Here is a 64,647-nt window from a genome sequence, read left to right as displayed (position 1 = left end):
AGACTATCGTGAAGAGCGGCTCGGAATTTCCTAACGAGCTTCGAACCGCTCACCTCCTACTTTCTGTGCTGGCCTCGGCAGCTCGAGCACTTGGGGGGAGGTACGTTCGCAAGAAGAAAAAAACAAATACTTAAGATGGAGCCTTATGTCATAAGAAAGTAGGATCTCTGGGTTTAACTGTCTACTGGATACTGCTTACCATAATTACAAATGACAAGAATCATATAATGGGGGTTACGAATACTAATTTATTCAAAATATAACATAATAAAAAAATACAACCCTATACAATGAATTCTCCGCATACGGGAAGAAAAGAAGACAATTAACACTTTAAATTTGACTCGCCTGAGTGCGTCGTCTGCACAAAGATATAATTGAGGTTTTGCGACCACTATCGTCTATCTTTCCCTCATTAGTTCACACCGTTGTCATTACATCTTAATAGTCTGTCGATCACACCGTTTTAATATGAGCTGATGTCCGCCTACTTGATACATACTGTTCTTAGCACATAATTAACCGGTTCCTGCACTACATGTTTGCCATATTATCAGAGTTATTTACATAATACATAGACAAAAACACACATACCATTTAGCTAAACCCCGGACTTCCCTTATCTGCCACCAAGACAAAACAACGTTGAACATCGGTTCTGTTTGAACTCAAAATAATGCACACTAAATACTAAACACACTCATATGTACACATCATGCATAAATGGGGCCACTACTGTAAGAAAAACATGGTTATCAGTATCTTCTGCCCCAGCGCGAGCTTAATGGGAGCTCGCACAAGGTAGCCCAATCTGACCTGGGCTCGAACTGGATGACTTCCGACTGAGAGGTACATTCCTGAAATCCCTAAACTAGCTACGGTCTCATATTACCGGATATTGGGGGAGATCTGTAATCATTTATTAATTACCTTCTAAATCACCATGATATTATCATTGACAGAAGTGTTCTTAGCCAAACCATTTAAAACAAACCAGCAAGCACGGTGTGGAGGCCCAGAACCCGAGTCTTATTACAATAGCCCGGCAGGGCCGCTTTGTCGCGAAGGGAGAGAAGCAACACACACAAAAAAGAAGGGAAGGTCACTCGCTTAGTACTGCCATCACTCATTCATTGGCCACACCGGATTCTTCTCTCAATTACAACGACCAGCCCTCCTTTCTCGGGGACACATATCTATGGCCCACTTCATTTGTTTATTCATCTTACCGCAGAATTCCCAAGAAATACTCATTTATTCTCTACCTTCTCATTCTTATCGTAGAGCGCCGACTGTGGGCACCATCATTTCCTCATCAACTCATCATAAAACTATCTGGGCATTCGGCCCTTTCATTACGTCTCATATCGCGTATCTTCTTTCCGTGAGCATAGGACTCTCATGATTCCTCAGTTCCACGCTTCTCATCCCCTTCGCTCATCGCCCAAAAATTATGTATATATTTATATTTTTATCATACATAAGACTCTGGATTGCCTGGGTCGCTTCGCGATTGCAGACAAAAAACTCCATACAATTCTGGTTAAGTATTCAAGAATCACGGGAAACTCGCAAACCGTCCCTCACAAGTATACCTAAATAACACATTTATGTACCTCTGTCGGTCAGGGTCTCTTCTCTCTTGCTGCACATGCAATGATTACATGTATAAGTTACGCACGCATCGTCTGACTGACCCATGAGTTTCCCCAGTATATACGATAGCCATATTGGACAGTAACTAACAGCCTTTGGACATGGTTTTCCCTGCTCATCAACACTATTGTTCCAACTACGCCTAGGGGAACTCAAATACTCTCCTATCCTTGTTTCCCATACTTGCTAGGATATTCTACATATTATTAAGAATAACCCCTCACGATAAACTAATCGCTAAGTAAAAATGGGTCGTCCGGGGAGTTAGCTCCCTTGAATTTACGTTAACATGGTAAAGAACAATAACATTTCCAAATTAAGACATTCATTATTTTACAACATTTTGGTATTACAAAGGAAAGCTCATCCTACGACCGGTTCTACATTAACGTGCTAAGAAAATTATATTTGACATCAACTCATCTGTTTGGTGGCCGTGGTTTTTCCTTCCACGGGAGACCCATGGCGGAGCTTACTGCTGCATGGCCTCAGCGCTGGAAATGAGCGTGTTGTCCTTCACCGCTGGTCCATACAAGTCCGTCATCCTGGCTGGCTCATTCAATGCTGCAATCTTTAAGTAATCCAAAAGGGGTAACACTACACAACTCGTCACACGGTCCTCTGTTTACCGCGACACACTCACAGACTTTACACCGTAAACAAGCAGGTCATTCTAATCACAGGCGGGTGCCTTCACTGCATGAGTCAGGTGGCTCACGGTACTTGAGAACCCTGGCTTAGAGTAGCGATTTGGATGATACCAATTTATTGATACCCCGTGCTCATTTCGGCCGGCATTGTCCATAGCCGGCTCCCGCTACCAATTTATAAATTATGATCGCAGCTCAATCAATTGACATGCGGCACAGAGACATTCGCCTAGACTCGCTTGGCTTCCCGTCTACACTTCACAAACGCTTTCCTAATTCACGGCCGCGACGGGCACAATAACACTGTCTCAGTATGCGGTCAGTAGGTTTCGGACTGTAAAACTGGAACACAATGTAACACACTCTCCTCTCTCAGCGACCAGCTACGAACTGTCTCCAGCCAGGGGCAGTCCGGCCTTTATTATCTTTTCACCGGAAGACTATGGGCGTAAACATTTCACGGTTCATTAAGGACAACAGCTCCTTTCATCCCAGGAATTCAAAACATTGAAATGGTGCGTATTGTAACCCTCTCTTTCCTCGCACAGTGACCCAGGTGCGCCCGACCAGCGATCGGCAGTTATCCCGTAATTTCATTCCCGCCTTTTAATTAATCCATTAGCGTCTTCTGGTGGGTGGAGTCATCTTTGAGTGCGATTCTTAGCTTGGGGGACGCTTTACATCCACACGTGTTTGCAATCTGTTACTGCTGGACATCTGATGACCTCCTTTCGTCCCTTGAATAAAACATTCCATATTTTAGTCTGGGATACGCAGAAAATTCAGCTCGATTCATTGGTGTGTTTCCCATAATTTCCCCATGTCTGGATCAAAATGTCCTATAATTTTTACGCGCCAAAAGTCGACGTTGGCACCCGTTAAACGTGCATAAAAAACCGCAAGTTCCTTCTGTTAGTTTGGAACCCTGGGAAACTAGGCCACACCTCAGGGCGTGTTTGACTACCGTAGCGTCGCGTCATATCTCCAACTCTTTCTGCGAGTTGAGAGGGCTTTTTCACGGGGGCTTGGCTCTTGTCCAACCTTCCCTTTGTTTTCCAGGCGATCTCTCGCGGGTTCCGTTCTGGCCAGACGCTGCTCGAGTCCCTTCGCCCATCATCCTACAAATAACGCGATCCTTAGAAATGATTGTAATAGGGTAGAAAGGCACCTATGATTTCAATGAGCTGTACAGGACACTGTACTGTTTCAGTATGTATGTATTATGTTTTATTTAATCCGTTTACCTTCCAAGGTTGGTTTTCCCATGGACTCAGAGGGTGAGATATTTGGTTGGGGGTAAAACTGGGAAGGAGAACCAGTGCTTCGCCCAGGCGGCCTACCTGCTATGCTGAACAGCGGCTTTGTTTGGGATGGGAAGATTGGAAGGGATAGGCGAGGAACAGGGAAGGAAACGGTCGTAGCCTTCAGTTCGGTACCATCGCAGCATTTGCCTGGAGGAGAAGTGGGGGAAAACCACGAAAAACCACTTCGAAATTGGCCGAGGTGGGAATCGAACCCTTCTACTCCCCGGAGGCTGAGTGGACCATTTTCCAACTCTCGTACCACTTTTGAAATTTCGTCGCAGAGCCGGGGAACGAACCCGAGCCTCCGGGGGTTGCAGCTAATCACACCAGCCACTACACCACATAGGTGGACTAGATCTTTTCATGGAAAAGTAACATACAATCTGAGAAATATAACCAATGCATAAAAAGAACACAATACATAAATAAGGGGGTTCGCTGTCTGCAATTTCGTTTGTTTTACCAAATTTTTAGATATTTCTCCGTTTTAGGTCAACTCAAGACCGTGTCAGTGGTTTTTATTGTTTGTGTCTGTCTGTTCCACCATCACTGCAAAACGGCTGGATAGATATCGACCAAACTTCACATTTAGAGTATACTCATCCCGGGAAAGATTTTGGTTATGTGTATGATTTAAAAATTACTATTTTCTGCGGGTCTCACGCTCCGCATTGGGTGACCGACAGACCGACAATGAACCTACATGTGACCATGGCAACATCTCTGACTGCTTGCCAGCAGGGAGGTGACGTATTGCCATTTTCCTCATCATCCTACAACCTGTGACAATAAAGTTCGGTGAATGGAGTCAGAACGGTCAATCCGGCAACAATGGCGACACACAACGCTGCACCTGCATAGCAGCAGGTTTTGACCACCTGCTGCCAACGTTGTTCAGTTGAGCATCGTGTGTGTGCTGTGCAAGACCTGTTTGACACAGTGCGTGTTTAGTGCGTTGGTTCTGAACTGCGAACAGGAACACGAACGACCAGAAGATCAACGTACAGTTTTGTTTAAGTTTGGCAAGACACCAAAAGAAACGCATGCGATGCTGGTACATGTTTGTGAAGATCAAGCACTGTCCTTGAAGTGTGTGCACAAGTGGTTCGCCCGTTTTTGAGGAGGCCGAGAAAGTGTTTGACAACTCCCGTAGCGGAGGACCGGTGACCGCCGTCAGTGACGAAAACATTGAGAAGGTGAGAATATTAATCACGAACGATCGGCGATTAACTGTGCGCATGATAGTGGATGAACCGCAGATTAACTGTGAATCCGTAAAACAAATCGTTACCCAGAAGTTAGGGAAGAGGAAAACGTGTTCTCGTCTTGTGCCACATCACTTGACTGACGATCAGAAGCAGGCACGTTTAGAGGCTTCACAAGATTTTGTCGAAACAGTGAATACGACACCAAATTTCTTGAACTGTATTGTCACTGAGGATGAAACCTCGTGTCTTAGGTACGACCCTGAAACGAATCGGCAAAGCATAGAACGGCGTTCTCCGGGATCCCCCATCGGGAAAAGGTCAGAACAGAAAATCTACGCATCAAAACGATGCTCATCACTTTTGAAAGGAAGAGATTTGACGATATTCCTGACATCCAACGAAACGTGACGAGGCTTTTGAACACCATCTTAAAAGGAAGCCAGCCTTCTTGCAAAGTTTCCAGGACATTTATCGCCAATCTCAGCAGTGAATAGTTATGGGAGGGGACAATTTCGAAGGACAGTAAGGTCACTGTCGTGCATTGTTCATCTATGTTGATAGTACAGGACTACTCACCTAACTTTATTGTCACAGGTTGTATTAACTCGTGGTTGTTCCTTGGGTAGAAAGCAAGAGAGACGTCAATCAGCCATTCTGCGGGATATGGACGGAATACCGCTGGAGATTACGATCGTCCTCGAACAGCACCAAGGGCTGCTGTTAATATTTGAACAGTATCGCGGAGTGAAGCCCATTATTTCACACTGTAAGATGTGATAATTTTTACTGTATTTCTATTCTACTTCTGTTTTCCGCTTTAATTTCCTCCCTCTGCCTTGCCTCTTTAATCTGAAGTAATAACACCATAAGTCATCTTCCTATCTGTTTATCTAAGAATCCCTGCGCCTTCTTATATCCGTATACCTCACAATTTGTCGAGGGACATTTTATTTTCCGATACATCCACTTTGTATTTACGTATTTGTCGTATCCGACTGTCCTCAGTTATAATCTTATTTTCTATGAATTTCAGCTTGCTTAACTGTATTACTTTCTTCCTTAATTACTCTGTATGTATACGTGAGCTAATTCCGAAACCTGGACACACTTTTCTTTGAGGAAAAATTCCAAGCTGTTCTAATACATAAATTTTGTCCCCGGAAAATATCGAAATACGGATGCATTTTATTGACGGTGCAGACCTTCCTTTCGGGGTAATCTATATTTAAAATAAGAGTTTTATCTGTACATTGCTCAGAATTTAAAAAGAATTGTATTTCTGTGTCGGTCGTGTCCACAGTAACTAGGAAATGCACTTTTTAATTTTCCGTAATGTCCGTCCGTCCGTCTGTCTGTCTGTCTGTCCGTCTGTCTGTCTGTCTGTACACGCATCACGAGAAAACGGCTGAAGAAAATTTAATGTAAAGTCGGGAAATAAGTCGCTACAATCTAGGTCATAAATAATGTTATTCACGCTGAGTGGAATGGTAGTTTAGGGGAAGGCCTAAAATTTAATTCTCAATTATGTGTGTAATTAGCGGTCCTATCGACAAATACTACATTACTAAAGTTATATAGTATTAAATTTCAGATCATTTATGCCATACACTTTTACTGTACTGGCTATGATAACAGTTATAATTAATGGCGTGTGGCTTCCGAAGAGGCCGAGTGCAGGTCTTTTCGAGTTGACGCCGCATAGGCGACCTGCGCGTCAATGAGAATGGGGCCCTACCAGTGATGAATTCTAATGCTGAAGACGGCACACACACACCCAGCCTCCGAGCTATTGGAATTAACCAATGAAGGTTAAAATCCCCGACCCGGCCGGGAATCGAATCCGGGACCCTCTGGACCAAAGGTCAGCACGCTAACCATTTAGCCATGGAGCCGGACATGATAACAGTGATATTCATGAATTTGGATTTTTGTTGCTAAGTCCATATCAGCGTCAAGTCACGAGAAAATGGATAGACAGAATTTAATGAAAATCGTTATGTAAAGTCGGGGAATAAAGAACTATAGTCTACGCTATAAATAATTTCGTAAGGCGCCCTAATATCACAGAGTCGAAAGAAAACTAAATGTGAAGGCCTACAATACAGAAAGCTCATAACATTGAACAACAATAAATTGACCATTGTTTGTTGTGTCTTCTGTTGCCAGCCATATCCAATAGATGGGATTACTGCTGTATACCGAGTATTTCTTTTTTATTTGCTTTACGTCGCACCGACACACAGATAGGTGTTATGGTGACGATAGTGTAGGATAGGGAGGAGTGGAAAGGAAGCGGCTCTGGCATTAATTACGGTACAGCCTCAGCATTTACCTGGTGTGGGAATGGGAGACCACGGAAAACCATCTTCAGGCCTGTCGACAGTGGTTTTCGAACCCACTACCTCTCGAATGCAAACTCACAGGTGCGCGACCCTATCCGCATGGCCAACTCGCCCGGTCTTACCGAGTATAACAGCTGGCCTGAATATTAGCGGGAAGTAGCTGGGGAGTTAGACAATATTCTTTTTAAGCATGCCATTCCTCTGGCTCATACATTTTCTGATACTACTGGTACGAAATACACTGGTTCATCATAGCATTCAAGCTATTCAATCTCTACTCTGTGGCAATGATTGGAATGAGCAGTGTGCATATTTAACGGAATAATGCCAGAGGAGTGTTCACGGCTGTCTGCGGCCTGGTCATTCCAGCACTGGAACTTTGGACTGTTAATCGGCATCGTAGTACTGTTCGTTAAAAGTGAGAAAATGTGCGGTTTTTCATTTGATCGATTATTTTATATTATAAAATTGCTTTTAATTCCTAAATTCCTACTCACGTTTTTGTAATGGCCTAAGTTAACTAACTGCAGTTAGGAAAATCACAGAGACAGTCTTTCTTAAAATCCCGTAGCGAAGCGCGGGTACATCAGCTAGTTTGTGGCTGAACGGTAAGTCGTATCACAGAAGAGATAGCACAATCGCCGTTCAATTTGGAGAGATCTACAACTTCGGTCCTATGACTTATTGTCGTGTCTCGCTTGACTCTTGATATGATAGATTGCTCTGCGTTTCTAGATTATAATCAAATCTCTCCAACTCGGTTATGACAGGCATTAGGAAAAGGGGCCTGTCTTTATAATGAAAACTCTCCAGTTGCTAAGTGAGCCAACCGTTATCGTAGAAACTGCCGAACTCGATTGTGATTGGCAGTAGGAAATGTGGCCTGTCATTATCCTAAAAATGTTATCCCAATACGCATCTTACGTCGGAAACAACGTATGGCATCCACACTGTTTGCCTTCTCGAATAGCGCTAAGATACATGCAATTTTATATAATATTACTCACTGCCTTTACAGTGAAATCCATATACATTGTACAATACCGTAGCGAAGCACGGGTACATTTGCTAGTACATAATGAACCCGCATGATCAGGATCATAATTTAATCGTGATTTGATATATGAAAGAGAATAGGGTCCATTTATTGAAGTACAGAATTTTAGTTGACAATATTTCTTCTGTGTAGTGTTGAAACATGAGCTAAGGACACGACAGACTGGAGCCTGAGAGATTAGCTTGTCACAACAGCAGAGAGCTGCCTCACAGCAGGGGCCCATTAATTTAGCGACCAGAAGATACGTATGTCCACAAATATGTTTCGTACAAGAAGAGAAAGGCGAGCCAGAAACAATAGAATGGTTGCCACCTGCGAAGGTATATTTTGGGCGAACGCAAACTTTCTGCTACGTCACGGATTCTCGGAATCAGAGAGTGGAAAATTACAGTGTTTCCACGGAAATCGTTAGCTAAGTTGTTGCAGGTGAATATTCAAACTGACCGCGCACTCGTAGACCAATCACAAAATTTAGTTGGCGACTCAGGAATACCACCTTGAAAGATCTGAGTGAAATAATAAAGTTAGCTTCGGATGTAATCATCAATAAATTATTGCAGTTATATGGATCGACTTAAGGAACTTTTTAGATGTCATGCATGGAAGAATAATCAATAATAAATTGCAAATTAAATTAATTGAAGACGGACTTTCTTGGAATTTGAGCTCCTCGATTGCCATTGGCTGGAAGGTGACCACGTTGGGATAAACGCTTTCAAGCCCGCGAAAAGTTCAGGAGCGAAATCCGTCCATATCTCCGAAATCTATGATCGTTAGGAGATCATATTCGATCCAGTATATGCTCCAAATGAGGGGTTAATTTGATATAATTTATAATTTCCAGTTCGGAGTGCAAGTGCCAATTTGAGAAACCCAACCCCCTCTCTCCGAGTCATGACGTCAGCGGAGCCACGAGGAAGACTTTCACCGATAAATATGAGCCCAATGAACACTCACCAGTAATTACTTCTGAATTCATGTTGACGCTAACTCGTCGTGGAGCTTACTTTGAAATTTTACTTTGACGCTGAATTAACTTGCAACTTGTACGAACGACCGCGTGTACTTACATGATGTGCTCGTATGTAGGCGAAGTGACTTGTAATATTCACGCTTTGTTCCAGTCAGTAAAGTTAAACATTCCAAATCATATCTTATCCGCCCTGAAACCGAAATGTTTTCTCCGTTTTGTGGACGACACGTTTGTAATCTGGCCTCACGGGAGCAATACCCTACAGCTATTTCTCGACCATCTCAACTCCATACACGTAAATATTCAGTTCACCATGGAAATAGAAGTAGACGGAAAACTACCGTTCCTGGATGTGCTAGTAATACGTAACCCCAATGGGACGCTGAGTCGCGCAGTATACAGGAAACCCACTCACACAGACAGGTACCTACACGCCTCGTCTCATCATCACCCATCACAAAAGCAGGCTGTCCTAACATCACCAGTGAACAGGGCCATAGCGATATCTGACGCAGAGCACCTCGAGGAAGAAAAAGAACACCTCACGGAAACCCTTAGAAAAAATGGCTACTCGCTCAATAACATCCGACGAGTCCTTAAAAAATCAGAAGAGAACAAAGAAAAGGCCGCCGCAGGAGAAAACAACGGGAAAGGAGAACTGACCCGCCAGAAAACAGCGATACTGACATACATTAAAAACACTACAGACAGGATCGGCAAGATACTGGACAAATACAACATAAAAACTATCTATAAACCTCACCGTAAGCTAACCCGTTATCTACCACCAGTAAAAGACACAATAGAATTACAGGCCCCTGGAGTATATCACATTGAATGTAGCTGCGGAGCTTGTTATGTAGGTGAGACAAAACGTCTGATCTCCACCCGCCTAAAAGAACATATCCGTCACACCAAGAACCAAAACACAGATATTTCAGCAGTAGCCAAGCATTCCTACGAAACTAGGCACGGAATATCATTTGACAAGACCAAGATCCTAGCAGCTATCCCTTGGAATCTGGAAAGGAAAATCCGCGAGGCTATCGAAATCAAGAAACATCCGAACAACATAAATTTAGAAGAAGGATACAAAATCAGTAATTCCTGGATGCCTATCATTCATAGTTTAAGACATACAGACCACAACATAAACACACGGGCCGCAACCCCATTACATAACAGCGCGGGCAAGCCCCCACTACCTGGCTGTGACAAATACTTTCGAGAAGTCTCGCGAGACAGCCAGGGCTTACGTCAGCCAGAAAGGCTAGGATATAAAAGGCCAAGATCAAGGCCACTCTAGTAGTGTAATTTCTGCCTGGGAGACTGATTACCTCGGATCGAGTAGGGGTATTTCAGTCGCCTTGACAAAGAATACTGCAATGTATTCGAAACGTCGGCAAACTGTACGTGATATGCGTACAAGTACAACACGGTTCAACCCGGAAATTAAATTAAATAATTCCAAATCATGTTTACAATTGAGGTTTCCCCATTTTATTTTTAGTTGCTCCGTTCATTCCCGTGTTCACTGATGCCTCTATATTTATATAGTTGATGACTTAAATAATGAACCGACACCCCTGAGATAAATGCTAGTCTGGGACTCGGGAGGTGGACGGGTGCAATAACAAAGTAATGGAAATACAAGTATGACCATAAACAATGATCTACGTACATGAGTTAAAAGCTAAATATTATGTTCATTTACACTATAACAATAAACTAATGTTAATTATAAGAAACAACAGTGTTTTTCAGCTCTACAGCAAAACGTCAATATCCATTTTAAGACATCATGTCGTACATTCTTCCAGAACAATCTGGTACTCATACCAGTGATATTAATCACTAAATACTGATAGGATATATCAGACTCTACTGTGATAACTAGAGCCAGGAGTTTGATGACATAAAAAAAAAAAAATTGTCAAATTTTAAATAAAATTTTACTATAAATCTCCTAATCGAGTTGGTACAGCCCGTATTATTGTTATATACATTATAATAAGCCATTGCCATGTCAAGAAAACAACGGGGAAATTCTTTACGTTTCGCACAGATCTTTGCTCCGCGTCTTCAGAAAAAATGTATCGACTTTTCACGAGGAAGGCTTTTCTAATTGGAAGTGTCTCTCCTATAATGTGAACAAAGTCTCCTTAGTTCCCAAACTGACAAATGGTTGTGAAGATTTTCTCAAGTCTCCGTATTCATCCCCATTTAAAGTTGCGATAATATACGATACCCCACGCGTAAGTGCTTCAAAATTCTAAAACATGTAAGAAAATTACTCAGAAGATACAAAATAGTTAAATAAATTCCATAAAATGACCCAATAATGACGTATGGTATTATAAAATGACCTAAAAATACATAGTGACAAAAATGAACTCATAAATTAGCATTTCTACAATGTGCAAACTATTGATCAAGATTTCTGTACAAATTAGCAATGTCTGCTGTGAACCAATTAAAACATGACAGGTCATTAAAATCCTAGCCCTGGTTTTAGAAGTATGGTGTTCCGTGGATAAGAAGAAGACGACGACGATGATGATGCTTGCTGTTTAAAGGGGCCTAACATCGAGGTCATCGCCCCCTAATGGTACGAAATGAGACGAAATATTATGACAAATTAAAAGTCCAAAATCCTCCACTGACCAGAATTCAAAGCTTGAGGATGGATGGATGGATGGATGGATGGCTGGCTGGCTGGATGGATGGATGGATGGATGGATGGGTGGATGGGTGGATGGATGGATGGATGGATGGATGGATGGATGGATGGATGGATGGATGGATGGATGGATGGATGGATGGATGGATGGATGGATGGATGGATGGATGGATGGATGGATGGATTTAAAACGATCAGTGGAACCGACCCACAGTGCCTCACATGCACAGAAGGTGGCTCAAAACAACAGTATTACTGACCAAAGGAACCGCTTCTATAGCACGATACTGAATCGATTATGCTTCCAGTCGAAACGGGTCCACAATCCAGGTCATCGGCCCCTCATAATGGTACTTATCGCTAGGAAAGTAGAACCATGCTAGTTGTCATTTGGCGGTACTAATCAAAAGTAGCGTAGACTCGCGGTATTCCACACATTATGGTACTATTCACAGGTAGTGTAATGCGGACATGTAACACATACGTATGGTGTTTCGCACATTGTGGCGCTATTCACAGGCAACCCAAAACTATGGCGCTCCTCACATAAGTGAACTAACCACAGGGACCCGAACTATCCCGTGGTATTCCTCACATAGTGAGAACTAAGCACAGGCAAGGCAAAACCATGGCGTCACTCATATAGGGGTATAAATCACAGGTACTGTAAGACCCTCATCCTGATTCACACACTGTCCCTACTAATCACAAACCTATTGCGTACCAAACATAGCTGTACTACGCGCAAGTAAATGCGACCCATGGTGTTCCCTGCTTGATGGTACTAATTAGGGTCTACAAGTAGTCTCATGGTTCTAATTTGATCATCCCTTGGTCGCCCCTTTTTTCGCCTCTTACGACAGGCAGGGGATACCGTGGGTGTATTCTACATGTGCGTCCCTCACCCACAGGGGGTAAGAAGAAGACGAAGAAGAAAAACATTTGTACAGAGATTGGCCAGGGAGGAGTGGGGCTCAACTCAGCTAAGGGCCCTACGTTTGAAAGTTCTTGAGACAGGGAGGGGTAGCGCCAAATTCGGGACAGCACGAAATGGGCGTATCTACTGTATACCACCCAGATGACAATTTTCTGAAGTTCACGATACGAGTGCATGTTACCGCTCGTTTATCTTTGTGTATGAAGTGCTTCTTGAACTGATGGTCGACGGTGACGACGTTACACAGATAATTGGCGGCTGCCCAGGTGATATAAGCTCGCCGAGGTGCCGTTTCCTTGCCAGACTCGCGATGCAGCGATTAGGTAAGTACGACTTTATTTTAACACTAGCAAATGTACCCGTACTTCGCTACGGTATTCTACATTGTATACGGATATCGGCGTAAATACTGTGCGAGCAGTAAATGAGATTGTTTTAAAATTGCATGTCTCTTAGCGTTATTAGAGAAACAGCATGGGGAGGTCCCCACACGTTGTTTCCAATGTAAAGTGTTTGTTACGGATTTGTGATATTACGGCAGGCCCACTTGCCTACTGCCATTCACAATCGAGTTGGCAAGTTTACATTATAATTGCAGGCCCCATTGCCTACTGCGTGGTCACAATCGATTTGGGGAGTTTTAGTTACAATGGCAGATCCATTTCCTACTTTCAGACATATTACAGTTGAGGAGTTTTTATTATAATAGCAGGCAACTTCCCTACCACCAGTCAAAATTGAGTCGTGCAGTTATCATTATAATGCCAAGCCCTTTTTACTACTGCCAGCCAGCTTACTGCCAGTCACACAGAATTAGTGAGTTTCCATGAAAATAGCAGGCCACTATGCCTAATGTTAGTTAAATTTTAGATTGGAACATTTGTTTATAATGGCGGGCACCCTGGCCTAGAACCAAACATAATAGGGTAGGGGACTTTCGAACAAAACTATACGATCCCTTGCCTTCTGCAAGACAAATCGAGAAGTGAATTATTCATTAAAATGGTAGACACTCCTTACTAATGCCAGTTACACAGGAGTTGGAGAAGGACCGCATTCCTACTGCCAGCAGTCAAAGTCCGTATAGGGAGTTCTGATTACAATAGCAGACACACCCTTTCTCGATCGCTACAAATCGACATCAATGAATATATATAGATGGACATACGAAAGTATATGCATGTTTACAATATTGCAGACCTTCATTTACAGATTAACTGCTGCTAAACGGTACGTCATATTGACAAAGGATTGTACCGTAAGGCGCAGTATTTAGCGATCTAAATGGCTGGTCCTATGATATTTTCTCGCATCTCATCTATTCACATGTCAGGCTGAGTCAGAAACGTTGAATAGGTTGAAATTTGTGTTAGATTATCTTACATTGCATTACTTTTCGGATAATTATGTGACATAGCATTTGGCTCACATACGGGTACTGGGTGGAGCCAATGTTCGTGTAGAGTTTGATTATACTATCTTTCCTGTAAGTGATTGAAAGTATGAATTATATAGGTAAAGAGTCCAAATTTACTTAAAATCGAGAAATAGAGACGAAGATAACGTATAAGCGGTACAGATACAACAAAAAGTCATAAGACCAAGTTTGAAGATCACTCCTAATTCAACGAAGATTGTGCCATCCGTTATGTGATAGGACTTCCCGTTTATCCCACGAGATACCTTGAAACGAAGGTCTGCACCATCATTAAAATTGCTTCCATATTTCGATATTCTTCGGGGATAAAAAATGAAAAAATTAAAGATCTGTGAAGTTTTTCGTTCGTTACAGGCTGAAACGTATAATTTTGCCAAATTTCAATGTTCTTGCTTGTCTGTCAGATTATGCTGCAGTCTGGATTTTAGAGGGGGTAAAAATTATGACTTTCAGGGAATTAAACCAAAAAATATGCAGACGATCATTATTAACCCTCAAACGGGTATCTGTACGAAAATTTCACCAAAGTAGTCAATGTACAGGCACACACAGTCGTTACGATTTTATTTATATAGATAGATAAGGAATCTGCTCCACGTACAACACATTTTGGCTACGTCCGCTGGACTTAACCTGTAAAACCAACCGTTCATTATATCTCACTTATTAATCCTCCTGTCGAAAAATTCACATGAGAACAAAAGTTTTAGAAATGGATTTCCATTAAGGATTGTAGATTTCGATTAATTTCGGATGTGCATATTTTGAGGAAGTGCAAAATCATGGTTCCGGTTTCGGATAAACCCCCATTAAATTGAGGTATTCAGAAATAATATTGGCCCTAAAACCTACACAAGGACAGGTGGATTCTAAATATCAAGTTTGTTAGAAATATATGCAGTAGTTTTCAAGTTATGAAAACTCATACAATCAAACCGACAAACAGGCACCGAAGTTAGGAAATATTCAGATGGTCATTATTACAACTGAAACGGATAACTGTACTGAAATTCCGCTAAAATAGCCAATGTATAGACAGACGGTCGTTGCGATTATATTTATATACATGACAGATAAACATGGGCACGTCTGAAAGTGCAAACCTTCATTTCGAGATTTACTGCTCCTAAACGGTACATCATACCAACAAACGGTTTGCACCCTCAGACGTCCCTTTTATCGCTCTACATGTCTGGTGTTAAAACATTTTCTCGTATCTCACATATTTATGGGTTCGAGTGAGTTACGATATTTGAATGGGGTGAGATTTGGGTACATTTTCATCATTTTACGTTATTTTTCACATACTTATGTGGAAGCTAGAATCATGAAATTGGGTTCGCATATAGCTATTGGTCGTGTCAATGTGCGTGCCAAATTCGATGACTCTACCTTTCCTAGAAGTGTGTCAAACTAAGTAATACGTGTAAAAAGCACAAAATTTACGAACCATCGAAATATACAGCCAAATTTACCCCATAACGGAGAGAGAGAGAGATACGACAAAATATCACAGGACCAAAGTTGTAGATCACTCGAAATTGAACGGAGATCGTGCCATCCGTTTTGTGATAGGACTTACCGTTCAGCCGCGAAATACCTCGAAACGAAGGTCTGCACCGTCATTAAATTGCCTATATTTCGATATTATTTGGCATAAAAAGTGAAATATTTAAAGATCTTGGAAGTATTCCGTAGATTACCGGCTAAAACGTATAAATTTGCTTAATTTCAATTTTTCAGATCGTGTGGCAGATTGTGAGACAATCTTGATTTTGGGCAAGGGCGGGGCGGGGGTTAAATTTAGGACTTCCAGGAAACTATAGTTAAAAAATATGCAGGTGGTCATTATTACCCCTTAAACGGAAAGTTGTACGAAAATTTCGCCAAAATAGTCAATGCACAGACACACGGTCTTTACGATATGATTTATCTAGATAGATAAGGAATCTGCTCCACGTATTACACCTTTTGGGCTATGTGCGCTAGACTTAGCCTGAAAACCGACCTTTCATGTTATCTCCCTTATTAACCCTCCCGCTGAAAAATGCACATGAGAAAAAGAAATTAGAATTGAATTTCCAAACAGTTTTATCGATTTCCATTCAGGTTGGTCTTGTACTTTATGTATTGTGGGAGAGTAAAAATCATAATTTCGGTCCCCTATAAAACCCCAGTCCATTCCGGGAATTTGAAATGGTATAAACCTTAAAACCTACCCTTGGAGGGGTGGATGCTAAATATAAAGTTTGGTTCAAATATCTCAGTAGTTTTCAAGTTGTAAGAAATACGCTTTACGCGCACCCGCTCTTGCGTCAAGTCCGGTGGGACTTGTACCGAAAAACGGTCCGTTAATGATATCTCCCTTATTAAATCCTGTTATCGAAATGATGCACATGAGAAGAAAAGGTTTAGGAATTAATTTTCATTAAGGCAGGTAGATTTCCATTAAGTTCGGTTTGTATACTTTGAGGGAGTTCAAAATCACGGTTTCGGTTTCGTAAAAATCCCCACTCAGTTCAGGGATTTAGAAACGATGCTTGCGCTAAAACCTACCCAAGGACAGGTGGATTCTAAATATGAAGTTTGGTGGAAATATATCCAGTAGTTTTCAAGTTATAGAAGGACAGACAAACAGACAAACAGACACCAAAGCTAAAAATTATGCAGATGGTCATTATTACACCTGGAACGGATAACTGTACGGAAATTTCGCCAAAATAATCAATGTACAGACAGACGGTCGTTACGATTTTATTTATATAGATTATTAAACTTGTTGGAAAATAATAAACTCCGCAACAGTGATATCGTGCTCTATAATCCGTGAAGGAAGACAAACGAAGGAAATGTCTTATTTGTCAGAGTGGTAGAGTTTCTCTTCGTGCCAGAATGAACCCAGAAGCAATGCAATAACAGGTCAGATGTATGTAATTTCATATTATTAAGTACACTGTCCAAAGGGTACACTCTTTCCGATTATACGAGAGGGGATCAAATATAAAAGGGACTTTACTTTTTATTTATATGCATTTGTTGAAAAACACAAGGCAATTACAATTTATTTTTTCACATAGTTTCCTGCTTTGGAAATGCATTTATTCCAGCGTATGGGCAGCTTGTTGATGCCCTCATCGTAAAAAGAACACGGTTGTGTCACCAGCCAGTTGCGCACGAAGTCTTGCACATTCTCGTCAACTTCAAATAGTTGCCCTCCTAGAGCTTCTTTAAGCGGTCCGAACAAATGGAAGTCACAGGGCGATAAGTCTGGATTGTAAGGAAGATGATCAAGTGTAGTTCAGTGCATTTCCTGTAACTTGGAGACAGAGCTGCAGTATGGGACCGCGCATTGTCGAATCGGTTGGTCTTGTCTTTTGCGGCGATATGCTGTTGTTTTTTTCTACGTCGCACCGACACAGATATGTCTTATGGCGACGATGGGATATGGAAGGCCTACGAATTGGAAGGAAGCGGCCGTGGCCTTAATTAAGGTACAGCCCCGGCATTTGTCTGGTGTGAAAATGGGAAACCACGGAAAACCATCTTCAGGGCTGCCGGCAGTGGGGCTCGAACCCACTATCTTCCGATTACTGGATTACTGGATACTGGATAGGGCTCAAGTTGCAGGATTCCAGCAAGCTATAGCAGAAATTTTAGATTCAAATGGACTGTATCGCTGTTTACCTATCCAAAGCCTGAAATAGGGTAATCGTGGAGGATTATTGACGAAAATGAGGACTATTGGAATAGACAAAAAATGACTAAATGTGAGGCTACATTTCTCGAAAATATAACTCAGAGAATTAGAGTAGGTGAAACGTTATCTAATGCTGTAATCATTAAGAGAGTAGTCCAGCAAGACAGTGTTTCTGGTCAACTAATGTATAATATATATATATATATACACTGACTGACAGAGCAAATGCAACACCAAGAAGGAGTGGTTCGAAAGGGATGAAAGTTGGGGAAAAAACAGAGACGGCACGGACGAATAATTGATGTTTATTTCAAACCGATATGCAGGTTACACAATGCGCACGGCATCGACTCAGTAGGATGTAGGACCACCGCGAGCTGCGATGCACGCAGAAACACGTCGAGGTACAGAGTCAATAAGAGTGCGGATGGTGTCCTGAGGGATGGTTCTCCATTCTCTGTCAACCATTTGCCACAGTTGGTCGTCCGTACGAGGCTGGGGCAGAGTTTGCAAACGGCGTCCAATGAGATCCCACACGTGTTCGATTGGTGAGAGATCCGGAGAGTACGCTGGCCACGGAAGCATCTGTACACCTCGTAGAGCCTGTTGGGAGATGCGAGCAGTGTGTGGGCGGGCATTATCCTGCTGAAACAGAGCATTGGGCAGCCCCTGAAGGTACGGGAGTGCCACTGGCCGCAGCACATGCTGCACGTAGCGGTGGGCATTTAACGTGCCTTGAATACGCACTAGAGGTGACGTGGAATCATACGCAATAGCGCCCCAAACCATGATGCCGCGTTGTCTAGCGGTAGGGCGCTCCACAGTTAGTGCCGTATTTGACCTTTCTCCACGCCGACGCCACACTCGTCTGCGGTGACTATCACTGACAGAACAGAAACGTGACTCATCGGAGAACACGACGTTCCGCCATTCCCTCATCCAAGTCGCTCTAGCCCGGCACCATGCCAGGCGTGCACGTCTATGCTGTGGAGTCAATGGTAGTCTTCTGAGCGGACGCCGGGAGTGCAGGCCTCCTTCAACCAATCGACGGGAAATTGTTCTGGTCGATATTGGAACAGCCAGGGTGTCTTGCACATGCTGAAGAATGGCGGTTGACGTGGCGTGCGGGGCTGCCACCGCTTGGCGGCGGATGCGCCGATCCTCGCGTGCTGACGTCACTCGGGCTGCGCCTGGACCCCTCGCACGTGCCACATGTCCCTGCGCCAACCATCTTCGCCACAGGCGCTGCACCGTGGACACATCCCTATGGGTATCGGCTGCGATTTGACGAAGCGACCAACCTGCCCTTCTCAGCCCGATCACCATACCCCTCGTAAAGTCGTCTATCTGCTGGAAATGCCTCCGTTGACGACGGCCTGGCATTCTTAGCTATACACGTGTCCTGTGGCACACGACAACACGTTCTACAATGACTGTCGGCTGAGAAATCACGGTACGAAGTGGGCCATTCGCCAACGCCGTGTCCCATTTGTCGTTCGCTACGTGCGCAGCACAGCGGCGCATTTCACATCATGAGCATGCCTCAGTGACGTCAGTCTACCCTGCAAATGGCATAAAGTTCTGACCACTCCTTCTTGGTGTTGCATTTGCTCTGTCAGTCAGTGTATATACAGAGTGTCCATGGATGGATGGTCAATACTCAGGGATATGATGGGAACGATCATTTGAAACAAGAAATTTCATATGGACGTACACTCTATTCCGAAGGGTTTCCGAGGTACAACACAATTAATGTACATTTGTTTCTGGGCTAGTCGCTCACGTTTACCTCGTTGCTTTCAGCCTCTTTGCTCGGGATGTCTTTCTGCCATTAAACTAGTCCGTTGAACACGTAGTTGCCCATGTGAAGTAGTGCGAGGGATTGAGAGTGTATCAGAGAGAAGCATCGTTTAACTATGTTTGTTCACGCTCTGGCTAAAATGCTACACATCTACACTAATGAAGAATATGCAGATATGGTGTGTGTTTATGGCTTCTGCGATGGTGGTGCTCCTGTTGCTGTCGAGGAATACCGTTGGCGCTTTCTAACAAGTCGAATTCCTGATCGTAGAGCGTTTACCTGAATTTTCAGGATATTGCTTGAAACAGATATTCTTCCGATGAATATTGAATTTTCACGACCAAATTGTAATCGAAAGCGACTTTCAACCTATTAGGTCGTGTTACGTACATTTAGTACGTGTTGAACCCACAACCTCCCGATTTCGCGTCGGTTGCTCTACCAATTGAGCTATGGTGGCCTAGGCCATCTTTGTTCTGTTGGAAAGGATCTAAGCTACAGGTCTGGTACTACTACCATTACACTGTAGAGTGCGTTTAAGTTGCCCGTTGAGGGCCAAGTCAATGAATATTGAATCTTCACGACCACATTGTAATCGAAAGCGACTTTCAACCTATTAGGTCGTGTTACGTACATTTAGTACGTGTTGAAGAGATGTTAAGTACAGAACAAAAATGGCCAACCAGACACCAGTGGGATCCGAACCCACAACCTCCCGATTTCGCGTCGGTTGCTCTACCAATTGAGCTATGGTGGCCTAGGCCATCTTTGTTCTGTTGGAAAGGATCTAAGCTACAGGTCTGGTACTACTACCATTACACTGTAGAGTGCGTTTAAGTTGCCCGTTGAGGGCCAAGTCAATGAATATTGAATCTTCACGACCACATTGTAATCGAAAGCGACTTTCAACCTATTAGGTCGTGTTACGTACATTTAGTACGTGTTGAAGAGATGTTAAGTACAGAACAAAAATGGCCAACCAGACACCAGTGGGATCCGAACCCACAACCTCCCGATTTCGCGTCGGTTGCTCTACCAATTGAGCTATGGTGGCCTAGGCCATCTTTGTTCTGTTGGAAAGGATCTAAGCTACAGGTCTGGTACTACTACCATTACACTGTAGAGTGCGTTTAAGTTGCCCGTTGAGGGCCAAGTCAATGAATATTGAATCTTCACGACCACATTGTAATCGAAAGCGACTTTCAACCTATTAGGTCGTGTTACGTACATTTAGTACGTGTTGAAGAGATGTTAAGTACAGAACAAAAATGGCCAACCAGACACCAGTGGGATCCGAACCCACAACCTCCCGATTTCGCGTCGGTTGCTCTACCAATTGAGCTATGGTGGCCTAGGCCATCTTTATTCTGTTGGAAAGGATCTAAGCTACAGGTCTGGTACTACTACCATTACACTGTAGAGTGCGTTTAAGTTGCCCGTTGAGGGCCAAGTCAATGAATATTGAATTTTCACGACCACATTGTAATCAAAAGCGACTTTCAACCTATTAGGTCGTGTTACGTACATTTAGTACGTGTTGAAGAGATGTTAAGTAAAGAACAAAAATGGCCAACCAGACACCAGTGGGATCCGAACCCACAACCTCCCGATTTCGCGTCGGTTGCTCTACCAATTGAGCTATGGTGGCCTAGGCCATCTTTGTTCTGTTGGAAAGGATCTAAGCTACAGGTCTGGTACTACTACCATTACACTGTAGAGTGCGTTTAAGTTGCCCGTTGAGGGCCAAGTCAATGAATATTGAATCTTCACGACCACATTGTAATCGAAAGCGACTTTCAACCTATTAGGTCGTTTTACGTATATTTAGTACGTGTTGAAGAGATGTTAAGTACAGAACAAAAATGGCCAACCAGACACCAGTGGGATCCGAACCCACAACCTCCCGATTTCGCGTCGGTTGCTCTACCAATTGAGCTATGGTGGCCTAGGCCATCTTTATTCTGTTGGAAAGGATCTAAGCTACAGGTCTGGTACTACTACCATTACACTGTAGAGTGCGTTTAAGTTGCCCGTTGAGGGCCAAGTCAATGAATATTGAATCTTCACGACCACATTGTAATCGAAAGCGACTTTCAACCTATTAGGTCGTGTTACGTACATTTAGTACGTGTTGAAGAGATGTTAAGTACAGAACAAAAATGGCCTAGGCCACCATAGCTCAATTGGTAGAGCAACCGACGCGAAATCGTGTGGTTGTTGGTTCGGATTCCACTGGTGTCTGGTTGGGCATTTTTGTTCTGTACTTAACATCTCTTCAACACGTACTAAATGTACGTAACACGACCTAATAGGTTGAAAGTCGCTTTCGATTAGATATTCTTCCAAGTTCCCAATTTTCTTCTGAACGTGTAGTTGAACAACCTGTGCAGGAACAGCAACACGTTGTTGAAATGGTGCAGCTTGTCTTACTATCAAACACACGGCGACTTTCTACACGTATCACAGTCCTACGAACATATGTATTGCGAACATTACATGAGGATCACTTGTAACTGTTCCACCTCGTCATAACACTTGGGGAGATGAAAGTTATAATCTTGAGACACATGAATATCAAATAAACTATTTGTGGCTTGCCCGCAAATTGCCACGCAAATAGAAACAATTAACATTCCATGGTTCCCCATTTCTCTATGTAATGTTTGGGCGCCAAAATTTATATTTACTAGCATAGAGACTTACACTTAAATCACAGGGGTAGGATTTTAAATAATTAACCATTAAGTATCGTTTAAAAAAGAAAATTAACGCAATATAAAATACAAATGAATTTATTATACAAAAAAATGAGATGAATCGGAAAAGTTTCCTTAAAGCGTGGAGGAATTTATAATTTACTGAATTTACCATTGCTTGCTTTATCTAATTGAAGCTCACCAATTGAAGCTTCCGATGAAGTCATCTGGTTTCCGTGGTTACTCGTTCTCTTCTTCTCGATGTAGACTTTGCTCCATGGACATCCTTCCTTCCTTATTTGATATGGTACGGGCTATCTGGACTAGCACTCCCTGCTTGCCTAGTCTTTAAATTAGACATTGGCCCTATACTTGTAAAAACTGATCAGCGTTGATCGTATGAGGAGAAAATTCAGAGATATGAATTTTTCCATATTAGTAGAAATCTTAATCCAACTGAGCTATACTATTTATACGGTACAGCCTTGTACCAAATTCCATAGACTTGAACTAAACATAGTTCTTCGTCCACAATATTTACTGAATATCACACAAGCCATAAGCTTGTTTCGTTTCTCGTAGATCCGATAACATTACCGCAGCGACAACACATTGTACAGAAGTAACTATGTCGCGGAGCGACCACACACTGTTTCAAAAATCACATCACGTCGTTCAAAGTAGATGTTCACAGTAGAAGTAGTAGTGATGGAGTATCTCGTTAGGATGTTAGCTTCACAGCAGAAGTTGTACTTAGTTAGGTCCCGTTCTCGTGTTGAGAATCACTATATATCCGGGCTCACCCCCACTCTTGGTAACAGTTCAATCACAAAACTCATATACAACGAAGTATCTGATTCGATAGATCGAAGCATCAACTCCCCTTCCCTCCTTCCTCGACAAGTCCTGAAGGCGTGGCGAAGATATAGCTGACCCTCTTGCAAGCCTCGCGCACGGGTCGCTGTTTACTAGCCTTGGTCATAAAATAAACCCATGACTAACGCAAAATCCCAAGCTTCAAGAATAACCCTCCGTATACACAAACATGAGATGAAATGAAAACAACTATGTCTCAACATATTGACCGTATTTACAACATAATGAATTCTTATCCTACATAATATAATAATTTAAATACTAAAACGATGTTATCATATATACAATATGATTCCAAAAAGCCTCGATTACAAATGATTGACGTTGAATAAGTATGTTATTACAAATAATTGCCGATGGCGGATAAACTTGATATCAAATGATATCGCGTAAAATGATATTATATTAAATTAGTAGGGCTGGAGAAGCCTGGACGGTTACACACTTGCACCCATTTCGAAACGTTGTGTGGGTAAGACACAGAACTTACGTGAGTGATTCTAGCCCAAAACCAAATGTACATTAAATGTGTTTTTCTTTTTTTTTTTTTTTTTTCGCAAACCATTTCGACTAGGAATTCCATATGAAGTATTTTCCTTCAAATGATCCTTCTTGTCATATCCCAGAATATTGACCATTCCTCTTGGTACACTCTAAATAACTGATATGAGAAAGGAACTGGAATCAGGCGCGGTTCTGCCTTTAGGTAACATGGTCACGTGCCCCTCCACCGATTAAAACTATTATAAAAATCAGAACAACATTATGCACGATTACTGTCACGACCACCTTCAGTGAGTTCAAGAGGCTATGATTCACCATGGTTGTTCTTGTTCTAGCAGTCCTGGACTAAACTAGGCAACATAGTAAAGGTCTAATCCCGGATGGGACCGACTCTTTCTTATACCTGAACATCATCCCCTCATTCTGCGAGCTGTGAGGGGTGAAGGGGGTAATGGCAAATTCCATTGACCCGGTCACAGTATTTCTACGACGTGACACTTCAGCGCTAGTTCGTATTTTGAACTTACTTCTCCTACAGCCTACTAGATAGCACCCAGCTACACTTTCTTGTCGGCGCATGTATTAAATTATTAACGCGCGCAAAAGTAGTGTTTGTAGCAAACCTGTTATTAGATTAATCGTGTCCATCGGTGTCGATGTTCATTGTAAGTCTGAAAAGTGTGTGAAGATTAGTGTGATGTATCTGAGTGTATTCCTGTGCGAGCATAAGTGTTTTTAAAATGAATCAAGTGAGCTACTTACAAACAAAATCTCTTAATTACGAAAACAGATTATTAGCTAAATAAATGCACCGACCAAGACCAGAGCTTAGCATAAATCGTTCAAAGATAAAAATAGAACCTACAATCGCAGTTTCATATACAAGAAATAAGAAGGTAGATGATAGATAGATATTTATTTCAATAATTAATTCCAACGAGCCAAAGGCTCATACAGAGGAATTGTACAATGAATAATATATTCAATGGCGGATTAATTTAAGATTAATTTAATTGATTCCTAGTGTTCCTAATATGTTGAATGTGCCCCACCCATTTCTATCATCACGAGCCGCCACTGACTGGAATCACAATGTTTCTTGAGGATGTTGCTATACTGTATAGAGTAGTAAATAAGTTAGAGGACTGTGGGCGACTCCAAAGGCTCACGACAAAGTTATAAGATGGGCAGATGACAATGGTATGATGGTTAACGGGGTGAAAGGTGATGGTGGTTATTGTTTTAAGAGGAAGTGCAACTAGGCAATCATCCTCTATACAACACTAATCAGAGAGAAAAAAAGGAAGGAATCCGACACTTCGGAAAATGAAAGTATCGGCCAAAGAAAGACAAGCGCCACGGAGGGCACGAAAATGAAAGACTCCCTAGGCGCCTCGAATGCTCTAATACCGTCGGAATCGGAAAAGAACAAGAGTTGACCAAGGGAGGTCGGATAGGATAGATGAAAGTAAGTAGTCTGGCACAAGTAAGTGGAAACAATGCCAGGACTCACCTAAAGTTCCACTCTCCCAAGAGCCCCTGGAGGTCCTTTTAGTCACCTCTTGAGACAGGCAGGGGATACCGTGGGTGTTATTCTACCATCCTCACCCACAGGGGGAGGGGTGAAAAATCAGATTGTAAGTTTCAGCAAGAGGAGAAGTATTTTCTGTTTTAATTACTGTGTGTATGGGATCCTGTAAGTACATAGGTGTTAATATAAGGAAAGATCTTCAAATGAAATGTGAGCCTCACCAGGATTACTCGACGCGAGAACTGGAAAATATTGAAAGAAAAGTTGTACGACTTGTTCTGGCGATTTCCGACAAAAAAGTAGGCTTACGGAAATGTATCAAACTTCGTGTTGAGAAGACTTGACAGTAAGGAGACAAGCAGCTCGACTAAAGCCTAATTCACACGGGGATAGTTTACTGGAGTCATGTACTTGAAACACGTCGACTTTCTTTCAACTTTCCACGTATGATTAAGTTAGAACAGTCAAGTTGTAATTTTCCTTGCAAGTAAATTTGAGTTGCCAAGCCGTCAACTTTTGCGTTCACCTGCAGTTATGTGTGTATGTGTGTGTGCGTGTGTGTGTTTACCTCCTAGTTAGTTTGTAAATACTCTATATCCATGTATTTAAATATGTTTCTAATTTTTTAATAACACTTATATGTAAAATACATTTCAAACGATTATCAAATGAAGCATCATACGTTAAATAAATTATTATTATTATTATTATTATTATTATTATTATTATTATTATTATTATTATTATTATTATTATTATTATTTATTATATATTGCGAATGAGCCCATTAGGACTACGCAAAGTACTTAGAGACAGGCATTTGCCTTTCTCTGTGCCCACACTTCCTTCATTCGTTTGCTGTGTGCTTCTTTTCTCTCTTGAGACCATGTTGTTCCGGTCTTCTTCTTTGGTTTTTCCTCTTGGTCAACTTGCCACTTATGAACTTTGGTTCTGAAGATAACCCGGCTTTGGATGTCTTCAGGTGTAATTCCTGCCAGTTTGAGATCTGTTTTAATTTCGCCAATCCATTTTATTGTGTCCGTTTTAGCTTTACTTCGGTTTTCATAAAATTCAACTATTTGCTTGGTAAGTCTATCTGGGTTCATCCTTTTTATATGTCCAAAGAATCTTAATCTGCGTTTTCTGATGTCGCTGTGAATGTTAGAAAATTGTTTGATTTCCTGTTTCCCTCTAAGGCGGTACTGTTCATATACGAGTTTTGGGCCTAAAATTTTTCTAATGATCTTGCGTTCCTTTTTCTGAATATTTTCTAGATCAGTTTTCCTGTTCAAAATTAGTGTCTCTGATCCATAGAGGCATTCTGGTTTTCATAACTGTATTATAGTGTCTTAGTTTAGCATGCTTGGAGAGACACTTTTTGTTATAGATATTTTGGGTGAGTCTATACGCAATTTCCATTTTTTGGCATCTAACTTCATTGGCTTTTGTTTCCATTCCATTCTCCTGAATTATTTCACCGAGATATTTGAATTGCTGGACCCGTTTTATTTTGCCATATTTTGTCTCCATGAATTTAGGGGCTTCTTTGCTGCAGGTCATGTATTCAGTTTTTTCAAACGATATTTGGAGGCCGACTTTTTCCGCTGTTTCTTTCAGGAGTTAGATCTGGTTTATGGTTTATTATTATTATTATTATTATTATTATTATTATTATTATTGAAAATGAATGAAAACCTACAACTTGTTTTCCAGTCATTGACCGGGTCAGGGATGGAATGAATGAAGCCCCATCTTGCGGCAAGGATAGGAATTGTGCCGGCTGCCGAAGCCTGTCGCACTCCTATGGGGCAATGATTAATGACTGACAGATGAAATTAAATGATAGTGGAGAGTGTTGCTGGAATGAAATATGACAGGGAAAACCGGAGTACCCGAAGAAAAACATGTCCCGCGTCCGCTTTGTCCAGCACAAATCTCACAGGGAGTGACCGGGATTTGAATCAGGGAACCCAGTTGTGAGGGGCCGACGCGCTGCCGTCTGAGCCACGGAGGCGATTCCTGGATATCTGTATGTTCCACCTATCTCCGAAGAGGTGGTTTGTGGTTGACCACGCCCAGTATTGCTTATCAGCAGTTGTGTATTATTGTAGTTTCAATTTTTTTTCTGTATGTGTGTGTGTATTAAGTGTCACGTGTATTTGTGTGTGTTCATGTGTGAGTGTCCAGGTCGTCTGCCTCATTCAGTGTTAAATTGACACCGTTTTACGGGTGTGTCGGCTGTGGTAGTCCTAGTGATCATCCACGCCCGGTTTGTGTTGGAAATTTTGCAGTGGGAGCATTACCGACGTCGTATTAGCAGTGACTTACACTTAGTAAACTGAATATTGACTTTCAGTGTAAGTGTGCGATGGGGTGTGTACGTAGCACCGCCTCGTCTCCGAGTACCAGTGCTTCATCTTGTAGGTGTTTAGCATTACTTTAGAAGGCAGAAGTTCAGTTAAGGAAGTGAGGACTGTAAACTTGGTTGGTCTTGTGTTCTTGGCTGGGATTTGTGGGGTTAAAGAAAGGTTGGGTTGGGGGGGGGGGGGTTCTGCTTAGATTCTTCAGGGCTTGGATTGCTATATTTCTAGAAAATAGATCTCAGAGAATTAGAGTAGGCAAAGCTTCATCTGACCCTGTAATAATTAAGAGGGGAATTCCTCAAGGCAGTATTATTGGACCTTTATGTTTTCTTATATATATAAATGATATGAGTAAAGGAGTGGAATCAGAGGTAAGGCTTTTTGCGGATGATGTTATTCTCTATAGAGTGATAAATAAGTTACAAGATTGTGAGCAACTGCAACGTGACCTCGAAAATGTTGTGAGATGGACAGCAGGCAATGGTATGTTGATAAACGGGGTTAAAAATCAGGTTGTGAGTTTTACAAGTAGGAAAAGTCTCTCAGTTTTAATTACTGCGTTGATGGGGTGAAAGTTCCTTTTGGGGATCATTGTAAGTATCTAGGTGTTAATATAAGGAAAGATCTTCATTGGGGTAATCACATAGATGAGATTGTAAATAAAGGGTACAGATCTCTGCACATGGTTATGAGGGTGTTTAGGGGTTGTAGTAAGGATGTAAAGGAGAGGGCATATAAGTCTCTGGTAAGACCCCAACTAGAGTATGGTTCCAGTGTATGGGACCCTCACCAGGATTACCTGATTCAAGAACTGGAAAAAATCCAAAGAAAAGCAGCTCGATTTGTTCTGGGTGATTTCCGACAAAAGAGTAGCGTTACAAAAATGTTGCAATGTTTGGGTTGGGAAGAACTGAGAGAAAGAAGAAGAGCTGCTCGACTAAGTGGTATGTTCCGAGCTATCAGCGGAGAGATGGCGTGGAATGACATTAGTAGACGAATAAGTTTGAATGGCGTTTATAAAAGTAGGAAAGATCACAATATGAAGATAAAGTTGGAATTCAAGAGGACAAACTGGGGCAAATATTCATTTATAGGAAGGGGAGTTAGGGATTGGAATAACTTACCAAGGGAGATGTTCAATAAATTTCCAATTTCTTTGAAATCATTTAGGAAAAGGCTAGGAAAGCAACAGATAGGGAATCTGCCACCTGGGCGACTGCCCTAAATGCAGATCAGTATTGATTGAGGGCCTCGGCTACTCGATCCACCGAGGGGACCCTGAATTTGACTAGATTTGGTGTTGAAGTAAGTTGAGGATAAGAAGTAGCAGGCTATTGGTGGGTGTGTTGCTAGTAAACTATATTCTGAGTTATCAGTGGAGAGATGGCTTGGAATGACATTTGTAGACGAACAAGTTTGGGTGGGTTTTTGCAGGTAGGAAGATAAAGTTTGAATTCACCGAGCTCGATAGCTGCAGTCGCTTAAGTGCGGCCAGTATCCAGCATTCGGGAGATAGTAGGTTCGAATCCCACTGTCAGCAGCCCTGAAAATGGTTTTCCGTGGTTTCCCATTTTCACACCAGGAAAATGCTGGGGTTGTACCTTAATTAAGGCCACGACCGCTTCCTTCCACTCCTAGCCCTTTCCTGCCCCATCGTCGCCATAAGACCTATCTGTGTCGATGCGATGTAAAGCAACTAGCAAAAAAAAAAGTTTGAATTCAAGAGGACAAATTGGGACAAATATTCGTTTATAGGAAGAGAAATTAGGGATTGGTATAATTTATTAAGAGAGACGTTTGATAAATTTCCATCCCTTTGAAATCAGTTAAGAACAGGCAAGGTAAAAAAACTGATAGGGAATCTGCCACCTGAGGAACAGCACTAAATGTGGTTCAATAATAACTGAAGATTACAGGCAAAGGATAGCATGCATGGAAACTTAGATGTTCTCATCTTGGGAGTGTCAGTTGGTGACTACGAGCCCGCTAACTGAGTCCGGCTCAGATTACACTTGTGCCAGGCTCCTCTCTATTACCTGGCATTCTTAGGTCATTCTTGTTCTCTTCCGACCTGGACGGTGTTAGGTTTGAGAAGCCTCGAGAATGTTTCATCCTCGCCTTCTTCGTGGCCCTTGTCTTCCTCTTCCTCTTATTTCAATTCTTCTCTTCTTATATTTAGCAATGTTATTGTAACTTATTAACGCCACATTATGCCTTCCTCTCTTCTATTTCAGGTTTCCTATGCCTGCTGTTAGCAGCTTCCCTTGTGGATGGAGGAAAATTTATTGTGACACCAGACAGAGAGATAAGAGTAACTAAGCGAGGTAAGTACACAACTTGCGTGAATCTCTAACCATCTAACGCAGTGTTTCTCAACCAGTGTTTCCAGCTTATATTTTCATAGTCCGCTAAATACTACTAAAAATCCGCTAAACTTCTGCCAAAAAAATCCGATCTCAAATAATGAGCAATAAAAATTAGCAATAATGCACTGCACTCACCTGATCTGTGAGTTTCACCGGGATTAATCCTCTGCCTGAGAGCCGGCGAGCTTAAAACTTGTAGGCGTTTTAGTACCGGCTGCAAACTAGGTGAATCCCCTACCTCAAGGGCCACACACAAAACAGGCCAGTTCATTATCTTCCATAATAGCATAAATATAAATGCTACTCTCTCACAGTTTCATTAACCGTAGTCATTCGTCAACTAAGAGATAAGTACCCTTTCCCCACGCATTACAAATTTATGATACCGTGATCACATAACATCACATCCAAATAATATGTTTTCCTCATGTGACTGCTAGCGCCTGACAAGAAATACGGAATAGCTCGGAGACAGGCTGGAGTACAAATAAAAAACGTAAAATGGATAAAACACTAAATTCCGTTATAATAAATCTAGAATTCCGCCAAAAAATCCCCTGTCCGCTAAATGATATATTTCTCCGCCGACAGTCTTCTAATTCCGCCAAATTTAGCGGAAAATCCGCTAAGTTGGCAACACTGTTCTCAACCGACGGCCCGCGGGATGATTTGTTACTCACCTAACTGCTGTGTCGCAGGGGCGCCGGCTTGTGAAAATGAGTGGATATGTTCAAACACAAATTTCAAAAAAAGAGGGGAGGGGGGAGGTGAAGGCCCCGGAAAATGTCGAAATGTAACCCTCATAAAAATTCAATTTTAGGTGTTTTTGAATGTGCAATAATTGTTGGAAAACAAAACATTGTTGTATTATGCACACGAAGGCCCACATAAATCCACATGAAAGGTAAAAGTTCGTTTTAATCATGAAAAAGTAAGAGATTTTACATTTTAAATATATGTGAATAATTACAAGGATGGAAGCTAAAGAAATCTTAACGTCAGAGTAAAAAAAATCATCAGGTTCCCTATGGCCAGGCAGGCATCAATTTTTTGTAATAAGACAAAGTCTCTCATAGTGCACTGCCGACGGCTACAAGTAGCCTACGCAGTAGCCTCCACGGTATGCACTAGCCATGCGTCTTGGTAGGTGTGTTATTTACCAATCCACGAGCCCAATTTAGCACTCTGGGGCGAAACGCTGGCAACCACGAATGATTTAACTGGAAAATGTATAATGTCCAGTAACAGACCAACTATATTGGTATTACGTGATTTCTTTGTACTGAGCTATGGGTGGTGATGCAGTCACATCTTCATAGTCTCATTATTAGAGTACTCAGGTCCTTGCTTGTTATTTGCCGTGCCAAGGACAATTTGGTCCTCTCAACAAAATGAATTATCAAGGACAAATGAGAGTAGCATGTTTATCTTATCATTTGTAAATTTACTATATAACTCGATTCTAGACGCGTTGTCAAGTACCTATAGAAGTTGTGTCGCATCTTATCTTACTGGGTAGCTATTGTTATATTCCCCTCTTTTTTTCTTCGACCCGTTAAAACATCATAAACTAATAGGGCTCTTTATCTTCCCTCTTTAATACCTAAAATCAGTGCTGGATGAAGATGTTTTGGGGTCCTGGGCTATTTAAAAATGTGGGGCCCCTTCTTCGTAACACCACGTAAGATTAGCATACTGAAGTCGTTATAGAACTACTTGCACTTAAATTAATGAATAGGGAAGTATTGAAATAGACTACAATTTTTCTCTATTTTTCATGTTTATTTCATAATGCCAAAACATATTTTACATTTGTCTCATCATCACTATCAAATCGACATACAAAACAGAACTTACGTTTTTTGGCACCACTAGGATATTTTCTATCCATTTTACAAAAACATTACAGTTGTAACTTAAGAATGGTTCAATAATCAGAGGTGAACTGGAAGTTCTCTTCCTGATGCAAAGATATAGTATAGCATACGTATTCCACCGTGCTTCCCCTGTCCCCTCTCACTCACTTCCTAGACGTCTTCACCCCCCTTCCCCCTCTGCCCGTACTCGCAAGCTGCCAGATTTCAATCTTCGTCAACAATAACCTTTACAATAATTACAGTGCGTAAGTAGCAAGGATTCGTGTCTCCGGACGGTAATTGTTTCTAGCAATAATGAAATACTAACGCGGATAGCTGATAAGAAGGAAGGAAGAGTGCGTGCTCGATATTTTGCGAGCGTAAATATTCATATACTGTACATGCACGGAGGTGGAGCAGCAGGCCTTTTTATACAATTTTAGGTTCAGCCAAAAGCCGGGGCCCCTTGGCACGCGGGGCCCGGGGCTGCAGCCCCTTTAGACCCCTCTTAATCCGGCCCTGCCTAAAATGAAAACTGTTAAAATGTTAATCGTTTTTCAATGTAAATATTACACTATAACATACCGGTAAAAACCCATTATTAAATAAATAGCCTTGTAAATCCCATGAAGGCTATTGCCTCCTGCAGTGCAGGGACAATGCTCATTAGGTGAGCAGGTCCAGAGGAGCATAATTACAGTGGAACCTCAATATATCGAATCACCTCGGATGCTAAATTTTATTTCGAGTTATCGAAGTTTTGAGAGATATATATGACGCCCTTTTTCAGCATGTGTAGCACATAATCGAATCATATTTACTGTATCAATGGACTTATACTGAACACATTATTAATGTTTAACAGAATTAAAAAATCTACAAACAAACAATTTTATGGCATCACTTTAATCATAACCCTTATTATAGTAACATTTTAGAATACAGGATACAGTAAATACAATAGTGAAACGAGAAACATACCTCCGTTAACACCTTTGGAAATAATCCGTTAGTTTCTTCTGTTTGTTACTCTTAACCCTTCCTCCCTTCACGTCGAAACTTCTCGTCAATACCACGCAGCCGACATTCGTAAATGGAGCTTGTCATCCGCTACTTCGGGGGTTGTTTTCGTACGTGACCGGTAATTAAATCACACCCGAGAAACAGCGAGGCTTCGCCAATTTTCCGATCAGTTCTAGTTTTTCGGTTCCCGTCATATTAGTTCCCAGAATCACTGTAACCCTTTCTCTACTTGTTAACTGTTCCTCACAAACTACAAATGCCGTATTGCACAGTTAATGTTGCACAAAATTCGAGTTACAGAGTATTTTTTTCTTCAAGGGAGGAAATGTTTGCTTCGAGAAATCGAGAAATTCGTGTAAACGAATTTCGAGTAATAGAGAAATAAATACACGTGAAGAATGGGACAAACGGCCGGGAAATTTAAGTTACTTCGAGATACTGAAAATTTGAGTAATGGAGGTTCGAGATATCGAGGTTCGAGATATCGAGGTTCGACTTATATATGTTATTTCCCAGTTTTTTCGTGAGAACTTATTGCTGTATGTTGCATACTTGTGTAGTCTCACCTCCGAGTGCATGCAATTGTGTCTTTCAAGATCAACAAAGCGTATTATGACATTGTTGACACTTGCACAGTTTTCCTCAGGGAGGGTGGAGATTCCTTCTTTGAGAAAGCGTATCCCTGCACATTTCGTCCTTGCATACCTTCTCCTCAGAATGTTTGTGTAGGTATCTTTTAAGTTCTTGAGCTTCTCCCCACAAACTTTACTCTTGCCTATTCTTTTTTCACTATGTGTTCCATGATGACTTATAAGATCACTACTTCATGCGAACGTCTTAATGTCTACTTGACACCTGTCTCGCTGCTTCCCTGAGTGATCAGAAGATGACCATCTTCAATCCCTCTTCGTGGTGGCGTACTATTGTATGTTGTATATTTCGCCCACTGTCCTGAGGGCGTAGTGTAACAAACTTTACATTTGCGCGCAGTGTTGCCAACAGTGGGGTAGGATGAGGCTTGTTAACCACACCCGGACAAGTGGAGTGGGACATTGATGATGATGATGATGAGTAACAGAAAGATCAATAAATGAATTGTCCAATGAGTTGGGATAGATGCTCGGAACAACATTCAAATTAAAATGATGTTTGAGAAAATCAAATGCCTTTTTATTTCTTCGGATGTCTATATTGAAATCGGCCATCATGATGATTAGGACATCAACATCAAACTCGTCGTCAGTCATTAAACTAGATTCAGAGTAACGCGTAAGTGCGCTATAGAGAAACATTTTCAAATCGCCAGAATTGACAGAAGGAAGAATATATACGAAGGCTAATATAAATAAAGAACGACCGAGCTCGATAGCTGCAGTCGCTTAAGTGCGGCCAGTATCCAGTATTCGGGAGATAGTAGGTTCGAACCCCACTGTCGGCAGCCCTGAAAATGGTTTTCCGTGGTTTCCCATTTTCACACCAGGCAAATGCTGGGGCTGTACCTTAATTAAGGCCACGGCCGCTTCCTTCCCACTCCTAGCCCTTTCCTGTCCCATCGTCGCCATAAGACCTATCTTTGTCGGTGCGACGTAAAGCAACTAGCAAAAAAAAATTAAGAACGTCCCTTAAAAATTACGTCTACCGAGTTCGATAGCTGCAGTCGCTTAAGTGCGCCCAGTATTCAGTATTCAGGAGATAGTGGGTTCGAACCCCACTGTCGGCAGCCCTGAAGATGGTTTTCCGTAGTTTCACATTTTCCAACCGGGCAAATGCTGGGGCTGTACCTTAATTAAGTTCCATTTACGAACCTCAGCTGCGTGGTATTGACGAGAAGTTTCAACGTGAAGGGAGGAAAGGTTAACAGTAACAAAGAGAAGAGACTAACGGATTATTTCCAAAGGTGTTAATGGTGGTACGTTTCTCGGCCGCTTCCTTCCCATTCCTAGCCCTTTCCTGTCCCGTCTTCGCCATAAGACTTATCTGTGTCGCTGCGACGTAAATCAACTTGCAAAGAAAAGTTACATCTATCATGCAAATATCACCGGCACCAGTTTCATTTCTATTATTAAATTTGCTATTCTACACAACCGACCACGATGTATTCACAACGACAGCTAACCTCCAACCGAGCGCGCGATTCAACACAGCGCCATCTTAAACAGCGAGTTTCACTCATCGGTTGGCCGGCAGGCACGCCCGGTTTGTCTGCCTCCCGTTGACTCATCACTCCCCGCTCCGTGGCATAGCAACAAGCACAGCGCTTCGCTCACTTTATCCGTGCATGACATGAGATAACACTCAAAATTAAGAAAACAAGCTCGTGCCTTGTGACAGGAGATGTTGGAGTTGTTTTCCTTCTGTATCCTCACATTTCCGGCATCGTCTTAGGAAACTCCGATTCACACACATAAGTTTGGTATCAGTTTTAACATTTTTCGTAGTCTGCCATGCTGAGCTCTTCGAAATCCCGCCTTCTCGTCCAAGTCGTCTTAGGGATTTTGTAGGCGTATGTTCTAAACTTTCTGTGCGATTTCATTTACTTTTCCTTCGTTAAGTACACGTTTTTTAAGACTTCGTTTCTTATCGAGTAAAGAACCAGTTCCTCTCAGTTTGTTTACGAGTTTCTGCACGGTCTGTCTGTGTGGAGGGCATACACCTGGAAATTGCGTTACAAATCGCCTAACGACTTCCCTGAAAGACTCTGTTTTCACATAATTCTCGTACATAAATACCCTTTCCTCTACCGTGTACACATGAGAATTATACCCCGAACTAACACTTCCAACTAGAGAACAGTTGGAGCGACAAATCCACACTTGATACACGTTTTAAGCACGGACCTGAACAGCGAAGTGCGGGCATTCCCGTGCTGTCGCAGCGCTGTGTAACGGGAAGTGATGAATCAACGGATGACAGATAAGCTGGGCGCACCTGCCGGCCAACCGATGAGAGGAACTCACCGTAACAACCCATGTATGTGACGTCACATATTTAGCACAAATTTTGCCTCACTTTGAAGAGCTATTTCACGAAAACTACTCAATTCTTTTTTACAACAGGTAGCCTGTTCTTTTATCAGGCAATTGAGACATTAAAAATAATAAGCTAAATACTCTCGATGATACATGCGTTCTACCCTAACACTAAGAACGTCTTAATTTTTTTCTTTCCATGTACCCCTTGTTAAAGAATGTCGGCATTTTATTACAAACAAGTGTCATGAAAGATGGGTGAGCATTTTTTGCATTTTAAAACCATACTGAATGCGGTTGGAGAGACAGAAAAATCTTCCACAAATGATGGATATAGTCTCCACATCGTGTATGCTATCAACCATCTCAAAATTGTGACAAAGACCGGATGTGTGGACGGACACTACGTTTTTATTATATTATTAAAATAATGAAGTATTGCGCCGCAAATTATTCACCCAAGTCGCCGAGCACTGTATGAAACATTTGGAATAGATTCGATAAATTTGACCATTTTCGGTCCTTAGTTGGTCCGTATCGACTAAATTCATATGAATACACTACGGGCGATGGTTTCGTCCACCCTGTCAATATACCGTATTTACGCGAATAATACCCGCATTTTAAAAAAAAGCAATTGAGGCACGAAATTGGGGAGTGTGTTTTATTTGAGTCAATGTTGGCATTTTTTTTTTCAAAATGAGTCTTCCTAAAGTTAGGGTGCGGGGATTATTCACGTAAATACGGTATTATCAAGTTCCTAATTTTGTACAATTATTTCACTCGTACAGCCTCCGTGCCTCAGACGGCAGCGCGTCGGCCTCTCACCGCTGGATACCGTGGTTCAAATCCCGGTCCCTCCATGTGAGATTTGTGCTGGACAAAGCGGAGGCGGGACAGGTTTTTCTCCGGGTACTCCGGTTTTCCCTGTCATATTTAGTTTCAGCAACACTCTCCATTCTCATTTCATAGCATTTATCAGTCATTAATAAATCACTTGGGGAGTGGCGACCCTCATTACATCCCTGACCCGGTCAATGACTTGGAAAAACAGGTTGTATGCTTTCATTTTCATTTCACTCGTACATGTTTCGAGAGCCTCAACTCCCTTCATCAGTCGATTTCTACCTCACAAAGCAAGATTCCTCATATCGTAAGGTCTAACATCATTCAGCTATACATAAAACATCGTCGGTATATAACCTTATTTTTAATACACACAATGAACATTTCCTGATAATGTTTGTTATATAATAGGGCACTTTAAAACACTTATACAATGTTCAGCTGGTTATTCTTATATTAAGTAACACATTGAAACACGTATTAAAATGTCAGCTGGTTTCATGGAAAAATCAAAGGCAAAATATTTCTTGATACTGTTTGTTCTGGTGTTGCTCACTTCAAGCGTATTCAAAAATCAACTGGTATACTACCAAGTTAAAATATTCACCGTATTGTTGTTAGAAAACTTCCTACAATGAATTGATTTACCATTGAATTATTTGACTTCTTAAGATCTAAATGCCATTCTTAGATTCTTTATTATTTTTCTCTAGATCACAGTAAACAAATACCAAAGTGGTCCATTGAATGAGAAAAATAACAGCGTTCAACTTTAGCCACACACACAACTTCTACTAACTTTAAAACAAACAGACATAGTTAATATACATACAAAGAAAGAAAAGAACAGCACATAAAAAACCCTACTCTCCGGCCGAGTCATCACCCCTGGTGAGAAGAAGGCCGCCTTCCCGATGATGACCCGACCGGCCCTGCCCGTGGAGACCTCCTGAAGGCCCCAAGATAAGATCTAAATGCGTAATTGATTATATCTGGTCGGATGGAATCGTGCACTGTTGGGCTGGATTTTCGACAGAGTGGATCAAACCTCCCGTCACGTTCTTCAATTTGTGGTTATTATTGGCTCTTATTATTCTAAAATAAGAAGAACTATGTTATATTTACTAAAATAAGTGCAAAAATACTGTGTATGTATGAATGCAACTAAACTTACATGTATCGTCAAAGCGGAGGAACAAAAATAGGAATTTGATAATACAGAGTGACCGACGGGAATCTGACGTTTTTGGCATGGCTAGTACTCTCTCGGTAGGAGGAGTGGGGAGCGGAATTGTCAAGCAGGACACTCGCCATGCGTTGCCGTTTCAGTAGCTATGGAGCAGTGATCGGTTGAACATCGTATATTTGCAGAATGGCGGGTCTGTTATAACAGTGCAGCGACTTTTTCGTGTGCGTCGTGGTGCCGTTCCAGCCGCAACACGATTCTCAGTTGGGTTAATAATGTACGGACAACAGGATCTATTGTTAAAAAGACGCCACCAGGTCCGAATAAGACAGCAAGAACACCAGAAAACATCGAGCGTGAGAGCCGCGGTGACTCCATTCTGCACAAATGCGTCGTACGGAAACATGCGATGTTCAACCGACCACAGCTCCATAGCTACTGAAACGGCAATGCATGGCGAGTGTCCTGCTTAACAATTCCGCTCCCCACTCCTCCTACCGAAAGAGTACTAGCCATGCCAAAAACGGCAGATTCCCGTCGGTCACCCTGTATATTGAGAGGACGGGCCAAACCATCTCCTGTAGTATATTTACAGTTGGAATACAAAGAAAGACATCTTACTGAGGCAATCACAAATTCAAATCCCCATACTTCTTCCATTCATCGCTTCCATTATCAATTGAAATTATCGAAGGTTTGTACACATAATTAGTGCTTAACTTGATCGCATAGGTCACAAAGTATGGTTCTTAGATGTAACTTCGCGTTCACATAATTATCACATAACAAATCAAGATGTTTCTTATTTCGCTTTTTGCAGATGGTTCAGTGAAATTCTCTGGGAAACTTGGAGTTGACATAAAAGGTGAGGGAGTAAACTGTGGCTCGGAAGATGACGGTGAGATATACTGTCGACGCTGGGGAGATGTCAGCATAAGCGTGAAGACACTTGGAACAAACTGCGTTAAAATAAAGTCGACTGGTCCGGGTTCAGGTTTGATTATCAAGGACTGCCATAATCTGACAGGGCACTGGTACGGTGGTCCAGAACAGATGCAGCAGTATTGGCCTACGGAGAAAGAAACTTTCACCGATTACTCCTACGTCACGAAGCAGCAAGACAATCAAGGAATTGCCGAACCTTACTGGCTGACTTCATCTGGGGAGTACTTCTATGTTAGTCCAGACACTCCTCTCTTTATTGACCAGAATAATGCAGATAACGGCCAGTTTTGTATGGTAGCCAAGAACGACGCTCCTTACTCCAAAGACAGAGAGAATACAACATTGGAATATACATTCTGTAGCGATGAGAACCCTAGACTTGCCCATGAAGATGCGATCAAGAGGTTCCTTGGTAAACCAACAGGAATACCTGATGAGCGGATGATTCGTTACCCAATCTGGTCCACCTGGGCTCAATATAAGGCTAATATCAATGAGGAGATAGTTACAGACTTCGCCAACCAAATAGTAAAATATGGTTTTCAAAACAGTCAGTTGGAAATAGATGATCTCTGGGAAACATGTTATGGTAGTCTTACTTTTGATACCAAGAAATTCCCCGATATTCAAGCACTAACTAGCCTCCTTAAATCGAAAGGTTTCCGTGTAACTCTCTGGATTCACCCCTTCATAAATGTGGATTGCGAACCGTACTATTCAGAGGCTCTGGAGAACGGATATTTAGTTCTAGATACGACAGGGAATGCAGAATCTACGTGGTGGAATGGTAAAGGTGCAGTCATTGACTTTACCAAGCCTGAAGCAGCCAGATGGTGGCTACACCGCTTAACGAAATTACAGATACTGGCCGACATTGATTCGTTCAAGTTCGACGCTGGAGAAACTAGTTGGCTACCACAGTTGCCGGTTCTATCTGGTCCTATTACATTGCAACCAGGAACTTTTACCACCAAGTACGTGGAGACTGTGTCGCAGTTCTTCGGCTCGATGATCGAGGTGCGAGTTGGACAACGCACTCAACATTTGCCAAACTTCGTGCGGATGCTGGACAAGGACAGTAGGTGGGACTTCAAGAATGGCTTGCCAACTCTCATCACCACCCTACTTCAGATGAACATGGTGGGGTACACCATCGTGCTGCCTGATATGGTGGGAGGAAACGGATACGGATCTGACGTAGTGACCAAAGAACTCTTCATTCGCTGGTTAGAAGCCAACGTCTTCATGCCTTCCATTCAGTTCTCCTACGTTCCCTGGGATTTCGATGAAGAGGTGAGTACTTTATTTTACTTTGAGAGGTAAGAAATAGACCTAAACTTGTCTTACGTGATTCCTGCCTTAATTTTCCCAATAATGTTAATAACTTTTTCCCCCACTTCATACTACAGATTCATTTCCAGGGGTTTTTACTCCCCTCCCTTGAATACAGATACATCATTTTAATTGAAATGTAAAACAATATATAGGGTTGAACAATCATCATCGTCTTCATTAGTGTTATGCCGTAGGTCATGTCAACTCTCCGTGCAATCTTGTTACCTGCTACCCTCTTTGTTTTCTGATAATTGGCATCTATCCTTATACTATCAACCATCTGGTATCTTCTGCGTCTTCTTCCATTCACCGTTCCTTCCATGGCATCCATCAGTAAACAATCTCTTCTCATACAATGTCCAACACAATATTGTATTTCCTCTTCCTGTTTACCATTAATATTTCTCTCTCTTTTTCCCCACACTTCCAAGCACCTCCTAATTTCTCACTTCCTCTACCCATTTTATCCATTCCATCCTCCTCGAAATTCACACCTCAAATGCTTCCAGTCGTCTTCCCTCAGTGTCCATGTCTCAGCTCCGTGTAAGCCCCGCTCCATATAAAGAACTTCGCCATTTTCTTCCTCAGGTCCCTGTCTATGCACCCACAAAGCAGCTCCCTCTTCTTATTAAATGCCTCCTTGGCAATTACGATACAAGTTTCTACCTTCTGTCTGCCTCTCACGCCTTCCATTATTTTGCTTCCCAGATATTTGAAAGCACTTACTTGTTCTATATCTTCCTCTCGTAACAAAAAATTAGACCAAACTTTCAGGACACATTCCTCACACGGAGAGGAAGAAAATAGTTTTGTTTGGCACGAGACTCGGAACGCTTAATATCCGCGTCAGAACTAATTTTCTACAACTGTATAATATAGAACATTAATCGTGCGAAACACACAGGAACGGAACGTCCCAGCACAACACACTAGTCATACCTGGCCGATTCTACTCCACCAAATTGGCGGCCAAGATGGCGACGCAGCGCTGACAACATGGTAGAAAAATATTTTTCTCGCTGCCAACCTGACAGAAAGAAAATTCCTCCGCATGGGAATAAAATTTCCCTTCTAAGATAGCAACGATGCTGACGTCCAATGGCACGTTGGGGCATTAATGCTGTGTTCTGATTCACAAGATGGCGACAGTCCCATCCCGTCCTCTTTCTGAACCCCCTCCCCGCTCCCTTCCCTACCCTCTCTTACTGGAAGCGTGTTACGACTCTAGGGAAAATGTGGTTTTGCGGCTGATTGCCCTCCTCTGAGACCTGCTTTTACAGAGGGCTGCCCTACCCTTTATGGAGTTCGTGGAATGTATTACGGCTGATTGCCCTTCCCTGTTTGGGTACAATAACAGTACCAAGTTGTATAGTGGGACGCCCTTCCCTGTTTAAGTTTATGGATGATGCTTAGTTGTACAGAGGGTTGCCTTCCCTGTATTGATTTATGGATACTGATTAGACCGACAGTTGGCTACCGAATTCTGTTCGTGTTTATTCTCGTGATGTGGAATATTCCTTTCCGTCAGGTTGGCAGCGAAAGTTATTTTTTGCTGTCAGGTTGGCAGTTTTGCTCCGCTATATTGGTGGAGTAGAACCGGCTAGTATGACTACTCACCCCGTGTAACTCATCCTTTCATCAAATTATCAAAATGCCCTCCGTTAGCATTGACCCCGGCGTCGCAATGAATCCTAGACGTACTCAAGTACTGCGTACGGTTTCGCAGACTTCCACCCACAATACGGTCATGAAGATTCTCTGCATCCTGTACTGGGGTTCTATGGCCTACAAGCTTTCTGGACCTGAACCCACTAAACTTTTATTTGAGGGAGTATTTGAAAGCACTTGTATATCGAACCGTTGTGTAAGATAAAGACAGTCTTCGTGCCTATATTAGGGATGGATGTGAAACCACATGGAATACTCCAGCGATACATCAGCGTATTCGGTATTCAATGCGACGACATGTTGGTATATGTATCAGTGATAAATGAAGGCATTTTGAACAATTAAAAATAATAATAATAATAATAATAATAATAATAATAATAATAATAATAATAATAATAATAATAATAATGTTATTTGCTTTACGTCCTACTAACTATGATTCTATGATTTATTGCATGTATTGTTACACATACTTTAACGTAATCCTACAATTACAACATCCATCTGAATGACTTGAATTAATTAATTTAACTACCGGGCGAGTTGGCCGTGCGCGTAGAGGCAGCCCTGAAAATGGTTTTCCGTGGTTTCCCATTTTCACACCAGGCAAATGCTGGGGCTGTACCTTAATTAAGGCCACGGCCGCTTCCTTCCAACTCCTAGGCCTTTCCCATCCCATCGTCGCCATAAGACCTATCTGTGTCGGTGCGACGTAAAGCCCCTAGCAAAAAAAGTTAATTTAACTAATCAATCAGTTAACAAAATAACTAAGCAAAATCCTCTCTCCCAGTCACGGAAAACCACCAACTTGGGAGGGAGTTTCATGAATGACTTGAATTAATTAATTAATTAAACAACTAAGATAAATCCTCTATCCCAGTTACGGATAACCATCAACTTGGGAGAGAGTTTCATTCATTCATTCATTCATTCATTCAAGTAATTAATTAATTAATAAAACAACTATGAAAAATCCTCTCTCCCAGTCACGGATAACCACCAACTTGTGCCACTAACTACTTTTACGGTTTTCGGAGATGCCAAGGTGACGGAATTTAGTCCCACGGGAATTGTATTTACTTGCCAGTAACTGTACTGACACGAGGATGACGTATTTGAGCACCTTCAAAATACCACCAGACTGAGCTAGGATCGAACCTGCCAAGTTTTTTTTTTTTTAATTCATATAAGGTTAGTCAAGTGGTATGCTGGTACGTTTTGTTCTTGTGTGTTTTTCCTCGTGATTAATGCACCATGTAGATTTGTCGGCAATGAGTTCTAACACACACACAAAAGTGTTTGTGGACCTAAGTTTACATAACACTAGAGGACACGTTATAAATAGGTCAGATAAGTCGTTTCGGTATCCCTGTCGTACTCATGTTGTTTTGCCTGTCCTTTTCAATGGTTTTGTGTACATTTAATAATAATTGCGCAGTTCGTATATGTCGCCTGTTTGGTAAAAATCTATCCATATATTCACTTTTTTTTTTTTTTACTTTGCAGTTCTTAATGTAAAGCTTGGTATTGTGTCATAGAAGGAAATGGTATTTCAATCGCAGTTCTTCTATATAGAACGGTTGTCTTGTGAGCTCATGCGTTAGTCTCGAAGGAGCATTTTTTATCAGGCAGATAACTTTAAGGTACACGGCCTTCGCTCTTTCTAGTGTGACTAGGTTATCCTTCGACAGGTGTTCCCAGATGATGTCATGATGGGGTCTGTTTGTACTTAGACTTTTTCTCTTAGGAGCATGTAAGTTGTTAGGAATGCTCTGCCATCTGTTGAATATATTTGAAAGCTGGGGAAGGTTAGAGAATCAAAGAGCATTTAGCAAGGAATGGTATTCTTCCGTGATCAGAGGAAGTGTATTCTCTCTGGTTTGACAGGTAGTAATCAAACATGGCTGCATGCAACGACATTCCTAAGGATAAAATCACATATATCAGAATATTAATGAAAGTGCTAGTCGCTTAGCAACCTGGTAAGTACAGAATGTATTGAGGGTTAGGGTAAGACTTGCATGGCGAACCTGGTGACCGTATGACGTAAGTCATATCCTGCTCGTGTCCAGTCTCGATTTATCATTGCATCTGTTGTGTAGAAGTCCCATATTGTAGCTATATTCGTATGGAGGTCCAGTAGCAGTTCCTTATAGCTTTCTGTAGGTGGCAGGAGGAACTGGAGTCTTATGTCTTCTACTAGAAATGTCTTCTTCGCAAGACCAGTCTGGATAGCATCTATTTAGAAACGTTCAAAACACGTTTGAGTAACCGTGGCTCCAGGTTTTCGAGTTCTTGTAATTGCCTTTTCAAGAGGTACTCCCTTATTAGTTCTATACCATATGTGGTTATCGGCAGCACTCTCACCTCGAATATATTTATACTTGTCTCTAATGACAAGTGCGGAAGATATTTGATGGATCTCACGGCCCCTTTAATTCTGTCTGTCAGATGGATCGAGAAAGTTGGTCCCGTTGTCTGAATAGTGATCCCTAGGTGCTTGCAGAGATTATTGATTTTCAGTCCTTGTCCTTTACATAAGATGAAGTCGCTGTCTGCTAATTTTCTTCCCTTTCTGAAGATTACCAACTCTGTCTTGTTTGTATTCAGATCTATTTCATTTTCCTCAACCCATTCAGTAATCAAGTCCATTGCAGTATGTAGTTTATCTTTGCTATCCAAAGCTGTGCCATATCGTTCGCGTATATGCATTACTTTCTAGGTGTGCTCTTTTATCTCCTTTGTCACATCATGTGTGAAGACACTGAAAAGTAGTGGGCTTAGCGGGTCGCCTTGTAGTACCCCGTTGGTCTGGCAGATCCATTTTGATCTACCGAGGTTATCGTCGATTGTACTTGATTTTCGGATAATATACTTCCTACTCTAGACTACTCATGTTAAGAAAACAGTATTGCTCTTATGGACTTACAAGGAGTGAACACACCCCCCGCCCTCTTAGACACCCATAATTCATCGTGATTAAGGAATATTACAGTATAATGTACTTTATATTGTATTATGAAAGAAAATGGATGAGGCATGTTTTTGCCCGTGAGTTATTAAAATAACCACTTAACATTCTCTATTTAATAAATATATTCCTAGGGAGGAAGCACAATGACGGGAACAGCCATCACTTTGGTGCCTTCCTTCATTTTCCTTCTGTGTCGCTCTAGTACATGTAACTCGTAATCCGTTACGCTGTGAATCGCCGGCAACTATTCACTGTTGAAGAGACGTTATTTATTTATTTATTTATTTATTTATTTATTTATTTATTTATTTATTTATTTATTTATTTATTTATTTATTTATTTATTTATTTTATTTGTGTATGTTCTAATATTCTTTACTGTATAGCAGTTGTTACTGAAAATGTCGATGCTGTGGTGTGCAGCGATACATCACGACATGACTTGTACTGATATAGAAATTCGCTGTGATTTTTTTTTCTGTGCTTGGTTTTGTTATTTAAGCGTTTAGCTTTTGTTTCTTGAGAGCATTTTATTTTTGCCACATTGTTACCAATATTCACAAGCACATTTGTTACCCGGGGCTGCCTAGGCAAATTTGTTAAATGCAAGTAACTGCATCCCCCACCCCGAGCCTGTAAAAATTATGTGTTGTCTCTTTTCTCCCAGTTAGCCGTGAACTTCAATACAGGTTTTGTATGTGCAGTAGTTTACCCTTGTTGCTGTGAAAACCTAATTAAGCCCCCTATCCCGCACCCTACAACCCCTGTATGCTAGATTTGTTTAAAAATGGCAGATTTCTTCCTTCTTTTATTTTGAACTTAAGTACTGAGTTTCGCTAATATACAGGATGAAGCGTAATTCGCAGCGCGGCTCATCACATGCCAGTAATAAAAAAATGTCTCTTACAAATTTTCGTCTTGCGAGTATATCCGGTAGAAAACGGACGTTGAAGAGTAGCAATCTGGCAACACTGTAACCATATGTAGGGTAACTACCGCTGTCAGCAGGTTCTCGTCGTGCTGTACAGTTGGTGCAGTGGGTAGAGTTTTTGGTTGGCATGCAGGAGGTCATGGTTCGATCCTGGGTTGAGGCGCATTTTTTATTTGTTAATTTCCATCTGACATTCATCATCATCATCATCTGTTTACCCTTCAGGTTCCCACCTCTACCGCCTGGAGCTTCAGACTCTTGGTCTGGGGATACAACTGGGGAGAATGACCAGTACCTCGCCCAGGCGGCCTCACCTGCTATGCTGAACAGGGGCCTTGTGGAGGGATAGGAAGATTGGAAGGGATAGGCAAGGAAGAGGGAAGGTACGAGAAGTGGGAAACCACGAAAAACCACTTCCAGGATGGCTGAGGTGGGAATCGAACCCACCTCTACTCAGTTGACCTCCCGAGACTGAGTGGACCCCGTTCCAGCCCTCGTACCACTTTTCAAATTTCGTGGCAGAGCCGGGAATCGAACCCGGGCCTCCGGGGGTGGCAGCTAATCACGCTAACCACTACACCACAGAGGCGGCTTCCATCTGACATTACTTACTGTAATACAGTAAGACACCGTTTCTGAGGTCACATGTATCCTACATTTACAACATTTTGTAACGCTGAAACAACAAATCCCTGTCTCTGTCGAAGGCATTTGAGTAATCAATTAAAATCATGTACATTTTTCCACCTTTTTTGTCAATCACATTATGGAGGTCTTGTATGAGATTCTGGGCTGCCAGCAAAGTCGATCTCCCGGCTTTGAAACCAAACTGTTCGTCCGGGAGCAACGGGTCTATTGAAATATTCAGTCTATGTGTCAATAATCTTGTGAGTAATTAGAAGGCTGCTTCAGCGCTATTCCTCTATACGATTCAGATTTGTATACATTCCCTTTTCCTCTGTAAGGCATTCAGCCATGCGGTAGGTATTATACATGTTTCTAAGCACTTATATAAGAGCTCTGCCCATGTCGTCACCAGAAATGGTAGTGATATCTTAAATGCTCAGAAACGTCGAGTTTCTGCTTCATTCCAACAAATAGCCAATAACAGACATTTCCTGAATATCGGAGCACTACACATTAGTTCCCCATGGCTCAAAGAAAACCATTTTAAATTAAATATAATTTTCATCGCATTCTGAGTTCATTCCTCGTCTTAAATTATTTTCTTCTAACGTGTTATGTTTATGCTCATATTTTAAATAAAGATGTTCAAACATTTTAGGAACTTGAAATTTACACTTACTGTATGTTCCACATCATGTTATTTTCAGACGATACAGATAAGCAAGAAATTCTCCGAGCTTCATGCCAACTATACCGATAAGATTATCGCAGTGATGCAGAAATCTGTTGAGGATGGCTCACCAGTTAACCCTCCAGTCTGGTGGATAGATCCAGAGGATACTGAAGCTCAAGGAATAGATGATGGTAAGAACACTTCCTTAGAGGAATCTAACAATAAATTGTTAAAGATCTTAAAATTTCTGACGGGTTATTTTATTTCGGAAATATTATCTATAATATTTATTTGATTACTATTTGAATGAAGGAACTGTACCAAATACATACAGAGTTGCTAGAGTAGCCCCCGTATACAAGGGAAAGTGTGATAAACATAAAGTACTTAATAAGAGATCATTCATCTTGAAATATGTTGCATGTCATCTCTGAGAAAGCATACACGTTTGCGAAATTACCAACTGGTTTGATAGAGAGCAATTCGTATTCTGCGAGGCTCAACTTGCAAGGGTGGCGGTGGTGGTGATTATTGTTTAAATAGGAAGTACAACTAGGCAACTATCCTATACTAACACTAATCAGAGAGAAAAAAAATGGAAGGGACCATATACTTCGTAAAAAAAGTATTTACCAAAGAAAGGCAGGGGCCACGAAGAGCGTGAAAATGAAAGACTCCCTAGGCTTCGAATGCTCTAATACCGTCGGATCGGAAAAGCAGAACTGACCCAGGGAGGTTGGATAGGATAGTAAAAAATGATCAGCCTGGCACAAGTAACTTGAAAGAATGCCAGAACTCAGCTAAGATCCCCGTGGTCGCCAACCAACTCTCTCAAGTTCATAGCATCAGTGGCCCCTTTTAGTCGCCTCGTACGAAAGTCAGGGGATACCGTGGGTGTTATTCTACTGTCCCCACCCAAAGGGGAATGAAAGTGAGGAGCCTGGCACATGTAAGGGAAAGCATGCCAGGACTGAGCCGAGGGCCCCGTGGTCACCAAGCCATACTAAAATGTTGAGAGCCGTAGGGCCACATTTGTTCACCTCTTACGACAGGCAGCGGTTACCTTGGGTGTTATTCTTCTGTCTCAACTCACAGGCTGATCAACTTGCAAAGTTCTAGAAAGATATGAAATATATTTTAGAATGAGGAGGTCAAATGGAATGCATCGCTATTAACTTATCCAAAGTTTTTGATAGGGTATATCATGGGAACTGTCGAAAATAAGCGCTGCTGGACTAGACTAAGAGTGGTTGAATGGGTGGCTAAATTTCTAGAAAATAGAACTTAGATGATCTTTTATTGTATGGACTAGTAAATAGGCTACCTAGAGAAGATGCAGGATTGTGAGAGATTTCAAAAGGACCTCAACAATATTGGCAAATGGTCAGAAGACAATTGGAATAAAAAGTCCGGTTCAATCAATCAACCAATGTTCGGCTCCGTGATTAAAAGGTTAGCATTCTGACCTTTGGTTCAAGGGGTGCCGGGTTCGATTCCCGATCGGGTCGGGGATTTTAACTGTTATTAGTTAATTCCTATGGTTCGGGGGCTGGGTGTTTGTGACGTCTTCAGCTTTAGATTTCATCACAGGTAGGGCCCCATCCTCACAGGCGCACAGGTCGCCCATACGGTGTCAACACGAAAGAACTGCACCAGGCCTCTACGGAGGCCACATGCCATTATTATTATTATTATTATTATTATTATTAGTAGTAGTAGTAGTAGTAGTAGTATTTATTATCTGGTTGCTTTATGTCGCACCGACACAGATAAGTCTTATGGCGACGATGGGAGAGGAATGGCCTAGGAATGGGAAGGAAGCGGCCGTGGCCTTAATTAAGGTGCCTGGTGTGAAAATGGGAAACCATAGTGGGTTCAAACCCACTATCTCCCAGTTGCGAGCTCACAGCTGCGCGCTCCTAACCGCACGGCCAACACGCCCGGTATTATTATTATTATTATTATTATTATTATTATTATTATTATTATTATTATTATTATTATTATTATTATTATTATTATTATGACTGAAAATGAATGAAAACCTACAACTTGTTTTCCAGTCATTGACCGGTTCAAGAATGGAATGAATGAAGCCCCGATCTTGCGGCGAGGATAGGAATTGTCCCGGCTGCCGAAGCCTGTCGCACTCCTCTGGGGCAATGATTAATGGCTGACAGATGAAATGAAATGATAGTGGAGAGTGTTGCTGGAATGACAGATGACACGGTAAACCGGAGTTCCCGGAGAAAAATCTGTCCCGCCTCCACTTTGTCCAGCAGAAACCTCACATGGAGTGACCGGTTGAACCACGGAACCTAGCGGTGAGAGGCCGACGCGCTGCCGCCTGAGACACGGAGGCTACTACCAGTAGTAGTAGTAGTAGTAGTATAATGCTAACGGCCGTAGCCGTGTTGAAACACCGGATCCCGTAAGATGTCCGAAGTTAAGCAACATTGGGCGTGGTCAAGATTTGGATGGATTGCCACGCGCTGTTGGTGGGGGTAAGGGAATGGAGTTGCGGAAAGGAACTGGCCACTCTACCGCACGTAAACTCCAGCTCAGGCACACCTCTGCGGAGGTTCGGACCTGCCTTCGAGCAGAATACACCCTTACCTTACCTTATTATTATAATCAATCAAATAAGTAAACTCGTATGCTCATATCGAGGTGGTGCAGCTCTTTTTCAGGCGCACCCTTAATAGAGGTGAGATGCATGTACCATTTTTAACCACACACCAGCCCTCCTGCCATTTTCAAATCTCCGGCAGTTCCGGAGATCAAACCGAGGCCTCCGACGACGGTGGTTAAGAGGTGGTGGTAATTATTGTTTTAAGAGAAAGTAGAACTTTGCAACCATCCTCTATTAACACCAACCGGGGGTGGGGGTGGAAGGGATCCGACACTTCGAAAAGTGACAGTATCGGCCAAGGAAAGGCAAGGACAAGGCCACCTTCTAAAGCAATAACTGCTCACAACCTATTCGGCATGCTGGCAATTTTTGTGGCTTGAAAAAGAACTGCCCGCAGCTCGGTTAGGGTATGAAGATCTATAGTCGACGGACTCGACGCCCAAGGTGTCGCACGCATGCTCGATAGGTTGAGTTTCTTGATGGCCGAAGTGATTACTTCTGTGTCCTAAAGGAATGTTGACACGCGCTGAGAACTGGCGTTGTCGCACATAAAAACAATGTTTTCTCCACTATAGGGAGAAAAAGGGGTGACAAGTTTTAAAATATCTGCTTTATGTACTGGTGTCCATTTGGTGCCCCGTTTCCGATGAAAACCAGATTAGTCTGGGCATGAGAAGTGACCCTCTCCCCCCTATATCATGACGGAACATCCTTCATAGGGTGTTCATTCTGAGAAGGTACGGGTGGCCTAATGCTCCATACATGCCCTCCACAACCTTTCCTTTCCATCTGCAGAGATGTGGTTGAACTTGGAGGATATTGCTCCTTTGGCCAATTCTGATATTCTCGAGCAAACTGAAGATGGGCTAACCGATACTGGCAAGTAAACTGGGTACGAGTAAGAAGTCTTCTTCAAGACAGATCTGCCTCTCTTAATCTTCTTCTCACTGTCTAACTACTAATATTCACGCTGCGTAACTCCTTTGGACATCATCTAGTCTATGCAGCCGTACCGTGGCGATTTCTTAACACCTCTAGAGTTAAAATTCAGTCATCATTGGTCGATGACCTCGGAAGACCTCATCCAAGCTCGGTGCACACTTGTGGGCGATATTCCCAGTACATTCGGATCATAATGGAAGGTATCCACCGTCAATTAGCGCTACAGCTCTCGTAGCACCTCCCGCAATCAAAGGCTTCACGGAAGCAACTTTCATTCTCAGATTTTCATGAAAACCGAATGAAAAGTTCGCATAATGTGTTCGAAGACTGCCATGCACGAGTTCAACAATAAGAACATCGAAATAATGTACAGCTCCTTCGTAGAAATTGGCGCCAAACGGGTACAATGTACGACTTTCCATTCTTGCAAGGGTTTTAACTGGTCTTTCTTTTGTAAACAATGAGCTTGTTCCCTTAACAAAGGTAAAATGAACGATAACTTTAAAATGATGAAGATATATTGCATTCCAAGTACAATTTTCTTACATTAAATATGCATTTCTCAACCAAACAAACATCGAACTGTACGATTTTTCTGCATATAAGTGAAGTATGCGAACTGTATTCTGGATTTCTAGAGTGATTTGGAGTGTATGTGCTGGCCCCAGTGCTTGTGTTTCAGATGTCAACATACGTCAGCGCACTCACTCGCTAGAGGTAATAACTGGTCAATGGGCGCATGCTTCTCAGCTAAATGTTCTTAAGAATGGGATAATATGGCAATGGCTACTTAGCTCTATCTTCTTCTTTCCTGGCTCTGTATGTACCCATAAAACGGGCACTCCCCAGCTCACTCAAGATCGGCTCGTCTGACTCGCAGAGAGTATATCGGACGTTCTCAAACCAGATCTAATCCTTAAGGCAGCTTCAGCAGTTCGTTTTCAAGTTGCCTTAGGACGCCCTTTTCCTCTCTTCGGCTCTTCGGTGGCAAGAACTTTCTGTACTAAATCTTGTTCATTTCTTCTTCTGACATGACCATACCAGCAGAGCTGTTTTTCCTCCATCTTGTCGCTGATGGGCACAACTTTGAAAGATCCTCGCACATGTTCATTGCGCTCTTTGTCATGCAGAGTGACTCCCGTCGACCAATGCAACATCCGCATCTCTGTGGCATGCATTCACTGGTCATGTTTTTTCTGCCTTGCTCAACATTACGCCAGGCCGGACAGTGGTTTTGTACACTTTGCCCTTTAATTTGACTGGCATCCTCTTCTCATACAGAACACCAGTAAGAGGCAGCCATTTCATCCAAACAACACTCATGCTGTGCTTGACATCTGCGTCGATATTACGATCAGTTGTGGTGACTGATCCAAGATATTTGAACTTGTCATCAGTGGTTTTCCAGCAAGGAAGTCAGTGTTGTGTGAGCCCGCTTTCTCGGGCTGCGCAAAAATTAAGAATATTTACTCCGTCTTCTTTCGACTTATTCTCAATCCATTTGCCTCCAGTATTAGTCGCCATCGTTCCAAGACCGCCTCCACCTCCTGACATGACTCACCAAAGTATTGTCCACGGCAGGTCTTTCATCAGCTGCTCCGTCAGGTAGTTGATGACAATGTTGAACAGTTCTGGGATCAGTGCCGACTCCTGATAAACACCGACATCAACATGGAAACAATCTGGAACACCTGCAATGGTTTTCACCATAGCAGATGGACGTAGACGCATATCTTAGACCAACTTCACATACACCTCAGGGTACACCACTTACAACTACTTGTCTGTATCAAAATCCCAATATCAGTGAAGAGTTTGGGTCCCTCAGTTAGAAGACCTGTTCTAACAATAGTGTTTCTGTTCCAGAGTTCCTGCTAGGAGAGGATCTTCTCGTCGCACCAGTTATTAAGGAAGGCGCTGTAAGTAGAGACATCTACCTACCAGCAGGAAGCTGGAAGGACGAACTCCGACCAGACCAGCCTCTCATTGAAGGACGCACATGGCTTAGGGATTACCCTGCTGCTCTCGATGAACTACCTTACTTCACAAAAGTTAAATAAGAATCTTCATGTGAAACATATTAAAACCTCATTGTAAAACACAGCTATCTTGGTGTTATCGAGTGGACTAACCTTAGACAGCCTAATTTGAAATTTTTAAAAAATTGTTAGAGGCGTCTTAATTCAAAAGAAGCTTCTAATTTTATTAGATGAAATAATGACTTAGTTACACGTTGATTGAAGGTAACTTTACAAATCTCCCTATTTTTTCATAATGTCCACGCAGTGCATAACAAATTATTTACGCAAAAGTTAACGAAAATATTCCTTTAAAATGTAGAACTTCATTGAATACTGTTTCCTTTAAAAAGAATTCGCTATAAGTTACATTTGTCATAACAACGTAAAAATAAATTATTTTTCTTGCATGTTTTGCTGTTTATTTCTCCTCTCTTGTAATTAAGACTGTCACTGGTGGTGATTATTGTTCTAAGTGGAAGTAGAATTAGGTAACCATCCTCTATTAAGGCGACACTCCGGAGATCAAAATCGATATTTTGGTGAAATTTTTAATGAATGAAATTGAAAGTATTAAGTTTTTCTTTTCACGAAGTTATTCCGCTGAATTCAAACAACTTTTCACTGTAATAATGCTTTGTTTGTCAATTGTAAGTTTACGTTTAAATCCCATTTTTCTCCCATAATAATCTATCAAATGTAACAAAGTTTGTATGGTATTTGTATCACAGCTATATTAAGAAACCTGCTTATGGAATTGTTGATTGCAGATTTTTTTCAAGTAGCAGGGATTTTTAAGTCCAAAATTTTAGAACCTAAAAATTACAAAAACTTTAGTATGATTTATCTTCGTATATAAATTATGTACAGAAAAATCGATACGTAGTGCTTTGAAAAGAAATATTATCTACCTAATTACGAATTTAAATTAACATGTTAATTAAATTTCACTAAAAATTGAATTAAAAATTTCAAAAAATATTTTGGAAAACTATTAATTTATATAAAGGAAATGTTCGTGATATCTCTACTTTTATGTAGGTGGAATTCCCATAAAGTTTCGGGAAAATCCATGCATTAGGTAAAAATAAAATTTTATCTCCGGAGTGTCGCCTTAACACTAATCAGAGGGAAAATATAGAAGGGATCCGTCACTTCGAAAAATGAAGGTATCGGCCAAAGAAATACAAGGGCCACGAAGGGTGAGAAAATGAATGACAATGTTTTCACAATTTTCTTTACGTCCCACCGACATACATAGGTCTTATGGCGACGATGCAATAGTTAAGGCCTAGGCGTGGGAAGGAAGCGGTCGTGGCCTTAAGGTACATCCCCAGCATTTTCTTGGTTTGAAAATGGGAAACCACGGAAAACCATCTTCAAAGCTGCCGAAAGTGGAGTTCGAACCCGCTATCTCCCTGATGAAGCTCACAGCTGCGCGGTCACAACCGCACGGCCATTGTTTTAAGAGGAAGTACAACTGGGCAACCATCCTCTATTCACACCATTCAGAGGGAGGGGGTACAAAGGATTGGACACTTCGAAAATGAAGGTATCGGACAAAGAAAGACAAGGGCCATCTAGGGCGTGAAAATGAAAGACTCGCTAGGCCTTTACTCCTAATACCTTCGGGGTCGGAAAAGGACAAGAGTTGGCCAAGGGAGGTCAGATAGAATAGATGCAAGTGAGGAACCAGGCACAAGTATGTGGTAGCAATGCCAGGACACAGCTAAGGACCACGTGGTTGTCAAATACACTCTCAAGTTAAGAGCTCCTGGGGCCCCTCTTAGTCGCCTTTGACGACATGCAGGGGACACCGTGGGTGTTATTCTACTGCTGCCACGTACAGGGGTAGGCCCATAGCTTCCATCAGTAGACTAGTTCTTAATTTTTTCATAGAAGTTGCTGCCTAGTAGAACTTGTATATTTGGGGACAAAACATGACGGTTTCAGTTCCTGGAAGAGAGCTGGAAGCCAGCTGTCAATCACACCCTGCACCCTGCTGAGTTGACGAGTTCTAAGTGATCCTTGTTTGGTGTGGAGAGGTTGCCAAACCACTTTCTTCCACACTCTCTTCAGACTTTACCCTTTCTTCGTGTCGAGTGCAGTAGAAAATTCGGCAACTCCGACTGCAATAGACGTAGTCAATCCTACAAGCCGTTAATAGACACCAGACTGCCGCCGGAGAATGGCGGTGTGAGGCGAGGTCGTCATGTTTTGTCCACAAGTATGCTGAGGCATGGAGGGATCTTCCTGACCATACAATCATGGACGACATGAAGGAAGACATTGTAGCGAAAGACCAAGATTATCATACATCCAACAAATTCAATAAAAGATCTTGCTGCACCAGGTATCAAGACAAGACGAATCCTGATGTCTTGTATTTTAGCATGCTTTAAAGGCGCTTTGCCTAAAGGCTGGTCTACAGGCAACGAGTTGACTGTGCAACTCAGATTGTTGCAGACAAGTCGTTGTTTGGGGACCGGAAAAGTGGGAACTGCGCAAAGATTTTAATAGGGGTTTGAGGTTTGAGACCAAGAGCATAAATACGTGCACCCACCGTAGACAAGACGTCGCATGTGGATGCTCCAGTTCAAACATCGCCACAAATCTTGTTCAAATTGCCTACTTCTTGTGTATGAGCACTATCAGATTACCGTTTAACTATAGCAGTTTTTATTCAATGTGCACCTGAATGCCAAGAACGCTTTGGTGCTGAAGACAAAGAGATGGATCAAGAGGTGGACAGAGGAATGGTAAAATAAAATTCGTAAACATCCATCTATTGAGCTTAACATTTTTGTACACCGGCTATTTTCAAAGTGCCATTTTATTTTTTATTCTTTATTTTATTGTTTCAAAGAACCTGTGAGCTAATGCTTGTGCTGGGACAGTACATTAAACAGCTGACACAGTTACAATAATACTAACATTATACAAATAATTTAATTCATACAAAACACAAATGATGATGATGATAATGCTTGTTGTTTAAAGGGGCCTAACATCTAGGTCATCGGCCCCTAATAGTACGAAATGAGACTAAATTTAATGACAATTTAAAAGTCCAAAATCCTCCACTGACCAGAATTCAAAACGTGAGGACGAAGAATAAATGGATGGATATGAATTTAAAACAATCAGTGGATCCGACCCGCAATGCCTCACATTTTAGAAACTGACGTAAAACAATAATAGTACTGACCAAGGGACTGCTTCTAAAGCACAATACTGAGTCAAAGATGCTTGTGGTCTAAAGGGGGGTCCAAAATCCTGGTTATCGGTCCCTCATAATGGCACTTATCACTAAGAAAGTAGAACCATGGTATCTGTTATGTTGCGGTACTAATCAAAAGTAGCGTAGACTCGCGGTATTCCACACATTATGGTACTACTCACAGGTAATGAAATTCGCATATGTAACACAGACCTGTAGTGTTTCTCACATTGCGGCGCCATTTACAGGCAACGCAAACCTATGGTGTTTCATCACATAAATGTACTAACCACAGGGACACGTACTATCCCGTGGTGTTCCTCACATAGTTGGTACTAATCATAAGCCAGAACCATCGTGTCGCTTACCCATGGTGTCGCTCATATAGTGGTACTAATCACAGGTACTCTAAAAGCCAAAAGCACACACTGTTGCTACTAATCACACACCTATTTTATATCTAACTTCGCGCAAGTAAAAGTGACCCATGATATTCCCCGCGTGGTGGTACTAATTACAAGTAGTCTCATGATTCTAATTCGATCATCCCTTGGTAGCCCCTTTTAGTCGTCTCTTACGACAGGCAAGGGATACCGTGGGTGTATTCTTCGTCTGTGTCCCCACCCACAGGGGGTGGACGGTGAGAAAAAAGAAGGGATCCGTCACTTCGAAAAATGAAGTAATGGACGAAGAAAGACAAGGGCAGCGAAGGGCGTAAAAATGAAAGACTCCCTAGGCCTCGAATGATCTAATACCGTCGGAGTCTGAAAAGAACAAGAATGTACCAAGGGAGGTCGGACAGGACAGATGAAAGAAAATGTAAGCAATGCCAGGACTCAGCTAAGGGCCCCCTGGTCGCCAAACCATGCTCCCAAATTAAGAGCCCCTGGGGCCCCTTTTAGTCACCTCTTACGACAGGCAGATGGATACCGTGAGTGCATTTTTCGTCTGCGTCCCCCACCCACAGGGGTAAAACACAAATGAATCTGTTATTTGAGAAACCACACATGTCCATTTTCGGACAAAATACAGTGGGTACGATAAGTATTCATACCTATGGTTTCAAACGGTACACAAACGGGAATTATCGGTAAGGGATTTATACTAACACTACGGATGTCCTAGTATTTGACGTAATAAACTGTAACGTACATTGGTCGTACGCACTATACTCCCTGGTTTATAACAAAGTATTGTTTAATGGCACACAAGAAAAAAGTTTTCATAACAATTAGATCGCAGTCCTGTATAGTATACAAACGTCGCCGACTGACGGCTTAATACAAATTATTTAGCGCGTATCCAGTATAACAGTGAGTACTAGTGCCTGGAACTATTGGTGTACAGGAATGGGACGTCGATCGGGTGAGTTGAAGACTGTTGTGAAGGAAAAACAGTTTCCGTATGACAAGAGGGGCTAAGATAACGAAACATTCATAAGAAAACGGAACCTCTCGCATGCTACTGTCCAGTATGTTGTGAACAAATACAAACTAACACGATCTACGACGTCCTTGACTTCTAGCGGACTGAGAGTCACGATACGTAGAACAAGAAGCGTGCAAGAACTCAGGTGTGAGTTTGCTGAAGACATCGCAAAGCAACAGACAAGGAAGTAACACCTCAAAGCATAAGGAATTACATTCACGAAGTTGGCTTAAAAGGCAGAACGGCAAGAAAAGAACAATTCCTAAACAAGCGCAATAGGGTGAAAAGACTGAGTTTTGCTCACACATATCTCAACAAACCCATTTAACACCGAAAGGAGCTTGTATTCCCGGATAAGAGCAAGTTCAACACTTTTAGATCTAATGGGCGAATGTATGTGTGGTATAAGCCAAATCAAAAAATTGACCCTAAGAACATTGTATTAACTGTCAAGTATGGTGGAGTTCATGCTATGGTTTGGGGATGCATGAGCTACGCTAGGATGAGAGAACCGGTGGTTGTTGAGAGTAATATAATTGCCACACCGTATGTCAGGGCCTCTCAGAGTGCATGCACCTGGTGCATGCACTGTGCACGGTGCAAAAGACGACTTCGCTTAGTTGCCCAGAGTGCAGACTCCCACTCCTCGATTTGAAGCAATAGCGCTGTCTCTCTCTTTCCCCACGCCTCTCTCGCTCGCTCCCCCTGTTTCCCTCTTCCTCGCTTGCTCCGTAGCGCTCCAAATCGAGCCGAGATGAGTCGAGCTTAGCCGAGTAGCCAAGAGACGAAGCGTTGGTCCAAGCCTAGCCGAGTGGAACCGATACACTATGCACAGGAACTCTGCGCCGCTGTTTGCACGCGTGAGATTTTGGGCGCCTGAGAGGCCCTGGCGTATGTGAAGATACTCCTTGATAAGTTGCTGGCCAGTGTTACAAAATCAAATCCCGAGGACTCGTTTGTTTTTTCAACAAGACAAGTGGGCATTTTTGGAGCGGAGAGTAAGGAAACGGACATGCTAGACAGAAGAAGACTTCCTCGATCATTTGAAGTAGAAATGGTCGAAAATTTATGCCAAAAACACATCAAACCTTGTTAAGCTCCATGTACAAAGGCTCCAAGCAGTTATCGATGCCTAGGGAATGCGTACGAAGTACTGATTATCAATCTGTGTGTGTTTGAGCAGTGGCGGCGATTCGGAATTAGAAGTAGGGGGGGGGGGCAAAAAATGTAAAGACAACAAAGTACCCGAGTTCTGGGATATAACGGGGGGGGGGGGGTGTATATACGTTAAAACTGGAAAAGAAAGCTACTAAATGGAATTTCGACAGAGAGGTAAAGATTCTCAGCCTAACAACTTAACTGTGTTGATAATATTTATTTGAGATTTTGATTCAGTACTATACAATAAAACTTTCACGAGAGGAACAATATTACACATGTATTACAATTAAATAGACGTGCAGCGTGATTATATAATTAAAAATCATTTAGTATTTGACTACAAACTTTAAAAAACTAACCGACACTAAAGAGACTGCCAGACACATAAAATGTCTCCACTACAGCACTTGCTGTGGCGCTATACAAATCGGTAAACCGCGTGAACGACTTTGTTGCGTATTTCCGCTAATAATTTCGTTATTAATTAAAGCAAATAATTAGCTGATAAGACAACAGGGCTTGTACAAATTGCTTGTTTTAATAATTCCTATAATTCCTAGTTTCATCCAGCTAAAATGGAATACAAACAAATGCAAACTTTTCTCCACAAAGTAGGGGGACGACTGCCACCCCTTCGACCCCCCCCCCCTAATCGCCGCTACTGTGTTTGAGGACATTGCTTCAACATGTATGAATATTAATTTTGCGGAGAGAAAACTACACTGACTGACAGAGCAAATGCAACACCAAGAAGGAGTGGTCAGAACTTTATGCCAATTGCAGGGTAGACTGACGTCACTGAGGTATGCTCATGATGTGAAATGCGCCGCTGTGCTGCGCACGTAGCGAACGATAAATGGGACACGGCGTTGGCGAATGACCCACTTCGTACCGTGATTTCTCAGCCGACAGTCATTGTAGAACGTGTTGTCGTGTGCCACAGGACACGTGTATAGCTAAGAATGCCAGGCCGCCGTCAACGGAGGCATTTCCAGCAGACAGACGACTTTACGGGGGGTAAGGTGATCGGACTGAGAAGGGCAGGTTGGTCGCTTCGTCATATCGCAGCCGATACCCATAGGGATGTGTCCACGGTGCAGCGCTTGTGGCGAAGATGGTTGGCGCAGGGACATGTGGCACGTGCGAGGGGTCCAGGCGCAGCCCGAGTGACGTCAGCACGCGAGGATCGGCGCATCCGCCGCCAAGCGGTGGCAGCCCCGCACGCCACGTCAACCGCCATTCTTCAGCATGTGCAAGACACCCTGGCTGTTCCAATATCGACCAGAACAATTTCCCGTCGATTGGTTGAAGGAGGCCTGCACTCCCGGCGCCCGCTCAGAAGACTACCATTGACTCCACAGCATAGACGTGCACGCCTGGCATGGTGCCGGGCTAGAGCGACTTGGATGAGGGAATGGCGGAACGTCGTGTTCTCCGATGAGTCACGCTTCTGTTCTGTCAGTGATAGTCACCGCAGACGAGTGTGGCGTCGGCGTGGAGAAAGGTCAAATCCGGCAGTAACTGTGGAGCGCCCTACCGCTAGACAACGCGGCATCATGGTTTGGGGCGCTATTGCGTATGATTCCACGTCACCTCTAGTGCGTATTCAAGGCACGTTAAATGCCCACCGCTACGTGCAGCATGTGCTGCGGCCGGTGGCACTCCCGTACCTTCAGGGGCTGCCCAATGCTCTGTTTCAGCAGGATAATGCCCGCCCACACACTGCTCGCATCTCCCAACAGGCTCTACGAGGTGTACAGATGCTTCCGTGGCCAGCGTACTCTCCGGATCTCTCACCAATCGAACACGTGTGGGATCTCATTGGACGCCGTTTGCAAACTCTGCCCCAGCCTCGTACGGACGACCAACTGTGGCAAATGGTTGACAGAGAATGGAGAACCATCCCTCAGGACACCATCCGCACTCTTATTGACTCTGTACCTCGACGTGTTTCTGCGTGCATCGCCGCTCGCGGTGGTCCTACATCCTACTGAGTCGATGCCGTGCGCATTGTGTAACCTGCATATCGGTTTGAAATAAACATCAATTATTCGTCCGTGCCGTCTCTGTTTTTTCCCCAACTTTCATCCCTTTCGAACCACTCCTTCTTGGTGTTGCATTTGCTCTGTCAGTCAGTGTATATTCGTTTTGTTTTGTTGTTTTCGTTGTTCTATCTGTAGGAAGTTTTTCTGCACTTCATTTTTTTTTGCTAGGGGCTTTACGTCGCGCCGACACAGATAGGTCTTCTGGCGACGATGGGATAGGAAAGGCCTAGGAGTTGGAAAGAAGCGGCCGTGGCCTCAATTAAGGTACAGCCCCAGCATTTGCCTGGTGTGAAAGTGGGAATCCACGGAAAACCATTTTCAGGGCTGGGATTCGAACCTACTATCTCCCGGATGCAAGCTCACAGCCGCGCGCCTCTACGCGCACGGCCGACTCGCCCGGTCCACTTCATTAAGAAATATAATTCATTAACTAGGGCATGACGTATTTGTGTTTTTATTAAAGACATGTATGAATACTTATTTTACTCACTCTAGGTGTAATGCAGGGTTAATTAACGTACGGCTCGCACTCGGCCCACGAAGGCATTTTATGGGTCCCTGACCGAGTTTTCATAATTTATGTTTCTCGTAGATACCGGAAAAACTAGATAACAAAATGTTATTGTTAATTTGCGGTGAAAGGGGATAAAACCATAAGAAAAATCTCTGAATTATTCGTATGTTTTTTCCTTGACATGATGTTTCTTTTACTGGGTTGTAGAAAAGTTCTAAGATGCATTATAATAATAATAATAATAATAATAATAATAATAATAATAATAATAATAATAATGTCTAATGCGGTGAATGGCCAAAAGTAATTACAGGCTATATACACATGAATTATTCCTTGCTTAGTTCAGTCAAGGACATATTTCTTTCCTGACAATGAGAGGCATGATATCTATCACATCGCTTGCTACACCACAAGCACACACACATTGCAGATCTGGTACATGATACGTCTTACGTTGGCAGCACTTATGATGGAATCCGTGAATAGCAAAGCGGGTCACCGAATGTTCCAATTCATAACCACCATCTGTTCACTCTGTCGTTGTCATTGCATCAGTAGAGTAGAATTTTTCCAATATTTCTTCTTTCTTCCTCTTCAGTTCATCCAAGAGGTCTCCCCTACTTTAAACGCAGTTAAGTGTTAAACTTCATCCGTTCATTTCTTGAAATTGCAGCTGCAGACTTGCCTGGAGAGTGAAAGGCCTCCTGCATTCCACGGGGGATTAAATAGGTACAGTTATCTTGTGACATCCACAGGAAATGGCCAGCTTATACCTGGGAAGTGGCTTGAGGAGTTCATTGTAGTTTACTACTTGACTGTGAACTAGCGTTCTTACGAACTGCTGTTATTCAACGTAGTTTTACTAATTTATTTGAACAAAAGTTTCTCTTTCCAAACGTAGAAAAGTGAATAGTGAGTGCCGTGTTTTTAAATAAAAATGGACTGACGACTATTTTTTTATTGACAATAGTGGGAAAGTAATGTGTCTGATATGCAACGAAAAAAATCTCAGTTTTTAAAGAATACAACGTCAGGCGGCATTATTATTCGAAGCACACATTTATACTGGCCTATAATAAATACGATCGGGTATTACGGAAGAAAAGATATCAAATTTAATGAAAGTTCTCAGCGCTCAAAAACAGATGTTCACCAAACAGATCGAGGAAAATATAGCTGCAGTCCGCGCTAGTTATAAAGTTGCACATTTATTAGCGGGGAAAGGGAAACCATTTTCTGATGGGGAGTTTGTGAAGAACTGTATACTTTCTGTAATAGAAGAAATGTGTCCTGAAAAGAAACAGCTGATAAATTCGGTCAGCTTATCGCGGAGCCCAGTGACGAGAAGAACAGAAGAACTCGGGGCTAATTTGTGCTCGCAAATACGAGAAAAATCTAAACCGTTCCAGTGCTTTTCGTTGGCTTTGGATGAAAGTAATGACGTCCATGATACAGCACACCATTTAATTTTGATTCGTGGGATTGACAAAGCGTGTGAAATAACTTGAGGAGCTGGCACACTAACTGCTTTCTTTGTCCGACTCGTTGGCTGAATGGTCAGCGTACTATCCTTCGGTTCAAAGGGTCCCGGGTTCGATTCCCGGCCGGGTCGGGGATTTTAACCTTAATTGGTTAATTCCAATGGCTCGGGGGCTGGGTGGGTGTGGCGTATTCAACATTAGAAATCAACCTAAGTAGAGCCCTCATCTTCACAGACATGCAGGTCGGTGGTGGTGGTGATTATTATTTTAAGAGGAAGTACAACTAGGCAACCATCCTCTATATAACACTAATCAGAGAGAAAAATGGAAGGGGTCCGACACTTCGAAAAATGAAGGTATCGGCCAAAGGAAGGCAAGGGCCACGAAGGGCGTGAAAATGAAAAGCTCCCTAGGTCTCCATACGTAATACCGTCGGGGCCTGAAAAGAACAAGAGTTGACCAAGGGTAGTCGGATAGGATAGATGAAAGTGAGGAGCCTGGCACAAGTAAGTGGAAGCAATACCAGGACTCAGCTAAGGTTCCCGTGGTCGCCAACCCACGCTCCGAAGTTCAGAGCCTCTGGGGCCCCTTTTAGTTGCCTCTTACGACAGGCAGGGAATACCGTGGGTGTTATTCTACTGCCCCCACCCACAGGGGGACACATGCAGGTCGTCTACTAGAAAAAGACCTGCACCAGGCCTCTCCGGAGGCCATACGCCATTATTATTAACTGCTTTCTTTGACAGTTTTCGGAGACACCGAGGTGCCGGAATTTAGTCCCACAGAAGTTCTTTTACGTGTCAGTAAATCTACCCCCACGAGACTGGGGTATTTGAGCACTTTCAAATACGATCGGACTGAGTCAGGATCGAACCTGCCAAGTAGGGGTTTCGAAGGCCAGCGCCTCAACCGTCTGAGCCACTCAGCCCGGCCACAAAACTGCTAATAGTAGACATGTGTGCTTTCTCAAATAACCGATTCAAATGTGCCTGGGCATAAAAGTTATTTTCCAGCATTATTAAACTATACAGTATATAACTAAAATAATAAGAAGTGTAAAAATCGTACTCTGTAATTAGGATTACCAGACATTCCGGAAAATTCCGGACATGCCCTACATTTTAAAATTCTGCCCAACATTCGAGAGGGATTTCTTACAATTACTAATTGTCCTCCATTTTTAAAATTCAAAATGATCCACGATCAGGGGTTTAAAATAGACCTACACAGAGTGGCCTAAAGTCACGGGAAGGGGTGTTCCACAAGGAAATGTGTCGTATATGAGCCATGAGCGATACCGCTAGCTGCGGCGTAGCTGAGCACTGTCACAGACACCAGTGTCTTGAAGATGGCAACACACCGCGAGTTAACTGACTTTGAACGTGAGATGATCACCGGCGTATGGCGCATGGTCATAGCATTGCGGAGATTACACGCGAATTCAGGTTTCTGAAGTCAAAAGTTTTGAGGATGGATCTTCAATATCGCAGAGAGAATGTTAAACCACCGTACGGGAATACCACACGTGTTTAACAAACGAACATTGCGTCGCTTCCGCAGAACCATATTGGGCACTCGACGGTGAGTCAGATCACCACCCAGTTGAATGTTGGAAGTCAGGAACCAGGACTGTAAGGAGGCAATTGCGCCGCGGTTATATGAACGCTACTGATCCACGAAATATCACTGTAATATTTGTCACATGTGAAAGGTAATCATTGATTTACTCAAATAAAGTCTCGAATCCCAGGTAGATTAAGAAATACCGTCGTTACTAGCAAGAAATATGAATACGTACTTATGAGCTGTAAACAGGAGTCCATCATGTTGCATTCCGCTGCTCGCGCCGTCTTTTGTTTGTTTCTTGAGGTCCAGGGCTGGCACCGATGAATGGGAGTGCCATGTCTGTGAATTCTTATTATCTTTGTGCATTTGTCTAGCGCGGACAGTTCAAAAAGCAAAATGGAGGTGAACAACATTAAGGATGTTATCGCTTTTTTTGACGACGAAAATCACCATGTAATAAGGAAATTACAAGACCTAAATCTCGTGCCGAAGCAACCGGAAAATAGCATGATCCCTGGACCA

General features: G+C 42.3%; 1 protein-coding gene across 1 annotated transcript; it reads left to right on the top strand.

Annotated features, from left to right (window-relative positions):
• Positions 1 to 13,066: 13,066 nt before the first annotated feature.
• LOC136884325 (myogenesis-regulating glycosidase) lies at positions 13,067 to 53,117 on the top strand. Its single transcript, XM_067156424.2, has 5 exons — positions 13,067 to 13,130; positions 29,948 to 30,037; positions 38,780 to 40,197; positions 47,150 to 47,306; positions 52,556 to 53,117. Exons 1-5 carry the CDS (start codon positions 13,118 to 13,120, stop codon positions 52,747 to 52,749), a joined length of 1,872 nt encoding a protein of 623 aa, XP_067012525.2. The 5' UTR covers positions 13,067 to 13,117; the 3' UTR covers positions 52,750 to 53,117.
• The last annotated feature ends 11,530 nt before the right edge of the window (positions 53,118 to 64,647 follow it).

The sequence above is a fragment of the Anabrus simplex genome, chromosome 12 (genome assembly GCF_040414725.1).
Source record: "Anabrus simplex isolate iqAnaSimp1 chromosome 12, ASM4041472v1, whole genome shotgun sequence".
In the NCBI taxonomy this organism is placed as follows: domain Eukaryota; kingdom Metazoa; phylum Arthropoda; class Insecta; order Orthoptera; family Tettigoniidae; genus Anabrus; species Anabrus simplex.
Note: the sequence above shows the minus strand (reverse complement) of the source record. Positions and strands in the feature narration are given on the sequence as shown.

Coding starts and splice junctions, on each gene's coding strand:
- LOC136884325 (XM_067156424.2), top strand. Junction 30,038..38,779: donor GATAAGAGTAACTAAGCGAG/GTAAGTACACAA, acceptor CGCTTTTTGCAG/ATGGTTCAGTGAAATTCTCT. Junction 47,307..52,555: donor AGCTCAAGGAATAGATGATG/GTAAGAACACTT, acceptor TTTCTGTTCCAG/AGTTCCTGCTAGGAGAGGAT.